This window comes from Gracilinanus agilis, chromosome 3, assembly GCF_016433145.1.
Source record: "Gracilinanus agilis isolate LMUSP501 chromosome 3, AgileGrace, whole genome shotgun sequence".
In the NCBI taxonomy this organism is placed as follows: domain Eukaryota; kingdom Metazoa; phylum Chordata; class Mammalia; order Didelphimorphia; family Didelphidae; genus Gracilinanus; species Gracilinanus agilis.
Window position 1 is genome coordinate 344,166,502 of NC_058132.1, and position 72,089 is coordinate 344,238,590.

Sequence of the window (72,089 nt, forward strand, 5' to 3'; positions counted from 1 at the left end):
AGTGTTCTAAATCTCTAATAATTAGAGAAATGCAAATCAAAACAACTCTGAGGTATCACCTCACACCTAGCAGATTGGCTAAAATGAAAGAAGGGGAGAGTAATGAATGCTGGAGGGGATGTGGCAAAATTGGGATATTAATGCATTGCTGGTGGAGCTGTGAACTGATCCAGCCATTCTGGCTGGCAATTTGGAATCATGCTCAAAGGGCTATAAAAGAATGCCTGCCCTTTGATCCAGCCATACCATTGCTGGGTTTGTACCCCAAAGAGATCATAAACAGACTTGTACGAAAATATTTATAGCTGAGCTTTTTGTGGTGGCAACAAATTGGAAAAGGAGGGTGTGTCCTTCAATTGGGGAATGGCTGAACAAACTGGTATATGCTGGTGATGGAATACTATTGTGCTAAAAGGAATAATAAACTGGAGGAGTTCCAGGAGAACTGGAGAGACCTCTGGGAACAGATGCAGAGTGAAAGGAGCAGAGCCAGAAGAACATTGTACACAGAGACTGATATACTGTGGTAAAATTGAATGTAATGGACCTCTGTACCAGCAGCAATACAATGACCCAGGACAATTCTGAGGTATTTATGGTAAAGATGCTACCCACATTCAGAGGAAGGACTGCAGGAGAGGAAACATATAAGAAAAACAACTGCTTGAACACATGGGTCGGGGTGGACATGATTGAGGGTGTGGACTCGAAACTACCACACCAATGCAACTACAACAATTTGGAAATTGGTCTTGATCAAGGACACATGACAAATCTAGTGGAAATGCGCATCGGCCATGGGTGGGGGGATTGCGGGGGGGGGGTGAAGGGGAAAGGAGGAGCATGAATCATGTAACCATGTTAAAAATGTATATTAATAAATGTTAAAAAAATAAATTTTGCATATTTATGGTATTAAAAGAAAATATATTGATATTATATAATATTATGCATAAATTTTATGCATTTTTGAGTTTCTAAACTTTTTTTTGTCATCCGCTGACCTTTGCATGTCTTCTGTGGCATCGGTAAAACTCTCAAAAATTCCCACTTAATTTCTTATTGCCAACTGTGACAGGAAAAGTTGTGGTATGGAAGGGATACCTGTATTAGGAAGGCAAGTGGCATGACATTCAAAATGTCAAGGGTTAATATATAGATTTTTTTAAAAATCCCAAGGAACAAAAAGTGTAGGATAGCAAATGAAATGATAAAAAAAATGGGAAGAAAGTGGCCTTAGCAGTCCCACATCTCAAACTATACTATAAAACTATAAATATAGAAATGATTGCTGGTTAAAAAATAGGGAATTCAATCAGTGGAACAGATTAAGTACACAATGGTCAAATGAACATATGAACAAAAATGGCAAACTCAAAGACCTCAGTTACTATGGCACAGGTTCACTATTTCACAAAAACTGCAGGGAGAATTTGAAGGCAATCTTGCAGAAATTAGGCATAGACCATTATCTCACATCATATACCCATATAGACTCTAGATGGATTGATTCTGTCCTAAAATTTTACTTCATAAGCAAATCAGAGATCCAAAAAAAGAAATTTACCTTTCAAATCTATGTCTAAGGGAAGAGCTGATAACTAAAGTTCAGAGAGGAACACATATGGGGGTTAAGTGACTTGCCCAGGAACATATATCTAAGAAGTGTCTGAGGCTGGATAAAAATTGTACAAATTTTTATATTAGTGAAATTTTGGAAGCTAATTAATATTTCCTACCTATTGGGAAAATAACTGAACAAATTTTAACATATAAATGAATGGAATATATTGCACCATTAGAAACAATGAAATGATGAATTCTAAAGAACACTAGGAAGAATATTATGAACTGTAAAGTGAGCAGAACAAGGAAAATAATTTATATAATAACAAAATTACAAAGAAAAACATCTTTGAATCTCTGTTCATTACAATGACAAACCATGGTTCTCTTGATGGAGAAGTGACAGAATCAAAGAGAAAATGAAAATTCAGTTTTAGACTATGACTGTTGGAGGAATTTGCTTTGCCTGACAGTGCTTATTTGCTGTGAGAAGGGTTTGTTTGTTTGTTAGTTAATGGGTATAGAGGAGAATAAATGCTTGTTAATCAATAAAGAAATTAGAAAACTTCTTTTAGCTCCTGAATGAGGGTCATTATAGACTCCTCCCTAAAAATATTAGGGCAATATGCTGGCTGGGAGCAGGGGGAAAGTCAATAAAATGATGAGCATTATCAAGATAAAAATTTAAAAAGAGAATGCATAAAATCACAATGCATACAAATTTGAAGAAAAATGTATCATTTAACTGATTGCTAAATTATTATTAAGATGATATTATTATTAATTTTAAGAAAGCCATCATGAACTTGGAATTAAGTACAAACAAAAGGATGAAAAACAATTGTTGGAGTGAGAACAACTGTCATTTGTGGACAAATAAAAAATACTGAGATTCTTTTGTTTGGAACAATGAGGTCTGAGAAGGAATATGATCTAAGTCTATAAATAGAAAGAGGAGATAGATAGAATGAGTAGGTATTCACCCATCAAATTCGAACAATATCAGAATACCCTTTTAAACATTCCCCCTCAAAAAGGTCAATTTAGGACACTTTTGGTTTTTAGGCTTTTTTAAGCTTTAAAAATATTTATTGATAGCTTTTGTTTTTACAGCACTTTTATTTGTCACCATATTCTTATCTTCTCCCCTTCTGAGAGAGACAATGTTTATAACAAAGTAAAAAATAAAGAAAAAACAGTTCAGCATTCCAAAAACATCAACTTCTTGTAGAAACAGGAAATAAGAAACATACCTCTTGATAATAGCTAATAAGCTTATAAACTATGTGAGAGACATGATTTAGAAAAGGTTAAGTAAACTTATACATGATTTATCTGGAATAGCATTTTATTGGAAATTAAGATATTTCTTATGACCCCATTTGGAGTTTTCTTGGTTAAGTGATGTGCCCAGAGTCACACATCTAAGAAGTGTCTGAAGTTGGATCTGAAGTCAGGAAAATGAGTCTTCCTGGCTCATCTCCAAACCCAGCACTCCACCTACCAGCAGGTGGCACAGTAGATGGAACACTGGGTTTGAAGTCAGGAAGACCTGTCTGACTACCTAACAAAAAGACCCACAGGGTCATGAAAAATTGGACACAACAAAGTGACTGAACAGCACAGATATTCTAGAGTAAATCTAATATTTTGAGATTAATCTCAGGGAAGACAAACCATGACCTTATAAGACATATTTTTTGAGCAGAAAAAACAGTCATAAGCTAGAAGGATGATAGCCAGTGGGGCAATTCTTGACTTCAATTATTTAACAAATATTCTTATACTGTCTACTCTATTTAAGACATTCAGCTATACCCTGGGGAAAATGAAAACAAAAAAACCTAATAACTCAAGAAGCCCAACTTCAAATAGAGAAACATAATATCAACACAATTAAGGGGAAATATGTCTACCCAGTTAAGTAGCACAAGGGTGTGGGTAGGGAGAGGGGGACCAGAGAACTTCTTGTGCTTTGCTGAGATCCATAGAAACGTTTAGTATAAAACCTGATATTTGGAAAGAGCAATGGCTTTGAAACTAGAGATAATGGCTTCCAATCAGTGATGGGCAACCTTTTGAGCTTGATGTGTCAAAATTTGCCAAAAAACTGAGCATAACTTAGGTGATGTGTCACTTCAAGAAAAAAAAACATAATTTCATGATATTTATAGTTTAAATAACAGAAATGTATAATTGTAATATGTAACCATATTTAATAAAACAAAATAGGTAAATTAATATAGCTAGAATTGTCATCTATAGTGCACAGAGTGTCTACACTACACTACATAAAATGTTTCATCTTTGGCATGTGGCCCCATACTTCTCTGTATGCAGTCGCATGCAGGTGTTATTGAAAGACACACATGTTATAGGTTTGCCATCACTGGCTTCAAATCTTCCTTCTATCACTCATGACCAAATGACCTTGGGCAGATTACGTCTTTGGAAATTAGTTTCCTCATCTGTAAAACAAGGGAGTTGGATTAGGTGACCTATAAGATTCCTTATAGTTCTAAACCTAGGATCTTATTAACCTATCTGCCTTCATAAGTCATTATCTATTGAATAATCCATCTATTTAATGAAAATATTGTTCTTTTGGTACAGTAGAATAATTATAATTGAAGTCAATATTGTATGCTTCTAAACACTGATACATTTTCTCAATATAAAAAAATAATCCAAGTTTTTATTGGAGGCAAGAGGAGGGGTATATAAAATGTGTATGGATGAGACAAGGTATTTGATGTGAGGTAATTTATATCCCCAAAAGGGATCCCAGTGTAATCAGAGAGAGGTTAATAAAGTCCCAGAGTGCTACAATGCCTAAGTAGATATAGAGTTACAGACAAAGAAGAGACCATAGGAATCATCAAAAATCAACCTTTTCACTTTAAAGATAGGGAAACTGAAAGCAAGTAATTTGTCCAATGTCCCACAGATAATGAGCAGCAAAGCTGAAATTGAAACCCAGGTCCTTGGATGCCAAATCAGTGTAACTTTTTACTTTACCACCAGATGATGAAGAGTGTTATAAAGGGGCTAAACAGGCTGATAATAGTGTAGCTGGGGGTACCCATGAGTCTCCTGGGCCAAGGAGCTAACAACTTGACTATATGTAGATTTGGGAAAGCCAGGGATGTGAGGTTCTTGAATAGAGAGGACCAGTCAGTCTCCCTGCTGTCTGTAAGCTCCTTTAAGGTGAGGAGTGAGTGGCCCCTCCCTTCTGGTGAGAAACTGGAAGCCAACAGGAAGTGAACCTAGTTCACTTCCTGAGCAATATGGATGCCTGGTTTAGTCCATCAGGAAACTAATGATAATTATCTTCCTTCTCCTCAGTCCCTGGCTCTGGATGGTGATATAAATGAATCACTGAGGCTCTCTGAATAAGGCCAAGGGGTTTATTAAATACAAGGGTAAACAGAGGGAGGAGGGTCAAGGTCTGGGAAAGCTATTGCTAGGGGAGAAGGCCAGTGCTGGCAGAGGGTCTCAGAAGGTAAGATCAGGCAGAGGGAACCAGCCCCTCGGCCAGGGATAAATTCCACTGCCCTGATGTAGAGTGATCTATCTGATTGACAAATGACGGTGGTGATTTGGTTTAGGGGTGTCCCTGCCTGGCTAAGTAAACTAATTTCCCACGTTCCACCTCCCTCCTCCTGGGGCCCAAGGGGAAGTCCAAGGGGATAGTTGGATGTCTGGGTCAGGTCAAGGAAATCAGAACCCCTAGGGAGGTTCTCCAGGGATATTTATAGTGCCAGCTACAATGGTCTGGTTGTGAGACCCGGGGCTCGCTGGGTCAACATTCCATTGCCCTAACTGCCAGGGTCACTTCAGGTGATTTTGCAAATGCAAGAGAACTTGCACCAATCCTGCATTACAAGAGTTAATAAGCCAATGGAAAGAAGTGAGGAGGAGGGCTAGAGATAGGGACTTTAGGTGGTTCAGGCTTGTGTGATTTGGAAGATGTAGTCTAAAATGGTTGGCTGGACAAATTATTTAGAGGTTACCCCAACATTTGTTAAAAATGTTAACAAATAATTTGAATTAAAAAACTAAAGTATTCATCCTTCATATTCTGAGACCCAAGGCCCTGAGCAATCTGTCAGCAACTTCCTTCTACTCTATCAATTTTAAGCAATACTCTTTTAATATTTGTCAGCTTTACCCTCCAGGAACTAACATCTCATTAAGAGAACACAGGTGGAAACCTAGCTTCCTCCTGGGTCCTCTTTGGCTGATTTGTCAATTTCAGTCTTAGCACTGAGTGACTTTCATTTCATATATTATCACCCCATTACTATGTGACCTTTTACCCATCATTTAGCTAGGGCATTGGTTAGTAATTCTCAGATCCTTTTCATGATAGGCCTGCATTAATGGAAAATAATAACCTGCATGCAATTTGTGCAGCCCTGTTTACCTCTGTGCTGCTTGCTCTAGTCCTATGGGTACTTCCAAGAGCCCAACAAGGGGGAAATTGGGTTAATTAAATAACATCACAGCATTTGTGGGTTTCAGATAAACACAGGAGGTCATTAGGATAGTCCCCAAATGTCCAAGTAATGGCACTATCCACTAAATAAAATCAAAGTTGGAAGTACAAATAGAATTCATGCCTTCCAGGGAAGAACTCAAAGACATTCTATTAAATATGTAGTTAGAGCTCAGAGGGCACAATTTCTTTAATATGTTCATATGTTCATCCATTGTTCATCTGTTTCAGTGAAAAAAGTCTTTTTTTTTAAAGTTTTTTATTTGTCATGTATGATGCACACAAGATGTTCTCTGTATCCTCTGATTCATGGAACAGTTTCTAATATTTCTATTTCCCTTGGCCAAAGCATAGTCTCTCCTCAAATAATCACATGTTGATTTTACTGATCCCCTTCTCTCAGAGGCAAAGAATTCAGATTTAGACCACTGATTTTTCATTCTTTACTCCATCAAAGTCTAGGCAAAGAGGAATGGTTGTCCTTGAAAGCAAGGGCTGCTGAATTGGAAAAAAAAAAAAGAGAACTGAAGGAAGCAACCCCTAGCCCCTTCCCCTGACCCACTCAGCCTCTCAACATAAAGTTAGAGATGAGTTGTTATTCATTTGGGTTTTCTTGGTAAAGACCCAGGAGTGGTTTACCATTTTCTTTTCTAGCTCATTTTACAGATGAGAAAATTGTGACAAGGTCAAGTGATTTGTCCAAGGTCACACATAATCGGGGCTAAGAATGTTTATAGTGTGGAATTGGTGGGAGGGGGTAGCTTTCTGATACCCAGAAAACAGAATAAAAGCCCAAGATGTATAGATAGCAAAAGATGAGCTAGACATCATGAGAGTAGCACAAAAACTCTATAATTTTGCCTAGGACTCTGCTTATATTTTCTAATTCAGTGCCATGCAAATGAACAGATATTTACTAAGCACTTATTGTGTATATTGCAAGACTCTAGAAACTAGGAGAGAAGATAAAAATTCAATAAACCTGCTCTCAAGGAACTTACAATCTACTGAGAGGCCACAACTTGTGCTCCAAGAAGTAATTTGTGCTGGGTTAGGGAGAGAACACTGACAATATGGGGAAATAAGAAAAGATTTCATGTGGGAAATGGTACCTGAGCTGACTTGAAGGGAACTAGAGATTCCATGAAACAGAAGCAAGAAGGAAAATATTCCAGCAGAGGCACAGAGGTGATCAATAATGTGACAAGTTTGGGGACTAGTTTCTAAGCTAGTTCAGTTAGAATAGAGAGTACCTGATGGAGAATAATGTGAAATAAGTCTTGGAAGGAGGGCTGGAGCCAGTTTGTGAAGGGCTTTAAATGCCAAACAAGGAATTTTGTATTTTAACCTTGAGACAATAAGGAGAGCTCCTGAAGTTTCTTGAGCAGGGGAGAAGCATGATTATGTCTATGCTTAGGGAGATTATTTTGGCAACTATTTAAAGCTTGGATTAGAAATAAGAAAAAATAGAAAAGGTAATTAGGAGCCTAGCACAGTAATATAAAGCAGAGATGATAAGGGCCTGAACCAAGGTAGTGGCTATGTGAGTAAAGAGAGGAGAGAATCAATATGAGAGAAATTGTAGATGTGGAAGCAGCAAGACTTGAAAGTTGATGGTATATTCAGAAGATAAAGAACCATGAATGACTCTGATATTTTTAATCTAGAAGAATGGCAACATTCTAACTTGTAAAAAAGGGAGTTAAGAGAAGGGCCTGGCTCAGAGTTAAAGATACTGAGTTCCATATTGGACATTTTCAATTTGAGATGCCTGAGATATCCAAGTGCAACTGTCCAATAGGCAATTAGTGAGGTGGGACAGGAGTTCTGGCCTGTGATAAGAACTGGATGTATAGATTTGTGATTTGTAAGTTATCTACATCGGGGTAATAATTATACACATAGGACTTGATGAGATCAGTTGTGGAATAGATAAACGAGTTGTGGCATATGATTGTGATGGAATACTACTGCACTGTAAGAAATGACTAACAGGTTAATTTTGGAAAAACATGTGTAAGATTTAAATTAATACCCAATAACTCCAATTATTATATTTTATAAGATTTATTAATAATCACTTGAAGTAAAAGAAATGAAAGGACAAAAGTAAAAGCCTGAGTAAAGTCAGCTTCCCCATCTTTCCCAGCTTTCACAATCAGGGGAAAACAGCTCCCTATGTTAGTATGTAACATGAGAAGGAACATGGGAAACTAGGATTTAGAGTCCTGGAGAACAAATCCTAATTACACACATGGAAAGACCTACATGAAATGATAAAGAACAGAAGCAAGAAAACATTATATACAACAACAGAAATACTGTCTGAAGAATAATTTCTGCATGTCCACCTCTAGAAAAAGAACTGATAACTTGAAAAAATAAGACATAGTTTTATATATACACGTACTTTTTGCCAGATGATATCTATTCTAATGGGGGAGTGGAGGGAGAGAAAGAGTTAACTGGGTATTTTAATGTAGCAAACAAATAAATAAATTTTTTTTTAAAAAGAGAGATGGTCTAGAGGGCAATACCTTGGGATATACCCACACTTAGCAGGTGGGACATGAATAATCATCAGCAAAGGAGAGTGAAAAGTAGTAGTCAGATAGATAAGAGGTGATCCAGAAGAGAACAGAATCAAAAGGCTATGGAAGAGAATGGAGTATAGGAGGTGTGGTTGGTCAACAGTGTTAAAACAAAACAACAACAACAATAACTGGGGAGTCCAAGAAAAATGCGGATGGAGAAAAGGCAACAGATTTAGCAATTATGAGATTATCATTAATTTTGGAGAAAGCAGTTTAGTAATGAAGTAGTCTGAAGCCAGATTGAAAGGAGGTAAGAAATGAGTGAAAAGTGAAAGTAAAATATATAGGACTTTTCCCCTAAGAGTTTGAATGTGAACAGAAGAAAGAAACAAGTATCTATTAAGTACCTTCTATGTGTTAGGCTTTGCTAAACACACTTACAAATGTTGTCTCATTTGACCCTTGCAACATCCCTGAGAGGTGGTATTATCCAAATTTAACATTTGAGGAAATTGAGGCAGGCAATGATTAAGTGACTTGCCTAGGGTTACACAGCTAGTATCTGTGGTCTTCTTTATTAGAAATCCTGAACTCTATCCACCATGCCACCTTGTTGCCTCTGGAAAAGGGAGAAGATACCTAGGATAACAGCTTCAGGGGATGGATGGGTGGGTGTTTTTAAGTTTGTTTTTGCTTTTATTAAGAACAGAAGACCCTGCAGGGAGCTGGAGGGATAGAAGCAGGAGCACAAGAGGTTAGACAAGTCATTTATTTGTCAGGGACTCAAGCAAAGGAAGAGTGAAGGAAGGATTGTATCTATGAGTTTACAAAAACAGAATTGAGAAAAAAGAGAAAAGTTCATTTTGGATGACCCATATTTTTCAGTAAAGTGGGAGGCTAGGTCCTCTGCCAAGAAGGAAGGGAAAGCATGATATAAGAGACTCAAAGAGAAAAGAAGATTTAGAATAACTGCTATAAGGGTCATGATGGGAAGAATAAAAAGATTTTTATGTACCAATGAGGGTCCAGTTGAAAAAAAGATAACAAGTAAGCTGGGGTTCAAGCCTATACATTTATATGAAACTCTCCTCATTGATGGAATGATCATTATCAACACTCCTGCCCTCCATGAGGTTTGGGATCAGTAAGATCTTGAGAGAGGGGAGTTCTTTTTTTGGCTCTGACTTTGAAAGAAGACACATGTGGTTCCAGGTTCATTTTTAGGAAAAGATGCTCAGGAGAGAAAGACTCAGGGAAGAAATCTACACGTATAAAAGTCGGAACCTTGAGTATGGCTTTATTTCCATCTTGTATTGGAGGAGGAAGCAATGAACTGTGCTTTGAATAATTTGCATTTGAGATATCTATGGTATATGAAGCTTGAAATGTACAATTCAGAGTAATATAGAAGAGAAACTAGGAGACAGATAAAGGATGGATATATCAATCTGGTAGTCATCTGCATAGAGGATGATAATTAAACCCAAGAGAGCTGATAAAGAGACTAAGTAAAAGAGTATTCAGAGAGCAGAGTACCCAGGACAGAGCTTTGGGGTATCCACAATTATGGGATGTGATACGAATGATGATCCAACAAAGGAAATTGAGGAGTAGTCAAACAGGTAAGAGAACCAAGAGAAAGCAGTTTCATAGCAGCCAAGAAAAGAGAGTAGGTACCCAGAAGGTCAGGGTAACTGACAGTGTTAAATGCTCGAGTGAAGTAAAGAAGGATAGGGTCATTGGATTTAGCCATTAAGATACCATTAATGGGTGACTTTGAAGATAGCAGGTTCAGTTGAGTGAATAGTTAGGGATAGTAAAGAGGTTGAGAACATGAGAGACTAAAAGAATAGTGGTACCCTCTGTAGAAATAAGGAAATATGGAAGAACTGTGAGTTTGGGAAGAAAGGCCACAATCGTAACCTATCTTTGCCTGTTATTCCTATATCATTACTATTTCCCGTTGAATTAAAAATAGAGGCAGTATAAGAGGAGAAGTTTACACACTGGTCCACTTTCTCAGTCTGTTGGTAGTCATGAAGGGAAGTACATTTTTATGGGAGGGTCAATTGGAGAAGGGGAAGAAAAAGTTGTAATGTTTAGTAATTTGGGGGCATGGGGAGGAAAAAGAGTAGAGAGATGTTGAAAGGTCTGGCATATCCATATTTGAGACAAACCTAAGGTTGGTTATCAGAGGAAGGGTATTCTTCTTGCCCTATTATTAGTTGATCACACATATACCTTGGTGTCAAGCCACATCCCTTTTGTCCTCATTTTATGAACACCCAAAGGGTCCTGACCCTTACTTGGGAGACCATTGATAAGAATGGAGCAGCTATACTAAACATTCATCAACCCATGAAAGGAGGTAACTAACTTGCTATAGATAGAAAATCCAAATTAAAGTCAAGATCTAAGTTCAAGTCCTACTTCTGATATTTATTTATTATGGATTTCAGATCTGAAAGGATCCCAGAGCTCATGTGAACTCAGGCTCTCTTATTTCAAAGTCAATGCGCTTTCCATTATACCACACTTCCTCTAGTCATGTGGCCCTAGCCAAGCTACCTAACCACTTTCAATCATAGTTTCTTCATCTATAAAATGAGAGGTTTAGACTAAATGACATATATGATCTCTTTTAACTGCAGATCTGTTGAGTGGTAGCTACATTACAAGATTATTGGGATAGTCAAATGAGATAATGTTTAAGTGCCACTCACATCTTAAAACCTGTATATATAAGAACTATTGCTTTTATTTCTTAACCAATTACTTGATGGTAGCCTCAGAGTTGAAGAAAAGTTTATATCCTTTTCCAGGCTGTTTTTTTATCATTGTCTAGCTCAGCAGCTGCTTCCATTTCCACAGATCAGTTCAGCTCACTAATTATAGAAAAAGTAGGATGGGTCATGCCAGTCCTGGGATCAGGCAGAACAAGCTGGAAGTGGGCAAATATTAGAAGAATTGGCTGAAACTCAGTAGCCAGTTATGATCCACAGAAAAAATCAGGGGTCAATCTAGGTGATTTCTGAAAGGGAAACACACACACACAGCACCCTACAAATCTCATTTCAGGCACAGTTTGCATAAAATTGCCCTAAGTAGCATCATTATTGACCATCAACAAAAATTTTAATGCAATGTAACCAAATGTGTTTTAGCATCATGAAGTTATCCTCCACGCAGCTACCAAAATGACCTGCTCTAAGCACAGGTCTAACTATGTCATATCCCTGCTCAAAAAGCTCCAATACCTCCATTTTACTTCTAGGATAAAATAGAAACTCCTTTGTTTGACTTTCAAAACCCTTCACAATTTGACCTCAGACTAACTTTCCAGTATTATTTCATATTACTCTCCTTCATGAGAAGCAGTGTGGTCTAATGGATAGAGAACCAGTTGTCTCTGACACTTATTGACTATGTGATCCTGGGCTAGTCACTAAACCTCAGTGTTCAATTTCTTACAACGCTGAATTGCAGAGGAATTGCTGAGCTGCAATGATAGAGGAAGTTTCCCCATTCAAGAAGTCCCTATACCAATGAAATTACAAGTCCAATCACTCTCTTCCCCACTCCCTACCCTCCCTCAACCATGTTCTTTACTTTGGAGTCAAATTGAATAGAAGGGAACAAACATTAATACCTACAATGTTCTAGGGGCTGTGAAAAGCAATCTACACATCTTATCTCATTATATTTTCACAACAACCATGGGAGATAGGTGCTACAGAAGAGGAAACTGAGGCAGACAGAGGCTAAATTACTTGCCCAGGATCACACACCTAGTATGTAAGTGAGGCTAGATTTGAATTTATGTCTTCCTGATTCCAGACCCACAACTCTATCCATTATACCACAACATTCCATCTCCTGATTTTCCTAACATTGTTCCTTATGCCAGTTATAGCTGGCAGGCCAGATGCAGCCCCCTGAAATGTTCCATCCGGCTGTGCAACATTATTCCTAATCTGACGAATACAATGAGTAGGATATAATACAATGAAACTTTGAAAGAGTTGCCTTAGAAACAGACTGACAGATGAGCATTTTCTTTCCTTTGGCCCCCTCTTTAAAAAGTTTGCCCATCACTGCCTTATGCCAAGAATGCTTACCCTCTTCAGCTTAATATCAGAATATCTAGCTCCCTCTAAGGCTCAGCTTAATGGCCCTTTCTACACAAAGTTCTTTTCTGATGCCAACAGTCTTTAGTGTTCTCCTTCTTCTCCCATGAAATCACTTTCTACTCATTTCTGGATATATATTTTTTCTTATTTATATGTGTTGTATCCCCTGCCCCTCTCTATCCAAGGCATTGCCTCAGTAGCACAGAAGCTCTTTAAAGGCAGGAGTTTCATTTGTGTTTTTTAATTCCCAACACCTAACCCACTGCCTGGAACATAGTAGGTGCTTTTTAACTGAATTGAAGGAAACTATAACATTACTTACCTTATCATATTCTCTGAAATGACAACAAATTGTGTCGCTGAACTTATAAAATCCTTATTTTCAATTTAGTTTTTGTTTTGTGCTTTATATTCATTGCTATTATAATGATTTATGCAGTATCAGGTCTCTATAAAGGTCTATTTTAAGCTTTTATAGTCCACATTTTCACAACCCAAGAATATGTCTCCCATTTATAACTTTGTTCTTATGGAACTCACTGCCATGTTGGTTTAGTAAGAACATCATCCACTGTCATGTTCTTATGGAACCAATTAAAGATCTTAGGTGGGGAGTGCCTGGACTGGACAAACAACTAATCAGCTTCCTATAATAGTCATGCTTTCTTTTACTTTAATGTTCTTCCTGGACTACAATAGATCAGGACTCATTAAAGAAGTGCCTCTGAATAACTAAATTCACATCTAAGAGTCTACTTTTCTTTTGTAAACCTCTAAAAACTCATTCACATTTGTTTTTTTCTTGTAAGCTCTGAAACTGAAACTCCCCATTCCTCCAGTTCCAGCATCTACCTCCTGCCTACTGCGTGGGCAGGGGTTACTTTACTGCCTGTTATTGCCCTCCTCCACCTAAGTGCATTTATATAAATATCTTAAAAAAGGAATATGGAAGAAAGGTTAGACAGGGTAGATTAGTGAATAATATTAAGGACTCAATAGCAGCTTGAGAAATATCTTCAACTGGCCACTTACACATCAGAAAATATTACAACTGGAAGGGACCTTGGAAATCTTGTAGTCATTTATCTTCATGTCCTGAAAACTCTAATAACTACTTGACCTTTCTGGCCTCATATTCCTCAACTGAAGGAAAAATAAAAAGAAGGAATAGAGGAGAACCGGGATGCTTAACCATTTTTGTGTTATGGGTTCCTTTGTCAGTCTTGTGAAGGCTATGGACCCCTGCTCAGGGAGTCATCAAGCATGTTTTAAAATGCATTAAAGTATATCAGATTTTAAAGGAAACCGATTCTACCAAAATAGAATTCGATCTATCTCTCTATATGTATACATGTGTATATGTACATATATATACTTGTGTGTATTATGTATATGTGTTTACACACACATCCCAGGTTATAACCCCCCTGATGATGAGCTCACAGTCCATAAGCACTGGCCAACATCTACCTTCTCCCATCCATCCATCCATTCATCCATCCACCAATACCTACAGCTCCTACAGCTCCATTCAACAATGTACTACCCCCCCCCCCACACACACACCTATGAACTTTTGAGTGTAGTCTGTATACCTCTGAGAGCTTGTACGCCTCTGTGTGACTAGCCTTCACCCTTCAATGGAGTAAACCCAGTCACCCTTTCTGGTCCTAGGTGACCATGTGGAAACTGGATGGTGGAGAGAAAAGTCACCTGCTTCTGGCTCTGACTCATGCCTGAGAGGCTTGCAGTGGGAGATGACAAAGAGCCTCCTGACTGGCTGCTGAACCAGAAGATCTAATGATTCAGTAGTGTAATGCAGGGTTGCAGCAGGAGCTTTTTTGCTTTTGCAAATCCAACTGTAACCGCCCTAGCAGTTAGAAGTTTAGAATGTTCACAGAAAAGCAGTTGGAGCCTGAGACTATAAATAGTCCTGAAGCTCCAACTGGGGGGCTTTTGCCTGTTGGCTTTGGCTTTTGGCTTTGCCTTGGCCTATGCTTTTGTCTTTTGGGGCATTTGGACCTAGTCTGATTTCTCTGGACCTCTCCCTGATCTCTCTGTTAGATCTCTGCTATTTCCCCTGAATTTCCCTTTGGGCCCTGGGATGAAGGGTGGTTTTGGTGGTTGGACATCGTGGGTTTAGTTTCTGTAAGCAAGTAGGACACCCTAAATCAAGCCACCCCCTCTTTAGTGATCTGATAAATACTTTACTTCAGGGCAGTGAAGCCTTCCTGACTGGGAGAACTGGTCTCTCTCAGTCTGACCCTACCTCCTGTGACCCTTCCCTCAACACCAGCTTTCTCCCTAGCAGCAGCTACAAACCCTGAACACTTCTTTCCCTTAGCTTACCTCTAACATTAATAAATCCCCTTTGTTAGCTACACAAAAGCCTCTGGTGAATCATTGTATTGAATATTAAGGCAAAGGGTAAAGGGGAAGAAACTACTTTCCTTTTATTTCTTGAGGGAAACCTAGGCATCCATCTTGGGCAGGAAGTACCCAGCTGAGACTTCCTACAGACATCAATTTTACTGACACGGAGGAGACTTTGACTCTTCCCTCAAAGGGACCTTAGAAATTAACAAGAGAAAACCCTCCAGCCAGATCTAATAACTTCCGACTGGCCCAATTCCTCTTGTATCATAGAGATACTTTCCCTGCCTCAAGATCTAGCTTATTTCCTCCCAATACCCTCTGTCTCAAGCCTCTGTGATTAGCCAGTTTGAGCAGCCTTTCCTGTATACTCCCATTCATTCCCTTACCTTATATATATTACCCATTCATCCCTTAACTCAGCTATCCTCATTCATCCCTCCATCCTATCACCTTATCCCTCCTCACTAACAAATTGCCTACTTCTTCATAACCTTTTGAAAAAGGCAATACCTTCCTTGCTAGGATCTCTCTAAGCTACAACTCTCCAGTTGGCATCAGGTGATTCCAGCTAAGGTTGAAAGATGTTACTCCTTCACCCCAGAAGCATGGTTACCAGTGTCTCCCTAAGTGCAATCATGGATTCAGCTAGCACATCACTTAGCACAGTCCCTAGCACATGTGAGGTACTTAATAAATGCCTGTTGACTAGGCCAGCTTGTGCCACTGGATACTGCCTTTGCCTTCCTCTCTTGTTCTTCCCTTTTCTTAAGGCAAACCAGTGTCCCATGACTGGGGGTAGGAAGGATATTGCCCTTGCTAAAAGTTCTCCAGTGCCTCACTATGGTGTAAAAGTGATTTTGGGTTTACAAAGCCTAGCCCAGCCTGGACTTGGTCTATCAGCTTACAAACAATGCATTAGCTTCTTAAAATAGCCACACTTTTATTTTTTACTCTAACTGCCAAGGAGCAGGACTTGACTCCATGGAAGCACACACTAAAGCTGGAAAGGCTTGCCTATCATTGTAAAGGGCAGACTCCCCAAGTTGGAAGAAGGTTGGCTACCAGGTGGTTCTGATCTTTTTCAGCCATAGCAACAACTCACGAAGACAAAAAGGCCATAGCAGGTGCTATCTAAATTGATGGAGGAGAAAGAAGAGGAGGAAATCATGGGTCTCTGGAAGTATTGGAGAGGTATAACAATGAAGCATCCCCAGGAAGTCAATTATGATTATGTGGCTGATTCTTTGAAGGGACTTTTGCAGGTTAAAGTGAGAGTGAGAGAATGAATTTCTTTTGCTATAGGAACATAGCAGGGAAGATTCTTTTTCCTTCTTCCATCCCAGAGGGCTTACCTTGTGGAACTGGAAGAGAACTCAGCTGATTCATCTCTACCCAGCGCCAATGACAAGGCTTTATAAAAATGATTTTATCAGCACACTTAAGAAAATCACTTGGCCTCCTAAGCAGGGCCTGAATTAATACCAAATGAATTGCTATCTTCTGAAGGTTTGCATGGGGGTTTGATTTTCTGACAAGAGTAAATGCAAGCCCAGTATTCTCTATTTTTCTCCCTTCTTCCTTGGCACTTACCTCTTTTTTCCACAATGAAAGAACCAAATTGCTTCCTCCGTGAAAGGAGAGTGTCTAGCTGTAAGCACCAATCAATTGGGAAAGGCGTTTGTGGGTAGGAGTTGTGAAGGATTGCAAGCTTGACCTTGAAAATGATGAGAAATAACAGAGGCTACTGGCAAGGAACGTTCCTTCCTCCAGTGCTGTTTTCTCTCACATTTTTAATTTAGTTTAAATTTCTATCGTCTACCACCTACTCACATATTCACGTGCTCCATTAACATCATAATGTATGTTAAAAAGCTTTTGCAGCTGGTTCAGAAGCTTCTCCTTGAAGGCTAATAGCATCATTTCGACTCAATGATGCCATGTATAATGTAATCTAATAAAACTATGTCATGGGCACTCAAAAAACAGAGTCAGAAAAAGAACAGCTCACCTACCCATAGGATCAGTAACTTGGAGTGGAGACACAGGAGAAAAACCATGCACTCAGTGGTTTAATTCACTTCCAATAGTAATTAAGCACCTTGGATGTGGAGGGCACCAAAGAGTAGATTTAGTGTGTGTAGAGGCATGCAGCTTGATGGTTGTGTATTTCTGGTGCTTATCTGTGTGTGTGTGTGTGTGTGTGTGTGTGTTTTCTATTTATTTGCTTCTGTAAAATTTGTCTGTTTGTTTGTGGGGGGGGAGGTGTTTCTGTCAACGATTCAACAGATATTTCTTAACTTTCTACTGAGTCCGTCAGGGATCTGGATCCTGGGACAGGGAAGGATACAGAAGTTTACTATATGGTCCTAGCCCTCAAGTAGCTTACAAACCTAGCTAGTATGTAAGATGCATAAACAGAGCTAGCATTCTATTTCCCAGAACAAATTCACAAGATGTGCCTGGAGCAAACAAATCCAATTGGGGGTGGAATGCAGTGGGAGGAGAAAAGACCCTGGAAATTGATCTTGGACCTTATGACATAAGTCCCCATGGGAGGAGGAAATAGAGACATTGGGACACTGGGAGACCATCCTATCTCTCTCCCTTACTGGTAGAGAAGGAACTGAGAAGAAAAATAGAAAGGAACTAGCTTATGGACAGTGGTTGGGTAGGAAACCCAAGGGCCAGATGTTTGTATGAATTTTTTGTTTAGTTTAGTTTTAATGAATTATTTTTTTTAACAAGGAGCTAAACTCAATTGTTTCCATTTGCTAAAGGAATACAGTATCTGTGTAGTCAGTAGCCACTGAATCTTGGCATTTTGGAACACAGCTTGAGTCCCTCCCTAGTTAAAGTAGTGTTGTGATTATGATTTTCAGTGCCTCTATCCAGGGATGTTCTGGAGTCAGCTCTTGTGAAACTGATTGTTAAAGTTTCAGGGTAAGGATTTACACCTCAAAAATCAGCAAATGCCACAAATCAGTGCTTGATACATTGAGTTGGGTTTTTGTTTGCTTTTTTGTTTTGGATTTTTGCAAATCTAAAATTGACTCTAGACCCAAGAAAATGGTGAAAATGTTAACTATGGTGATTAAATTTTTTTAAAGTGGGTTGAATGTACTTTTTTTTAAAGAGAGCAGGTTGTTAAACGTTTACCAGCACATCCTACTTCTATGTAACAAGGCCCCTGATCTGCTATGACTATAACTCCAGCAGTTCACACTCCCTGGAGGAAGAGACACCAAGATATTGCCTCACTTTCTGCCCTCACTGTCTGATTCCAGACATCCAGAGGATCTTTAACTCTTCCTCATGTGTTTTGTTTATATCCAGTGGCCCAGATGCATATAAAACTAGGAATAACTCTGTATCGTAAGACTGTTGATTTGGATGTGGAAAAAATTTTAAAGGTCAGCTGATCCAACTCTCATTTTGATAAAAGCTTTTATAAAAGTTTCACTAAAAACTAGGTATATTACATCTGTAGCATTCTCCCCATCTCCCCATTTAGTAGTCAGAGAGACAGGATGGATCCTGTGATTTCATTGGTTCAGGGAATTCCTGGTAATTTCCTCGACCAATGTTTTCTGCAACTTAGTTTTTAGAGTTGTCTACAGTGCCAAGAGTTTAAATGTTAAAAAATTTGGAGGCAACTAGATGGCTCAGTGGATTGAGAGCCAGGCAGGGGGTCCTGGGTTCAAATGTGACCTCAGATACTTCCTAGTTAAGTCACTTAATGCCCATTACCTAGCCTTTACCACTCTTCTGCCTTGGAACCAATATACTTTATTGATTCTAAGATGGAAGATAAGGGGTTTTTTACATTTAAAAAAATGTCAATATGCTTGTGATGAGGGTCACTCTGGCATTGTGTGTCAGAGGCAAGATTTTGGTTTCCCTGGCTTCAAGGCTATTCATACAATGCTGCCTCCAGATTCCCCTAGTAAACTTGTCATAAAAGAAATGAAACCAATCAGGCATGACCTGTTCTTGATACTACATCTTATTTTTTCTCTCATGTCCTTAAGTGCCAGGCATATAGTAGATAATAGTTAAATATATTTTGGTGGAAATAAAATGAAATTTTAAACTATACAAGGTCATTTTTGTGTCATTTTTTCATTCTCTCAGAGCCTAGTACATTGTCCTGAACCTAGCAGGTGCTCAGTTAATGTCTTTTAGACTGAACCACATTTTTTGGTATCTCTTTTCTATTTTAGATTATAAGTTCCTGAAGAGTAGAGATATATTATTTTGCAGCTTGATATTACAATATCAATTGCAATTGATACAGTTGATGCAAAAAAATACAAATGATGAGTGAGTGGCAGAACTAAAGTCAGGAACACTTGAGTTCAAACCTGGCCTCAGATATATTTATTAACTGTGGGACCCCGGGTAAGTCTTTTAACCTCTCTTTGACTCAGTTTCCTCCTCTGTAAAGTAAGAACAATAATAGCACCTGTCTCCCAGGAGGAATTCAGATAAGATTAAATCGATAAAAACCCTTAGCACAGTAGCTGGCATTTAGTTAAGTGCCATATAAATATTAGCTATAACTATACTAGTACTATTAATAGTGGTGGTTGTAGTAGTAATAGTAATAGTAACAGTGGTAGTAGCAGTGGTGATAGCAGCAGCAGCGGTGGTAGTAGTAGTAGTAGTAGTAGTAGTAGTAGTAGTAGTAGTAGTAGTAGGTCTATCTTCAGTCTGGTATGGTGGAGAGACCTAGATCTTTTAATTCTAAGACCTGGGTTCAAATACCAACTCTACTTATAACCTATGTGATTTTGGACAAGTGATTCAGCCTCTATGGAACTCTGGGATTTTCTTATCTGTAAAATGGGAGAATCACCCTGGATGAAATCTAAGGTTCCTTCCAGCAGTAAATTCAGGATCATATTCTAAGACGGGTGTGAAGCTAAAAAAGTATTTTGATTGTGTATGTGTGTGTATGTGTATTATACACATATATACATGTATGCATAGTATTTGCACGTATATGTGGCAACTATCTATCTATGGCTGTCTCTATCCATTTGTCTGTCTGTCAGTCTGTCTTTCTATCTACCTATCTTTCTGTCTGTCTATCTCTATCAACATGGCTAGATCTAGAGCTGAGATTTTGCTTTTTAGGTTTAGCTTCAGCCTAATGCCTTACCCATTCCTTTTACACAGGAGAGAAAAAGTGTTTTGGAATTAAGAACTTAAATAATAAAATATAATATAAATATAAAATATTTTTTTAAATCCTCCTATTGGAGGAGTTGCTTATAGCTGACTTAATCATAGACATTCCAAATGTGTAAATGAGTAGCTATGTACAAGGAGAAGGTATAAAAATTATCTACTTAGCTGATAAGAATATAGTTGTCAGAGGTAGGGCAAAGAGACAGCTGACCGTTCTGACCCAGCAGGTTTGTCCCCTAGAGCTATAGTTGGTGCTGTACAGCCCCCTGGGAAGGAAGAATCCATCAGATTCTCTGGAGGGTGGGGGCAGCATCCATACTAGGTGCTTCTGATATAATCCTGGGGGGAAACATGGATCATGGCACCATTACCAAGCCTGAAACAGACAAACAAAATCCTTTGTGTTTTAGCTGCTTACGTGGTAGGGCCTCCTGTCTAGAAGTATTCCCTCATTCCCTCATGGTTTATAATCCTCTCTACTCCTTGCCCCTTTGAAATTCTATCTGGGTCACAGGGCCTGCTCAAACCCAGGTAATGTGTACAGACTTGCCCTGGGCCTGCCACAACTTCACCCCAGAGCCCTCAGCAATATTGTAGAAGAGCCGTTCTTACATGGTTGATGATTAAGTGTAGTTTTGCTAATGGACAATAATCAGGAAGCCACTTAGATTTTTTTTAGCTTTAAAACAGAGCAAATGTCCACTTGGAAATGGAAGCCTTAGGGACTAGAAAATAGGATTCAAAAGATAGAATCAAGTTTGAGGTCATTAGCTAGCTAGGATCTTTTCAGCATTGGGTTCCAAAGAGTTTGAGTCCTGGAGAAAAGACTTCTGGACAAGAGATCTCCTGTTAGCTTAGAGTCTGAGAAGCTGACAGATTATTCTTTAATGAAAAATAAAACATACCAGGAAGGTTCTCCCTCTCCCCATCCCCATCCCCACTCAATTCAAGGATTGTTTTAAGGGTTTTATTTTCTATAAGTAAATTTTTAAAAAAAGACATAGCAAGTATCACCTCAGGGCTTTAAACTAAAAGAGCATGGCAGAACTCACTCATTCACCTATGAGGACCAGATGGCACCCTAACCTAGGGCTCTAGTTGGAGCTAAAAGCAGAAAGAAGCCTCAAAACCTCATGTCCATCACAGCCGTGCCAGTGACCATGGGACCAGCGAAGCAACACTGAGGAGCAGCCAAGCGAGACCAGAAAGGAGCAGGGCTGGCACGAGCAGGGTGATGACATCATCAGAAAACCTCTGCAGCTTTGCAGCATCCCAGGCTTGGATTGCTTGTGTGTGTGTGTGTGTGTGTGTGTGTGTGTGTGTGTGTGTGTGTGTGTGTCTCATACAAAAGAGTTCTTGACACACTGCTAGGATGTGTATTTGCAGGAAGGGTTTGTCTTACAGACCTGAGAGAAATGTTTCTTTCCTGCCTTTCTTACTGGCCTCTTTCGTTTATTGTCTTTGCATGGTACTCATTCTGACCAGTAAAGGTAAAGCCATCAGTGGAGATTGCTCAATTCCCGTTTTAAGTCAGTGTGAATTCACAGGGTAGCTTGAACCTGGGGAATGCTTGCCTGGGATCTTCGCTATATTGTTGGGGGAGTTTCCCCACCAGATACTAAAGGATTCTATTATCAGTTGTTCTTTAGACCTTCCATAGTGCTTGCTAGTACAGGTGAATTTTTTTTAAAAATTCCTATTTCTGGTAAATTGCATTGAAACCATAGGGATCTGCATCTTAATTATGGTTTTGGCACATTCAGGTCTCTGAGCACCAATATAAGATAGTCTATAATTAAGTGACAAATTGCATGTTGCAGATTTTAAGATCTAAATAAGTGAGGAGGAGGAAAGGAGTAATCAGAAACAGTTTCATGGAGGAGATAACACTTCAGCTGAGGGCCTCAGAGTCAAGAAGTCTAAGTTCTAATCCCACTTCAGATGCTTACTAGCTGTGTGACCCCCCTATCCCCCCACTATTTCTGCTTCTAGCCCAGTCTTCCCAGCCAAGAGACACATAATACCCCTTCTCAACCTCCATTTCCCTCCCTCTACATAGGGACTCACACTTCTGAAAATGCACCGTGATACCCTGCAGAGCTGGAAAGGAAGAATTAACCTTCAGTGCCTGTGTCCATGGTGATTTTTCTCTTGCACAAATCCTAAAAAATAAGGAAAGAAATGATTAATGCCTTAATGCCCCGGCGTTCTGCACTTCAATCCAAAGAAAAAGAAAAAAGCTTCAATGAGAAATGATCAATGACTATCTATTGAATGATTACTGCATGCTCAGAACTGGGGTAGGCATGATGGGGTTATAGTTCCTGTCCTCAAGGAGTTTATAATATGCTTAGGGAGGTAATACTTGTAGGAACAACAAATACAAGACAATATAGAATTAATTTTGCTAAATCGTGTGCTACAGACTATCGATGCTCTAAGAATACAGAGAAGGAAAAGATTCCTAGAAGTTAAAAGAATCCTAAATGGACAGGTCTAATCATATTACTTATCTGCTCAGCAATCCTTTATGGATTCCCATGTTCTACAGGGTAAACCTATTGGTCTGTCACTTAAGACCCTTCACAAATTGGCTCCAACCTACTTTTCCAAATTTATTTCATTCAATTCCTCTTTATACATTCTACTTCTCAGCCAAACTGGGCTGCCAACTCCATTTTTGTTGTATCCTCCTTTGTCTTCATGTAGCACACCATCCAGACCTGGTCAGTGTGTCCACTCTCCCTTGGAAAGCTCACTGCAAGTACTGCCTCTTTTCTTCATCTTACCCTAACACCCTAACTTCCTTAGCAGAATGGTACTAATCACCATCTCATTCTTCAGTTCTGTTCTTTGCAAGATCATTCCTCAGCAATGTGCTTTTTAGAAAAGCTAGTATAGTCAAGAAAATTAGGAACAAATAATGTCCAAGGCCACTTAAAAGAAGTCTGTGTCAACCTAGGGACCCTGATCCTAGCTTTTCTAAAGGACAATACATTATACAACTGAAGTATGATATTGAGTGCAATAGCTTGACTAAACGTTTTAATTTTTAAAAATAAATAACATTTAATAATTTGAAAATAATTAGTTGGTAATGCAACTAATCATACTTGTTCTTCTGAATAGAACATTTTAATTTTGATGCAACTTCTTAGACTTCTCTAAATCTAAATATAGACTGGAAATCCTTAGTATTCTTGGAATTCACACGTGCCTTTGAAGGAAAGAAAAGGACTGCTTCATACTCTACATGAATATTCTTTATCAAACATCTTCACTGGAGAATCAAATAAGGCCATGGTTTCTGACTCCTGTTTCTTTATGATAGAAAAGCATGTCATTTTTTTACCTAGATCACTGTCTGAATCTCTCCTTTATCTCTATCTTATTCTACCTTCAATGATATGTGTGTATTCATCCTATTCAAATGTAAATTCTTGGAGGGTAGGGGCTGTATTGCTTTTCACTCCCATTGTGCACTGAATATAGTAGGGCACAAATAAATGTTTATTAATTTGAATTGAGGTGGTATTTGAACTCAGTCCTGAAGGAGAGATAGGGTCTACAGAAGTAGAAGAAAGGAAGAAGAGGGAATTCTGAATTGTCAGAATTATCAAATGGCTGGGGAGTCTACATTTACTTAATTAGATCAAATGGTACCACTCAGGGAAGAGGTTAAAATCAAGAGGTAATGGGTTAATTAGGATTTTACCCACAGAGGGGCAAATAGGTAGATCAGTGGATAGAGAGGCCAGGCCTAGAGTTGAGAGGGCCTGTATTCAAATTTGGCCTCAGACGCTTCCTAGCTGTGCCACCCTGGGCAAGTCGTTTAACCCCCATTGCCTAGCACTAACCACTCTTTTTCATTGGAACAAATACACCGAAGTTGATTCTAAGATGGAATGTAAGCATTAAAAAAAAAAAAAAAAAGATGACACACAGACAATCCATTCACCTGGGAGGTTTGACTGTCATTTAATGGTATCTCAATGTAGTCTGAGTGAGATTTCAGTTGCCAGAACTCAGATGGAGGAAGGAAAAGAAGCACATAACAAGACAGAACACACCACAAGATGGGCGTCATTAGAAAAAGCATGGAAGCCAGCCAGGTTTACTAAAGGGAAACATTCACAAAAAGAAAGGGTAGTTGAGGGGGGAGGGGGGATGGAAACAGGGCAGGGATACTTCCCAAGCCAGTAAAGTTAAATGGGATTTTGTAGGATTCTTATTTGGGTTAAGCAGGACCAGCACATTGAGAGGAGGGAGCGGGAAGCCTGAGCCTGAGGACTGGTACTAATTGATGCTGGGGTGGGGAAAACCTTGGGGAAATTGAAGATTACTTGGTAGTCCAACTCCCTATAGTTAGAGGTGCTTTCAACCTGCTCTGATATTGTCTAGTGACTCATATTTGATTTCTCCAGAGCTTTTTTTGGTTAGAATCTGTAGACTACTGAGGTCATTACAGATAGTTTGGATGGTGTTAGAATGGCAGCTTGGTGGCCCTTTGGAGGCAGCATTCCATCCAGTACCTGGCACATAATAGGTACTTAATAAATGCTTATCGATTGATTCTTTTCCCAAAAAGATGATGGGAAAGAAGGGCAGCAGATGCCTGCAGATCACTCACTCTCCTCTCCCGAAGAAGTTGCTGCCCTAATGTGAAATAAGGAACTGATCATTCATGCTAAGTGAAAGCGATTTAATCTGATAAGCATTCATAGTTGTTCTTTTAATGAGTCCTATGGTCAATTCAATTCAATAAACATTAATTAAGCTCCTATTATGTGTAAAGTGCTGTGATTGATTCCAGAAATGTAACTATTAAAAAAGAAAACAGATCTTACCCTCAAAAAGTCTACCTTCTGAACAGAACCAGGAGAATGTTGTACACAGAGACTGATACACTGTGGCACAATCCAATGTAATAGATTTTTCTACTAGCAGCAATGCAATGATCCAGAACATTTCTGAGGAACTTATGAGAAAGAATACTATCCACATCCAGAGAAAGAACTGTGGGAGTAGAAACACAGAAGAAAAACAACTGCTTGATCACATGAGTCGATGGGGATATAATTGGGGATGTGATCACCCTATTGCAAATAGGATGGAAATAGGTTTTGAACAATGATAAAACCCAGTGGAATTGCTCGTTGGCTCTATGGGGGGGAGGAGGGGGGAGGAGAAAGGGAGGGAAAGAACACGAATCATGTAACCATGGAAAAATATTCTAAAATAAATAAACAAACAAACAAACAAATAAATAAATGAAATTTTAAAAATAAAGAATAAGAACCAGGGGAAAAAAGTAGCTTACCTTCTATTCTTTAGAAGTTACCCTTCCCAGTCAACAAGTGCCTTCTGGAAGGAATTCTTGAATTTAGTTTAATTTGGCAAACATTTAAAAGCAATAATAGTTAGCATTTACATAGTGCTTTAGGTTTGCAAAGTTATCTTAGATGTGCTATTTCACTTGATTTTCACAAAACTCTTATGAAGTAGTATCTATTATTCCCATTTTACAAATATGGAAACTGAACCTGAGAGAGGTTAAGTGGCTTGCTCAGCCACAGTCACACAGCTATTAAATGTCTAAGGCAGCATTTGAATTCAAGTCTACCTGACTAAAAGTACAATGTTCTATCTTCTATGCCACCTACCATTTTGTTCCTTATACCCATATTTTGCATGTTTCTACTATATTATATTATGTGTTTTTGTTATATGTACATTTAATCTCCTTACTAAACTTTAAGTGCCATGATCATTGAATTTCAAGCTAGAAAAAAGAAATTTAATGTCATGTAGTCTTCATTTTAGAGGTAAAAAACCTGAAACTCAGAGACACCAAATGCCCAAGTTTGCTCAGTTAGTAAGCACCAGAGCTAGAATTCGAATTAATTCTCTGATTCCAAATCCATGAGGATCAGAATTACAGTTTACCTAAACACTTTATCTTCAGCAATGCTAATAATGTATCCAGTTGCTACCAGAAAATATTTAGTGGGACAGTGCTGACTTGAACAAGCAAAGTATTAAATCCCTTCCCTTAGACATGGATTGGCTTCAGACCCTTACTAGCTAACTTGACACTGTTTGCTTCAGTCTCCTCAACTGTAAAATGAGCTGGAGAAGGAAATAGTAAACCATTCTGATATCTTTGCAAAGAAAATTGCAAATAGAGTCATAAAGAGTCAGAAACAATCTGAAATGACTGAATGAAAAAGAAGTAAAGGTTAAGGGTCCAAGGTTGGTGATGACTTGGGGGTTGGGGATTGGGGTGGGAAATTAAGAGACTTCAAGGTAAAGAAACTATAGGGAGCCATGCCTCTATATGATTTTTTGGGGTCCTGAGTGGTGTGGTGGCATAGGATGGTTAAGGCAGGAGAAAGAAAATGAGAACAACTAGACTAGTGGTTAGCCCATGCTGTTCCGAATTCTGCGGGCATGGAAGTTTATTATATACTGATTTCAAGCAAAAAGGAGTCACAGTTGGTAAGGGGCAATAAATCACGCATAATCCATTGAAGTCTAAAGAATACAGATGCAAAGACAAATGGTCAAATTCCAAACCCCAATTCAGCAGGGGATAATTCCAGGAGAGGAAATATCCCAGGGAGATGCTCACCAGTCAAATCCTAAAGGAGCCAGTTCTAATCTGAATATGCACTCTTATCTAATTAACATTTGTTAGGAAAGGAATCATTAACTCAGTAGATGCTGGTCTGCCACTTCAAAGCTCTCCAATAAGAATTCTAAGAAAGGTGGGGATCAAAGACTGAGTCAAAAGAGGAGCCTCAGATTTTTATCTTAGATGGCCCATTCTGTCTGTCCTGACATGCAGTGCAGAAAAATCATACACACAGTTTTACTTGTCGATGATTTTGTAATGGGATCCAGATAAAATATCTGTTACAGACTCTGTTTCTCTAAATGACTCCTAATAGCCTCCTGGAGGGATCAAGTTGATTTTGGATTAACCTACCTGCTGGTACCAGAGCTTTTCGGGGCTCAGGTGACCAGAACCAAACACAAAGACTGCCTCAGTCTGGATTGGTCATGTAGGGAATCCAGATAACAGGCCCTAAATTTGATCCTATTTCTCCAAAGGCTTTAATACATCGAACGGCTTCCCACAAGAAACCTTGTGAAGAAAAAGAGCTTCTTATCGTCCATGCCACAGTCACCCAATAATCTGCAGTGGCTTACTCCAGGATCAAAGGTGAGGAAAATCCTTTAGTTTTTGTTTTTGGTTGTTTTTAAACCCTCACATTCCATCACAGAATCAATAGTGTCTATTGCTTCCAAGGCAGAAGAGCAACAAGGGTTAGGCAATGAGGGTTTAGTGACTTGCCCAGGGTCATGCAGCTAGGAAGTGTCTGAGGCTAGATTTGAACCCAGGACCTCCTGTCTCTAGACCTGGCTTTCTATCCTAGCTGCCCCCTCTATTTGACTTTTAAAGTTCTTCAAAGCCTGGCCCCTTCCTATCTTTCTAGCGGTCTCATACTATAATCCCATCTCTATTCTCTATGAAACAGTGTCACTGGCCGCCTTTCAGTTCTTTTTCCCAGGACACTCTTCACACAGTGCTCCACCTTTCTCCCCCAAGACCTTTTTGGTGGTCATGTTCTGCTTCCTGGCTTCCTCCAGGACTAACTTTAAATCCCACCTTCTACAAGAGGCCCTAGTGTCTCCCCTCACCCTCAGGGATTCTCTCTCATTTATACTGTAAATATGGTAGGTGTCTCTCTTTTTAGAATGTGACCTACTTGAGGACAGTGATCAAATTTTTGCCTTTCTTTGTATTTGCAGCATTTAACACATAACCTGCAGGGCACAGAGTAAGTGCTTGCACTGTCTTATATTTAAGACTAAATAGGAACAAGTAGCATTTATTAAATGTGTCAAGCACTATGCTAAGTTCTAGAATGCAAGTGCATGAACCAGGAAAAGTATGGGCTCATGGGTAACCAAAGCAAGAGTGTATTTATGTGGAGGATTCTGTTAGCATAGGCTTCAGAGAGCTATGGGATTTGCTTTCAAAGGACTATTTCTGGGGCAGCTAGGTTGCATAGAGGATAGAGAACCAGGTCTAGAATCAGGAGGACCCAAGTTCAAATCCGACCTTGAAAACTTAGGCAAATCACTCAACCCCAATTGCCTGACATTTACTGCTTTTCTGTTTAAGAATTAATACAAAGGGCAGCTGGGTGGCTCAGTGGATTAAGATCCAGGCCCATAGACAGATAGGTCCTGGGTTCAAGTCTGGCTTCAGATGCTTCCTAGCTGTGTGACCCTGGGCAAGTCCCTTAACTCCTCTATTGATTCTAAGACAGAAAGTAAAGGTTGTTTTTTTGTTTTTGTTTTTGTTTTTAGAAAAAGGCCATTTTGTGACTCAGAATTGCTAATGAACTTTGATGTTCCCTAGACTACATAGAATTCCTATAATTATTTCTTTCTAAATTTGAACAATTCAAGCATCCCCACTGAACCCTAATTAGATAATGCCCAATTTCCTCCACCAAAATGGCTCAAGACTTAATGTTTACCCATGACTGGTTATACTGCAATGCTTAATCCCCATTGGAATATTCTTTAACTTGAGTAAATTTATTGGTGTAAAATTTGTAGAGGTTTTTTTTCTTTGTTTGTTTGCTTGGGATGATATTGTTTAAGACTATAAAAAAATCTATCCCCATATTAGTCATCTCAGTGTGGATAGTTGGCTTTGAACTTTGCCTGGCAAATTCCTCACTGGAGAATGTCCCAACTATCGCTATATTACTATGGATTCAGAACCTTGACGTCTGGGAGTGCTTGTATGGCTGTTGGTGAAGTTTAAACAGTATGATTTCATCTGCTGCTAGTGAGTATGACCATTAGGGAGAAATGATTAGGTTTTGTGAAGCATTGGGAAGGAACCTATTTGAAGGCAGGTAGACTCTTGTGGGATCCTAAACCTTTGGCTCTGAAAATCCATTTAAGTTTAGTTATTCTTATGTGTACTTTGTCTCTTATTTACTGTTCTGATTATCTTTCCTTGAGTTTCCCTTTTTATTCCATTCTCCTCTTTTCTATTTTTTTGTGGTCTATTCATTTCTTCCTTCTTCCCTTTCTTCTCTTTCCCTTTCCTTCTAAGATTAATTTTCTTTTGGAATTAGAGTTGTTCTCTTTAGCTCCAGAAGTCAGAACTAGGAACCATGGGAGAAATTTACAAGGAGATAAAATTTAGACTGTATGCTATTTTTTTAAAAAGTGTTCTTGACAATTAGAGTTGATCCAAAGGGTAATGGGCTACTTCAGGAAATAGTAGGTCCCTAATTGGGAAGTCTTGAAGCAAAGAGACCACCTGTCAGGTATATTAAAGTGATGATTCTATTTGGAGGGTCACTGAGGTCTCTTCCAATTTTAAAATGGCAAGATTCTATGATTCTAAAAAGGAAATTCCTGTTTGAGTCCAGGATGGAATAGAGAGCATTTTTGAAAATATTTGAAAACATGAAAAAGTGTTCTAAATCTCTTATAATTAGAGAAATGCAAATCAAAACAACTCTGAGGTATCATCTCACACCTAGCAGACTGGCTAACATGACAGCAAAGGAAAGTAATAAATGTTGGAGAGGATATGGTAAAATAGGGACATTAATGCATTGCTGGTGGAGTTGTAGATTGACCCAACCATTCTGGAAGGCAATTTGGAACTATGAGCAAAGGACTTTAAAAGACTGCCTGCCCTTTGATCCAACTATACCACTGCTGGGTTTATACCCCAAAGAGACAATAAGGAAAAATACTTGTACAAAAATATTTATAGCTGTGCTCTTTGTGGTGGCAAAAAAATTGGAAAATGAGGGGATGCCCTTCGATTAGGGAATGACTGAACAAATTGTGGTATCTGCTGGTGATGGAATACTATTGTGCTCAAAGGAATAATGAACTGGAGGAATTCCATGTGAACTGGAAAGACCTCCAGGAATTGATGCAGAGTGAAAGGAGCAGAACCAGGAGAACACTGTACACAGAGACTGATACAATATGGTACAATTGAATGTAATGGACTTCTCTACTAGCAACAATGCAATGACCCAGGACAGTTCTGAGGGACTTATGAGAAAGAATACTAGCAACATCCAGAGAAAGAACTGTGGAAGCAGAAACACAGAAGAAAAATAACTGCTTGATCACATAGTTCAATGGGGATATGATTGGGGATGTAGAGTCTAAATGATCACCCTAGTTCAAATATCAATAATATGGAAATAGGTCTTGATCAATGACACATGTAAAACCCAGTGGAATTGCATGTTGGCTGTGGAAGGGGGGGTTGGGAGGAGGTGAGAAAAAGAGCATGAAGCATGTAACCATGGAAAAATATTCTAAATTAATTAATTAAGGGGGTAGCTGGGTAGCTCAGTGGATTGAGAGCCAGGCCTAGAAATGGGAGGTCCTAGGTTCAAATCTGATCTCAGATACTTCCCAGCTGTGTGACCTGGACAAGTCACTGTTGCCTAGCCCTTACCACTCTTCTGCCTTGGAACCAATACCCAGTGTTGATTCTAAGATGGAAGGTAAGGATTTAAAAACATTTTTTTTAATAAATAAAAAAATTTTAAGACAAAAAGTGATTCTGACAGATGTGTGCCATTCTTGTCAGTTGTCAAACAATTCCTTATGAAGGTATTAATTGATAGTTAACTGATAATTAACTATTAACATTTTAAGGTATGTTCTTTTCAAGGGACACCTCAGAGATCATGACATCCACTTCCTTCTGACTTTCCAGACTTTGCTACCAAGTGGCAACTGCTATATCATCCTCGAACTTCCCTCAGCTCCTGTGACCTTCTCTCCCAGTGCCATCACTCTACCTTACCAGTTCCCTTCTCTCATTGGTAAGTTCTTCCTGGGTATTCCATGCAAGGAAGGGGCCCAAGTTGATCAATATTCATTTCCCTCCAGGCTTTGCTTTTGACTTTCATTTCTTATGCCACAGAGTATTCCATGACAATCATATACAATAATTTACTCAACCGTTCTTCAATTGATGGGCATCCTCTCACTTTCCAAAACTTTGCCCCCCTAAAAAGAGCTGCTAATAAATATTTTTGTACATATAAGTCCTCCCCCTCTTTTTTATCACTTTGGGATACAAACCTAATAATGGTATGAGTCAAAGGGTATGTACTGTTTTATAGTCCTTTTGGTAAAGGTTCAAATTACTCTCCTAAGTGATTGAATTTGTTCACAACTCTCCCAACAATGCATTCATGTCCTAGCTTTCCCATAAGCCCTGCAAGTTTCACCATTTTCTTTTTCTGTCTTAGCAGCCAATCTGTTAGGTGTGGGGTGGTAACTCAGAGTTGTTTTAATATGCATTTCTTTAAACAATAGTGATTTAGAACATTTTCTGTATGACTATAGAGAAATTTAATTATTTTGTCTGAGAACTACCTGTTCAAATCCTTTAACCACTTGTCAATTGGGAAATGATTTGTTTTTATATATTTATCTCATTTCAATGTATTTGAAAAATGAAGCCTTTATTAGACAGATTTGTAAAACATTTTTGCACGATAATGATTACTGTGTCTTATGTTCTATCCCTGTTTGGTTTCTGACCTCCACCTCCCCCAATGCCCTCATTTCTATCATCCCCACCCCACTTCTCTTATCAACTTTACCTCCTACTTACCTGTAGGGTAAAATGGCCTTGGATGCCCAAACGAATTTCTTTGTTCTTCCTTCACTGAGACAGTTCTGATAAGAATAAGGTTCATATGCCGTCCTCCCCACCACCCCAGTCTTTCCTTCACTGTGAATGCTCCTTCATGCATCTTTTATGTGCAATAATTTATCCCATACTATTTCCCCTTTCTTCCTCCTCTCAATGCATTCTTCTTTTTCATGCCTTAGTTTAATTTAATTTACTATAGCATCCTATCATATTCAAATTATGCCTTCACCATCTGTATATGTATTCTCCTTCTAACTTCCCCAATAATGACAAAATTCCTTGGAGTTACAGGAATTTTCTCCCCATGTCAGGATATACACAGTTTAACCTTATTGAATATCTCTTGATTTCTCTTTCCTGTTTACCTTTTTATGATTCTCTTGAGTCTTATATTTGAGAGTCAAATTTTCCATTCAGCTCTGGTCTTTTCATCAGGAATGTTTCAAAGTCCTGTATTTCATTGAATATCCATTTGTTTTCCATTGAAGGATTATGCTCAGTTTTGTTGGGTAAGTATTTCTTGGTTGAAGTCCTAGCTCCTTTGTCCTCTGGAATATCATATTCCAGGCTCTCTAATCCTTTGATGTAGAAGCTATTAAGTCTTGTGCTATCCTGACTGTGTCTCCACAATATTTTAATTTTTTCTTTTTGGCTGCTTGAAATATTTTCTTCTTGACTTGGGAATTTTGGAATTTGGGTATGATATCCCTGGAAATTATCCTTTTGGGATTCAAGAGATGATTGGTGAGTTCTTTCCATTTCTGTTTTGTCCTTTGGTTCTTGAATATCAGGGCAGTTTTCCTTAATGATTTCTTGAAAGATGAAGTCTAAGCTCTTTTTTTGATCATGGCTTTTAGGTAGTCCAAAAAGTCTTAAATGATCTCTCCTGGATTTATTTTCCAGGTCAGTTGTTTTTTACATGTGATAGTTCACATTTTCTTCATTCTTTTGATTTTAATTATTTCTTGATGTCTCATGGAGTAATTAGTTTCCACTTGCCCAATTCTAAATTTTAACATATTATTTTTTTGAGTGAGCTTTTGTACCTCCTTTCCCATGCGGCCAATTCTACTTTGCAAAGAATTCTTTTTCCTCAGTGATTTTTTGTACCTCTTTTTCTGAAGGGCCAATTCTGTCTTTCAAGAAACTTTTCTCTTCAGTGCATTCTTGTATGTCTTTTTCCATTTGGCCAATTCTGCTTTTTAAAGAGTTCTCTTCTTTGGATTTCTGTGCCTCTCTTACCAATTGGCCTATTCTGTTTTTTAAGACATTAATTTCTTCAGTATTTTTTATGCATCCTTTACAAAGTTATTGACTCTTTTCCCATGATTTCCTGTATTTCTTTCATTTCTTTTCCCATTTTTCTTCTACATCTCTTATCTGATTTAAAAAATCCTTTTTGAGCCCTTTCATGAATTCTTTTTGGGCTTGAGAGCAAGTCCTATTTTTTTAGAGGCTTTGGATGCAGCAATATTGACTTTGTTGTTTTCTGAGTTTGAATCTACCCTGTCACTAAAATAACTATGTTGAGTTTCTTTTATTGTTGTTTGTTCATTTTCCTGCCTTTTTTTCCTTTTAGTTGAAAAAACTGTTTATGTTGGGCTCTGTAACTGTAGTGAAGGGAGCACTGCTACAAGCTTCAGGTTCTTTGTGCAACTTCCTTCAGAGCTGGCACTGGGGATCTATTTGCTTTCATTTCTTCCAAGGTGGTATATTGTGGGAGAGTTGTGTTTAATACTCTTATGACCTGTGCCCTGGTCTGTGAGTACCCCCAAATACTCTTTTAACCCTTAGGAACTATGACTAGGGTTCCCTGCTCCCCCATAGGTGGAAGTGCTTGTGTCTATTGATGTTCTTCCTCACTCTGTGACTGCCCCCTAGGACTGTGACTTGGTTTTGTATATAGGCGATGGGACAAGAGGCTTCCACCCAGAACTAGCAAAGGGATCCCTGTAATCTTCTAAGCAATTGTCCAACCCCGCCCTTTCCATCTGTGACTGACAGTTCTAGAAGCCTTGGTGGCTACTTTGGCCATGCCCAAAGCCTGTTGTCTCTGTGAGGCCTGCCTTGGCACACTGTTCTCCACCTCTACCCCAGAGCATTAGATTCCTCATACCAGCCTTCTAAGTTGTGGGTTATGCTGCTCCAGAATTCGTTTTGAGGTGTTATATCATATCATTGCTTTTTGGAAAGCAATTTGGTAGAAATAAGATGGAGCCCAGTACCTTCTCTTTACCATCTTGGCTTCGCCTCCCAGGTACATTTTTTTTTTTGCATTGTTTTTCCTATTACAATACAAGCTCCTTAAGAGCAGAGAATGTCTTTTTAATTTTTATTTTTTGCTTTTATTTATGTCCTCGGGATTTAGTTCACTACTGTGTATGTATGCATATATTTATGTGTGTATGTATGTATTATGTATATGCATGCGTGTATTGTCTAAAATTATGTACACATACACTTATATGCATATATACACACTCATATATACTCCAGGTATAGGTGATTCAGTGGATAGAGGAAAGAAGAAGAAAAAAGGCAAACTTTGCAGATTTTTATATGTGTATATAAGAGTTATTAGATGCCTAATAAACATTTAAGCTGAATCATAGAAACATTTAAAAATGAGAGAAGAAAGGACTACAGTAATAAAAGGTGGTTCACTTATGCTTTTAATAAAATTCTTAAAACTTATTTTTCTGTTTTAAAAAAAATTTCAAAGATTTGATCATTTTGGAAATTTTAGAAGAAAATCCACTTTTGGACATGTTAAGGTTAAGAAGGTGAAGAAAGAGCATCACTCACTTTGCCCCCACCCACTTCATTTTACTCACTCTTAAGCAGCTAACCTTTGAAATCTGGCTTATATTTAGTCTTTCATGAATACCACCTGCTTTTCTGTATTTGTAAAAATCACTGTTATAAATAAAATGAGTTATTAATATTTGGCAACAAGGCTTTGTACACACCCTGTAGAAAGTTACACTGATGACTGTGCCTAGCCCTTGGAGACAGATGGACTAGGCATGTGTGCCTGGTTGAGAAGGCCACATATTGCAATTGTAATGAAGGGACACAATCTTATTTCTTTATGCTACTTCTGCAAGCCAAGCTAGACTACAAGTCAGAAGGAAATACAATTCATAAGAGGGGAATGCAATATCAAAAATATGGTCCTTTGGATACAGCATGCATCTGTATATATATATGCTCATGTAGACCTGGGGCCTTTCTTTCTACACTATATTTGCACCTTCTAGAAATATCTTTCCCTATTAGAACTGAACTCCTTGAGGACAGAGATTGTTTCATCATCCTCTTTGTTATCCCAGTGCTTAGCATAATCTTCTGCATATAGTAAGTGCTTAATAAATGCTTATCCATTCATTCATACTATTAATTCTCTCTTAGACTTATTAATTCTCTCTTAGAGAACTTAAAGAGCCTTTCAAAAGAATCAAATATGTCAGTATTACAATATACCCCATAATACAAAGATTCAGTGCCTAAAATGAGACATGTAGGGGTAGGACCAGGACTGGGTACAAGAAAGTCAAAGGAAGAAATATTGATTGGATCTTGAGTTTTCTGCTTTTCTTTTATGCCATGGCAAAGGGAAGAAGGAAGATCAACAATGATCCTGGGGTCAAGGTCATCCTTGCTCTTGACAAATCCAGTTTGCCACTTCTCTTTTACTCTTTAGTGCATAAGACAGATGAAGGCCATGGCTGTTATAGAGTGGGATGGATTATTAGGATCATAGATCTAAGAATGAAAGGGGCCTCAGAGATAACCTAGACTGAGAATTCTTAATCTTTCTATGTTATAGAATCCTTTGGCTATCCGGTGAAACATTTGGGTCCTTTTTCAAAATTAATGATGCTGAATGTATAAAGTCTAGAATTACAAAGGAAACCAACAGCTAGGTAGTTCAGCGCATATAGTACTGGGCCTGGTCTTGTGAATACCTGGGTTAAAATCTGGCCTCAGATACTTTCTAGCTATGCGAGTCTAATAATCAATTAAATATTAAACATTTAATCCAGTTTGCTTACTCAGGCCCTTAACTGTCTTATAATTGTTAGTGAGGCAGAAGGTAAGAGTTTAAAAAATAAAGAAATACAGTTTTCAAAAAATTTTTTTTAAATTTCAAAGATCCCAGCTTAAAAACCCTTGTTCTTGTCAAATCCTAAATTTTACTAATTTACTAATTTACTAATTAATTTACTAATAAATAAATTGAGATCTAACAAAGTTCACTGACTTGACCAAGGAATTGAATTAAGTGTCAGAAGTGGGGTTTCAACCCAAGTCTTCTGAATACAGATCTAGTATCTTTTCATTGTTTCTCATCTGATTGGTTTTTTATCTCTGCTGTCATAGGTAGGGAACACTAAGAACTGGCCAATAAAAGATTCAGTTGTTTAGACATGAGCATGAAAATTTACAGCAAGGGATATGTAATTTTCTAGAAAAGAGCTATGTCCAGAGCAGAGACAGCCTGCTACAAGTCAGAAAGTTCCAAAAATCAGAGAGGTTTTTTTTTTTGAGGGGACTATCACACTAACACTTCAAACTCTTAAGTGAATTCTTAACTGCCTGAAACAACTTTTGCCATTTCTACATGTTAGTAACACATTCCCAGTGAGAAATCTGTAGACTGGAAAAACCAGACTAATGTATTTTTTAACACTATAAAAGAAAAAATGCATTTCCTCATGAATCCATATTTAAAAATGGCTGTTAAATGTAGTAAACAGAAGATGATTTGCTGAGAGGCATTAAGAATTAATGACTTTTATGGTTGGCCTGGGAACCACCCTACTATTCATAGGATTATTTCTTTGGGAAAGTAAATCCTGGCTTCCACCTTGCAATACCATAAACTTGAGACCCATCATTGAAATTGGAGAATTTGTCAACACTGACCTAAAGGCTGCAACTTCTTTTCTAAAAGAAGCTGAGAAAGGTGGATTGAAAAAAAGAGTTGTTAGGAGTGCTTTTGTAAGTTCATCCTGAAAAATCCACAGGGCACAGAATGGAACCTCCTGAGTACCTATAGCTTTTTGCTTTTCAGCACTTGCAAAAGAGAATTCTTTGTCTTAACAGAATGACAAACGCATAGAATCTTAGAGCAAATCCAATCTAACCCTTCAAATATCCTCAACAAGAAGTTGACAAGTGTTCAAGATTGTAGCAATTGTGAATAGCTAACATCTCCAAATTTAAATCAGTTATTTCAAAGAACTCTGAATCAGAAAACATATTTCAACAATGAGACAGGTAGAAAAAGGGGTTTCTAGAGGTTAAATATTCTACTGTCTGTTTCAACCTACAAATCATTTATAAATCAGATGTTCTAAGACTGTCATTATTTGCATTTCCTATCCAGAGTATCATCTACTTGGCCCTTGAAAAGCTGAATTAGTAATCAAAAGGTTGCTTGGTGAGCATGAAAGCAGAGCTAAGGGAATTGAAAGGTCTGATGGGAGATTTCACCCTGAATATGGGAGATTATGGAGAATTATCCTTGGTCTACTAATAGAGTAGATTTTTCTAGCAACTGGAATGCTTATATCAGCCATAGTGTCTCTTTTCTGTGTAGAGTGCTGAATGAACTCTAACAATTTCTTTATTATCTTACTATCTTTTCAGTATTTATCAACCATAGATTCATTGACCTCTGGAAATATTCATACTGCAGATAATATTGTCTAAATTTCAATAAACCCCAGCAAACTATCAAGACTCTTCAGTGAGATCCATGATCAATCAAGAGAAAGCAATTTATACATAAAAAATCAAATAAATGAGTAATGCCTATTGCCCAGTAGAGGACATGCAATTGGATAGATAGCTCATTGAACTGGTCATCTTGGATAGAAAATGAAATCTCTCTCTCTCTCTCTCTCTCTCTCTCTCTCTCTCTCTCTCTCTCTCTCTCTCTCTTTCTTTCTCTTCCCTTCTTCCCATCTTCTTTTCCCATCTGTCTCTATCTAACTCTGTTCCTTATCCTCTGTCTCTGTCATTATCTCTTTGCCTCTCTGGTTCTTTCTCTCTCTCCTAGTCATTTCTCACATGCATGTTCCATTTTTTAAAACATGTATATTTTCCCATGTATATTTATATGACTGCAAAATAATGGAACACTGGGATATCCAAGCAATCAAAATTACAGGTAATATAAAGGTAGATATTGCCTGAGCTAGTTCCAAAAGTTTTGCTGATAGTTAAATTTTCATTGTGAGCATTCATACCTCAGAAATTGGCAAACACTCTAAAAAAGGCTTGATTTGTCTAGGCTTACAAAAGGGATAGAGAAAATATTAATAATGCAGACTAAACTTAAAAGTGTATTGTATGGGGTGGCTAGATGGCTCAGTGGATAGAGAGCCAGGCCTCGAGATGAGATGTCTTAGGTGCAAATCTGGCCTTCAATACTTCCTAGTTGTATGACCCTGGGCAAGTCACTTGATTCCAGTAGCCTAGCCTTTACTGCTCTTTTTCCTTGGAACCAATAATTAGTATTGATTTTTAAATGGAAGGTAAGTTTTGGGTTTTTTTTTTCAGTGTATTGTGCTGACTTTTTTCCCCCTAAAGGACTGATTATTAAACATTTACCAGTCCACTCCTATGTAAAAAAAGAATATGGAAAACACAGCAATTATATGAAAACAACTACAAAACACTTTCCAAACAAATAAAACTGGATCTAAACAATTGGAAAGCCATTGATTGCTCATGGGTAGGTCGAGCTAACATAATAAAAATGACAATTTTACCCAAATTAATTTACCTATTTAGCACATACCTACCAAGTTACCAAAAAACTTCTTTACTGAGTTAGAAAAAACTATAACAAATTTCATTTGGAATAACAAAAGATCAAGAATATCAAGGGAAATAATGAAAAAAAAATGTGAAGGAAGGGGGCCTAGCAGTACCAGATATTAAACTATACTATAAAGCAGCAGTCATCAAAACAATATGGTACTGGCTAAGAGACAGAGAGGAGGATCAATGGAATAGACTTGGGGTAAATGACATCAGCAAGACAGTGTATGATAAACCCAAAGAGCCCAACTTTTGGGCCATGAATCCACTATTTGACAAAAACTGCTGGGAAATTTGGAAAACAATATGGGAGAGATTAGATTTAGATCAACATCTCACACCCTACACCAAGATAAATTCAGAATGGGTGAATGACTTGAATATAAAGAGGGAAACTATAAATAAGTTAAGTGAACACAGAATAGTATACCTGTCAGATCTCTGGGAAAGGAAAGACTTTAAAACCAAGCAAAAGTTAGAGAAAATTACAAAATGTAAATTAAATGGTTTTGATTATATTAAACTAAAAAGCTTTTGTACATACAAAAACAATGTAGTCAAAATCAGGAGGGAAACAACAAATTGGGAAAAAATCTTTATAACGAAAAACTCGGACAGGGGTCTAATTACTCAAATATACAAGGAGTTAAAGCAATTGTATAAAAAATCAAGCCATTCCCCAATTGATAAATGGGCAAGAGACATGAATAGGCAATTTTCAGGTAAAGAAATCAAAAGTATCAATAAGTACATGAGAAAGTGTTCCAAATCTCTAATAATTAGAGAAATGCAAATCAAAACAACTCTGAGGTATCACCTCACACCGAGCAGATTGGCTAAAATGAAAGAAGGGGAGAGTAATGAATGTTGGAGGGGATGTGGCAAAATTGGGACATTAATGCATTGCTGGTGGAGTTGTGAACTGATCCAGCCATTCTGGCTGGCAATTTGGAATCATGCTCAAGGGGCTATAAAAGAATGCCTGCCCTTTGATCCAGCCATACCATTGCTGGGTTTGTACCCCAAAGAGATCATAGATAAACAGACTTGTATGAAAATATTTATAGCTGAGCTTTTTGTGGTGGCAACAAACTGGAAAAGGCGGGTATGTCCTTCAATTGGGGAATGGCTGAACAAACTGTGGTATATGCTGGTGATGGAATACTATTGTGCTAAAAGGAATAACAAACTGGAGAAGTTCCAGGCGAACTGGAGAGACCTCCGGGAACTGATGCAGAGCGAAAGGAGCAGAGCCAGAAGAAAATTGTACACAGAGACTGATATACTGTGGTAAAATCGAATGTAATGGACTTCTGTACCAGCAACAATGCAATGACCCCGGACAGCTCTGAGGGATTTATGGTAAAGAAAACTACCCACATCCAGAGGAAGGACTGCAGGAGAGGAAACACATAAGAAAAGCAACTGCTTGAACGTATGGGTCGGGGTGGACATGATTGGGGATGTGGTCTCGAAATTACCACACCAATGCAACTACCAACAATTTGGAAATTGGTCTTGATCAAGGACACATGACAAAACCAGTGGAAATGTGCGTCGGCCATGGGTGGGGGGAGTGCGGGGGGTGAAGGGGAAAGTAGGAGCATGAATCAGGTAACCATGTTAAAAATGATTATTAATAAATGTTTAAAAAAAAAGAATATGGGGAGAGACCCACAGATGTGGATAGTGGTAGATACACTCAAGGATCCCCCTAAATACGCAAGTCAGGTATTCTAACCTATGATTAGTGAGATAGAAACCGAATCACTTTCTCTCACTGGGCAGTTATGCAAATGCCTTGGATACAATTGTTATAAAAACAGTATCTCTTTTATTTTAAGAGGCAATAAAAACTGAGGATCAGAACAAGGGGTCCCTAACTCTAAGGGATCTAGCTAATTTCCCACAATCCTCTACATCCCTTGTAAGAGGGAGTCTTCTGGTCTTCTGGCTAACAGCTTCCTGTTTCTATCTAGGTGTCCTCAAAACTGACTAAACTAACTATTTATGATCCTCAGTAGTTGATTTGATTTATTCCCCAAAAGCTATCTCCAAAAAACCATTATGAATGAACTCCAATGGCTAAGTTCACACCAGGGGGTCTGAACCCTGAGGTAAAACCTCAAAGACAATATGACATGATTTTTTTTTGGTTAAACCTTCTGAAAAAGCACAGCAGGTATGGTTAGATCCTTTTCTAGATCTTTCCAAGTTAAATAGAGTACCTCCAAAGATGAATTAGGGGTATACTCCTTCTCCACAGTCAGATGAGGTAGATGAGCTCTGTTAAGCACATCTTTTCTCCACCATTCCTGGACAGGAAGCTCTTAACCTCCCATAGGAAGTCAAGTTACTCTAGCAGTTGTCACTTCCAAACTGTTCTTCCTTTGCCTTCTGCCTGCTAAGATCCTTTCCCTTGAGTTCCTAGTCTGTGCCTTGAAGATAGCCTTCCACTTCTCTTAAATTTTATCCTATCTCTATCCTTTCCCCCTTACATATGTAATGAGATGTCCACCTCTTGCCTATGGCTCTAAAAAGTTGTAGCATGTGCAGCATCTGTACCCCAATACAACTATCTTGATAGACAGACTAAACCAGGCTGAGGAAAAAGTGATAAGCCTTAAACCTGTTGGTGAGTTGGAGGATGTCTAGCCCAAGCATGTGAAAACTTCCCCAGGTGGAAAAGGCAGATGAGAACAATATGTTCCAATGGCCATGAAAGTGGCTGAAGCAGGCTTTGTGGAGTGCTTACAGTTTGATCAGTCATTGAAGATGCCAGAGTCACCAAGTACCTGTCATCCTGACTTTTGTCTTGCCACTGGACTTCCTATGACTAGAAGAGACAGTGAGGCTGATAATCTTGTGCAACTGCCTCACTTAAATCTAATTCACGCACAAAGCAAAATATCACCCTTGATGCCATTGAGTAGATCTCTTTGAAATGAAGGAAAAATAGTGCTGTAATGGTTAATAGAGAAATGCAGAGTGGGCATCAGAAAGCTACTCCAGAATATTATCAGTAATATCTTAGACACAAGAAATGGCAAGAAGATGACAATGAAATGTATGACTAGAAAGAAGGTGGGCTGATCATGTAGCCAGATTAAAGGGAAATAGATGGACAGCCCAAGTCCTGTACCAATATCCATAGAATGTTCTTTGAACCACAGTTTATTGAGTTGAACTCTATGGGCACAGACAAGAATTTCAAAGAATGAGAAAGTATGGATGGGTTCTATTTCTACCTTTGGAAGAAATACCCACAATGATGAGATCATGAATCCCCCATTTCTGCATTTGTGTGTTTTCTTTCCCAATTAGGACATAAACTTCTTGAGGACAATGATTGCCTTTTTTCATCTATTTTCTCCCCTTTTTAGCACAGTGTCTAGTACGTGGTAAGCGCTTAATATATTCTTGCTGACTATCTGAGAAAAGAGCACAGAATCCATGTAGCCAAATCCCTTCCCAAATCCCATCTAAAATATCCCCCGAGAAGTGGACATCCAGCTTCGGCTTAAAGATCTCCACTGACAGTCTGTCACAACTCATTACAATCTCTGAAACAACTTATTTCATTTTTGGATAGCTTTCTTTGCTAGTTTTCACATATTTTGAGCCCAAGAACTTTTGTTATAGAGGCAACTAAGTGACACAGTGAATAGAGAACTGGGTCTGGAATCAGGAAGACGAGTTCGTAGGCAGCCTTAGAAACTTACTAGTTGTAGGACCCTGAACATGTCCCTTGGCCTGTGTCTGTCTTAGTTTCCCCAATTGTGTAAAGTGGAGATAATAGTAGCCCTTACCTTCCAGGGTTGCTATGACAATCAAATGAAATAATATCTATGAAGTCCTTTGCAAAGTTATGTAAATGTCAATTATTATTATTATTACACTATTTTCTCATGATGCCTTCTAGTCATCACAAGAAGGTTGACTATCAGAAGCTTTTTGATTACAGTAGCTCTAGAAGACTAATTAGCAATGTAGAAAGAGATTATGGTGTGGTATTTCTATCAAAAGCAACCTCATATCTTTAACATTTTGAGGAACACTTTTTCAAAAGTATAGTTCATGTTTCACTTAGTTATATTTGGGATTAACTTTCTGAAGAGATGTATCTAGGTGATTCAGTGAACAGAGCATTGGACCTGGAGTTTCAATCCAGACTCAGACACTAGCTGTATACTTTTGGGCAAGCCACATAACCTAAGTTTGCTTCAGTTTCCAAAGCTGTAAAATGGGCATTATAATGCACTTATCTCCCAGAGCAGTTGTGAGGGTTAAGTGAGATAATTTGTAAAGTATATATCACAGGACCTGGCTCACAGTAGATGCTATAGAAAAGCTAATCATGGCGGTGGTAGTGATGATGATGATGAATAACATTTTAAAGGTGGGTTACTTATAGGTAAGAATAGATAGCAACATTACTAATTGCGATAAGTTCATGAGAAATGGTATATAGGACATCATCAAGGACATAGAGATGAATTGATCATGTAGCTAGAATAGGAGACAACTGATAGTCCAAATACAACAACAATTCTGCCAAGATATTAGTAGAATCAGAGGGTGACCGCCTATGTTTTCTGTAGATCTTTTATAGAATGTATGAGGAATCTATGGACAGTTGCAAGGTTAAGAGTTTCTACTTCTAACCCAATCAAATTAATGTAGTAACAGAAGGTTCAGAGCCCAATTAATTGATCAATAAAAATCAAAACTAGCTGTGAATAGGACTTTAATCATTTTGAGAGGAGTAAAGTACTTTGGTCTATCATTGTACCTTAAGTCTGAGCCCATTTTCCCAATTTCCCAAGAAACCTTGGGTATAAGTGGATGTGTTTTTGTCTGTTTCTCTGGGTACGTAGGGTGGAGATTGTTCCTCCAGTTTAGGGAGGATATTTTCTACCAAATAGTCTTGCAACGAATATTTTTTAAACATCCTTTATAAAAGTTAATCAAATCTGGCAGTACTAGGAATCCCAGTCCCTCAAGGTTGCTTGATAGAATCCGAGAGAAAAAATGGCAGCCTAATTTTGGGGGCCACACTTGCAATTTGAATGTAGGTTTGGGAAGTCATCCTGAAGGTAGTGCTACACTTAAATCTCATAAGATGAGATGGGGTGAAAGGTTCACTCTTGTGAAAGGAGAACCTATGCCAATAAAATCACACATCTATTAGGGTATTAAATAGTAGTACAGATTAAAATATGATTCATGCACAATAGAGTATAAAGTGCTGAGATCAGACAAGAATCATTTTCAATTGGAAGGATCAGAGAAGACCTCCTGGAGAGGGTGGCCTTTGAGCTGAATCTTAGAGGTAGAATCATAGGATCTTAGCCATAAAGGACCTTAGAGGCTATCAAGTCCAATTCCCTCTTTTTATAGATGAAGTAAATAAAGCCCAGAGATGTTAAATGACTTGTCCATGGTCACACAGGCTATATAAGTGTCTAAACCAGGATTTGAACTTAAATCTTCCTGATCCCAAACTCTTACTTAGAGATATATCTATGAGAGGTGTAGCTTGTTTTATTGTGCTTTGCTTTATTATGCTTCACAGGTATCGCATTTTTAACAAATTGAAGGTTTGCGGCAACCCTACATTGAGCAAGTCTATTGGCATCATTTTTCCAACAGCATGTGCTCATATATATGGTGTCTCTGTGTCACAGTTTGGTAATTCTTCCACTATTTCAAATGTTTTCATTATTATGTTATGTTGATCTGTATCTATGATCAGTGATCTTTGATGTTACTATTGCAATTGTTTTGTGCACCACGAACCTCAGTGCATACCATGCAAGACTTCAAACTTAATTGATAAATGTTGTGTGTGTTTTGACTGCTCCACTAACCAGCAGTTCCCTGTCTCTATTCCTCTCTTCTGACCTCCCTATTCTCTGGGAGCAATATTGAACAACAATATTGAATTTGGGCCAATTAATATCTCTACAATGGCCTCTAAGAGTTCAAGTGAAAGGAAGAGTCGATTGATGCAGGAAACTTCATAGTCTCATTTTAAGAAATTGCCACAGTCACTCCAACTTTCTCCAAACCACTGTGATAAGTCAGCAGCCAGCAACAGAGAGGCAAGCAAAAAGATTATGACTTATGGAAGGCTCAGGTGATGGTTAGCATTTTTTAGCAATAAAGTCTTTTTTAATTAAGGTATGTACATTTTTAAAGCCCTAACATTGTTGCATACGTAATAGACTATCATATAAACATAATGTTTATATGTACTGGGAAACCAAAAAATTACAATATTAGCTTTATTGCAGTGGTTTGGAACCAAACCTATAATATCTCCTCTCAGGTATGCCTGTCTATCTCAGTGCCTCTCAAAAGTCAGAAATAAGACAATAATATTCCAAGTATAGATAACAAATGAGAACAAAGTGAGACGATAGAAAAGAATGTGTTATGCTTAAAGGACTGTGAGTAATCCTATTGGTTTTAGTTTGTGAGAAAGTGAAAAATATAAGATAAATCTGGAAAGATAGGTTGACTATGTATGTCTCTCTTGCCTCGTGATTCATTCCTAGGCCTTCTCTTTTGGATTTAGAGTAGTTATGCAACTACGGAAATGAAGAGAATGCTAAGTAGGGGTAGGAAGAAAAGAAAATCCTTATCATTACCCCTACTGAGAAACCTAACTGGATATTTCATCAAATAGAATAAATACTAAAAACTTGTTTTCTCATTTATAGATCCAAACCATGATTTAAAAGGAAAACAATAAATGCATTCTATAATTATTTTTGGATTATTATAGTTATTTTATGGATCAGACCTGTGATCTCATTGCTATAAGTGACTCCTGGCAAGGAAACTCTCTCTGCCTATGTAGCCCATAGAAAATTGTCTGTGGATCCCGAGAGATTAATGCACATGCCTAATTAAATAGACAAAATTTCCCGAAGTACAACTTGAATCGAGGTCTTTCTGACTCTAAGGTCAGACCCATTACATAACGCTGCCTCTTAAGGGTATCAGTAACTACAAATTTTATTATAATTTATTATAAATATCTATTGCATGATCAAAATATTTGCTCTACTAAAGCCTACTTTGATGCCTCACCTGGATTTTTGAAAGATTTAACTAAAAAACATAGGCTTTTCTAGGGGCCTAACAGTCTAAATAGGGGTTCTTAAAATTACTTGGAGAAGGGAAGAGAGGAGGGAGAAGGAGGGAATAAACATTTATATAGCACTATATTATATGGCACATTATGTGCCAGGCAGTGTGTTAAGTGCTTTTACAAGTATTTTATTATCTCATTTCTCAAGTCAATATGTACAGTTATCCCTTCCCCATCACGGTTTCAATGTATTGTGGGTCAGCATAAGAAATTAAATGGGAATTTTTGGGGAGTTTTGCAGAAATCACAGAAAACATACAAAGCCCAACAGATGACATAGAAAAAGTTTAGAAACTCAGAAATGTATACTTAACCCCAAATTTCCAATAAAGTACCATAGACATCCCAAAAAAGAAATGGAAAAAAATCAGACTCCTTCTCTGGTACAGAGAGAGCCAAAACATTTCACGTGGATTTTCCAAATCACTGAGGACTGCACCCCGAACCTGATGATGTGGAAGGGACAACTGTATTTGTTAAGTGATTACCAGGTACCAGGCACTGTGCTAAGTTCTAGTAATACAAATTTAATCAGTAAGAAAAAAAGTCCCTGCTCTCAAGGAGCTTACGTTCTAATGTAAGAAAGTGATATATAAAAGGAAACTGAAAAGTGAAGGTCCTCATGTCAGAGCATAATGGATAGTTCATTGGTCTATGAACTTAAATTTTTTGATAACTGTATTTCAATATAATTAGTTTGTACTGTAATCTTATGTGTTTATATTGTGCATTTTAAAACTGTTTATGAAGAGGTACATTGACTTCCAAAAGCATCCATGACACACCCCAAAATTAAGAAACTCTGAACTAGACTTGTCTAGTCTAGGCCCAGCAAGGGATTCTGTTTCTAGTTAAAAGAAAGACTTGTTATTTAGTTTTATTTTCCTAGCTAAGTGATGAGAGGCTCATCACCAAATCTTGGTGCTCAGCCACCTGATGATGCATGCCTTTTTTCGTCCATGACAACTCACAAAGAATCACCCACTCAGGCATTGAGAGGTTGCGATCTGCGTCAGTAGAGAAAGCATCCACGCTGATGAAATCACAGATCTGTGAAGTATTAAAGGAAAATCCTATTTTTAATTATAATCTCAAGATTTATGTGATACTTCTTGGTGAAGTGAAAATTAAAATGTATTATCTTGCCATTCCTCCCAGGAAGGGAGTGAAGGAAATCATTTCCAAAGCAATACTGTACAAATACAGTAAGTCCCAAGCTATAAATCAATCAACAAGCAATCGTTGAAAAAAATTGCTATGGTTGTTAATCCTTCCTTTTTGAAGAGGACCAATGACATCTTGACTTGTGTGGGAATTGGATTTTAGAAAGGCAGAGTTACACAAAGTCAGACTCATTCTTTCTTCTAGTCGTGGAAGTCTAGTGGCAAGACAAAAGTCAGGATGCCTGGTGATGGCTTGGGATACAGTGGATGACCTTGGCTTCTTTGATGTCTAAGAGTATAAGCTCTTAGTACTCCATAGCACCTGCTTTAGTCACCTCCATGGCCACTGGAACAAATTGTTCTCATCTGCCCTTCCATCAGGAAAGTCTTCATATGCTTGGGATAGACATTCCCCCTAAGTCACCAAAAGGCTCAAGAGCTGTCAGTTGTCCTCAGGCTAGTTTAACCCATCTGCCAAGACAGTTTTGCTGGAGTGTAGCTGCTGGGCATGCTACAGCTTTTTGGAACCACAGGTGAGAGTTGGATGATGGTCACCAAAGGTGGATGAGCAGCCCTGAAAAGGGCTTGCCAGGTCCTCACACTGGAGATTCTAGTCTTCCCTGAACACCCAATACACTCCAATTTATTTTTTAAATTTTCTTTCTTTATTTTATTCCAGTAACAAATCTACACATAAATTTTCCAAGGTTACATGATTCATGTTGTCTCCCTCTCCTCTTCTCTTCCCCCTCCCAGAGCTGACAAGCAACTCCACTGGTTTTTACATTATATACTTCAATTTAGAGAACATACAATATACTGGGTACCATACCAGGTATTGGAAACACAAAGCTTGTGGAGCTTGCATTCTCTGATCTGAAATGAACTGATCATTTGAGCAGTACACTACACCTCTATCTGGGAGGAGTGCTCCTTATAAGGCAGTATACTGGTTTATTGTCATCATTATAGTTTCCTGATTAGTTAGCTGATTGGACTCTAAATTCTAGACCCAATTGTTATTTGTCTCTAAAGGTACTCTAAGCATTTTCAGGCTCTACCTGTGACTCTCTTCATTATGACTGGACTTTTTCCACTATGGCATAGTAGCCCCTTCAGTTTGGAAGTTCATTTCACCTCTGGCCTTCTCATACTGGAAGTATATCCTGAATCTGTGGCTCCTTCTGATTGGTTGGTTCCTCCCCACCCCTCCATTTTGTCAGGCCAGTTATGTCTTTATTCCTCTTTAGGCCCCACTTCTGATTCTCTGGACTTTATCCATTATTTAGTCAATAGAAATTTAAGTTGATTGTTGGAGTTAAGTTGAAGATCTGGGTCACTTTCTAATCTATGTCCAGGACAGGCACCCTGTCCACTATTATACAGTCTAACTATCCTACCCCCAACCATATTCTCTCAGGCTATTTTGGAGACAAGTGTGAATCCTGAATTTATATTTAGGCTCTGCTCTTGCTGCCCTAACTCTGAGCAGACCTTGCATCCATGGGAGTTCCAAGAATATAAGGATCATCAAGTTTGTCCAGGATCAGCCTCATTCATTGCAGCAAGGTGTTTCTTTCTTAGTCAAGACAGACTCAGTGATCTTCATGTCCAGTTCTATGGTAATTTACCTTATGATAATGGAATTTAGAGATAAAAAAATTTATTTATTTATTTAAAAAAAAACAAAACCTTACCTTCTGTCTTGGAATCAATACTGTATATTGGTTCCAAGGCAGAAAAATGATAAGGGCTAGGCAATGGGGGTTAAGTGACTTGCCCAAGGTCACACAGCTGGGAAGTGTCTGAGATAACAAATTATGCACAACAGCAGAAAGCAAACTTTTGCCTGTTGTATAAGTGTAAGTATGGTACCCCTAAGACCTTGGTGTAATATCATGCTTTAATTACTTGAAAGCTATTTAAAAAAAAGTTTTCCTAGGTTTAAGCTTAAAATTTCACTATGATTTTGGGGATGCCAAATAATATGCATATGTAACACACATTATAAATGCACATATGTATGTGTAGCAATGTGTGTCTACGCACATACATGCATTTGCACTGTGTGTATCTACATATCTACAAGATGTAAAATACAGAGATAAATACATATATATGTAACTGCAATGTCACAATCTCCAGAAGAGCAAGATGAAAGAAGGATGCTGGGAGACAGAGCTATGATGAATCCTGGAAGATTTGCTCTTGGGAAGAACAGATGTTGGTCCCTCCCACTCCCATGGGCCAGCTTCCTCTGCCAAGCAGTCTTATTTTAATCTTCACAAAGCTGAGAAAGAAAAGAAACTGTTCAGTTTACTTTGGATGAAGAGGAGGACTGGACTATCCTCCACATTTGGGTTACTCTGCCACCAAAATATCCCTTTACTTTTTTTACCTTGGGAATCTAATATACATCCTGAAGCAGTAGGATAGGAGCCTCTGTCCTCCAAGCTCACCTCTAGGATTGTTATTCAGTCCTGTCTGACTCTTCACGACCCTATTTACAGTTTTTATTGGCAAAGATATTAAAGTGGTCTGCCATTTCCCTTTATAGCTCATTTTACAGGATGAGGAAATGGAGGCAAATGGAGTTAAGTGACTTGGCCAGGGTCACCTAGTTAGTAAGTATCTGAGGCCAGATTTGAACTTAATTAGATGAGTCTTCTAGACTTCAGTCCTGGAGCTCTATCCACTGCTCCACTGAGCTGCCCTTATTTAGAAATGATTGTGAGTTAAAAACAAAAGTTATAAGTAAAACTTATTTTTAAGAGCTAGATTTTTTTTCCAGGCAAGATCTGTTCCATGCACCCTCATTTCTGGATCTAAAGTCTGTGATTTCAATCTATAAAAGTTAGAAATATTCCATAGATATATCCCTAATCTCCTATCATATAATTGTTATGGTCATCTTTCTCCCCCACAATTATATATAAAACATTTTTCAAAGAATATTGAGTCTCAAATTCTCTCCCTCCCTCTCCAGCAATATCTCTCACCTTGGGATGGTAAGCAATCTCATATAGATTTTACATGTGCAATCATGTAAAACATTTTCCCCATATTAGTCCTTTTGTGAAAGGAAATTCAAATAGAAAAATATTAAGAAAATGAAAAAAAGTTTGCTTTGGTCTGGATTCAGACTCAGTTCTTTTTCTCTTAAAGTAGAGGCATATTTTGTCTTGAGTTCTTTGGGATAGCTTTGGATCATTGTATTGCTGAGAATAGCTGTTATTTACAGTTGTTCATTGTAAAGTATTCCTGTCACTGTACAATGTTCTCCTGGTTGTGCTTTTTTTCACTCTGCTTTAGTTTATGTAAGTCTTTCCAGGTTTTTCTGAGCTCTTCCTGCTTGTCATTATTTACAGTAAAATAGTATTCAATTAAAATCATAAACTAGAAGTTATTCATCCATTTTTCAATTGATGGATGTCCCCTCACTTTCTCAATCTTTGCCCCACTAAAAAGAGTGGTTTTAAATATTTTTGTACATATAGGTCTCCCTCCCATCCCCTTTTTATCTCTTTGGGATACAAACCTAGTAGTAATGGTATCTCTGGGTCAAAGGGTATATACCATTATAGCCTTTGGGGCATAGGACCAAATTGCTCTCCAGAATGGATGAATCAGTTCATAACAACCCCAACAGAGCATTAGTGCACAAATTTAGAGCATTTTTGTAAGACTATGGACAGCTTTAATTACTTTGTAGAGAACCGCCTGTTCATAACTTTTGACCAATTATGTATTCTTATAAATTCAACTCATTTCTCTATGTATTTGAGAAAGGAGGCCTTTAATTAGACAGACTTGTAAGACATTTTTCTACCATTATGATTACTGTTTTCCAACCTATTTGCCTCTGTTTAGTTTTTGACCTTCACCTCCCCCAATTTGTTCTCATTTCTATCAGCTCCATCTCCCTTCTCTCATCTCCTTCCCTTCCTACCTACCTGTAGAGTAAGATAAATTTGATTGCCCAATTGATTATGTATATTCTTCTCTCACTGAGCCAATTCTGATGAGAATAAGATTCACATGCTCTTCTTTCCACCATTTCAATCTTCCCCCCCCACTATGAATGCTTTTCATGCCTCTTTTATGTACAATAATTTATCCCATTCTATTTTTCTCTTTCACCTCCTTCCAATGCATTCTTCTTTCTCATTCCTTAATTTAATTGAATTTTTTATATTTTCCCATCATATTCAACTCACACCTTCACCCTCTGCCTCTGTATACTCTTTCTAACTGCCCTAATAATGATGAAATTCTTTGGCATTATAATAATCATCTTTCCATGTAAAAATGTACACAAAAGAAAAGTACAACCTGTTTGATTGTCTTTTGATACCTCTTTCCTGTTTATCTTATGATTCTCTTGATTTTTTGCACTTGAGAGTCAAATTTTCAATTCAGCTATGGTCTTTTCATTAGGAATGTTTCAAAGTCCTCTATTTCTTTAACTATCATTTTTTTCTGCTGAAGGATTATGTTCATTTTTGTTGGGTAAAGTAATTCTTGGTTGAAGTCCTAGTCTCTTTGCCCTCTGAAATATCATATTCCAGGCCCTCTGATCCTCTAATGTAGAAGCTCCTAAGTCTTGCATTATCCTGACTGTGGCTTCTCAATATTTGAATTGTTTCTTTTTGGCTGCTTGCAATATTTTCTTCTTGACCTGGGAATTTTGGAATTCGAGTATAATATTCCTGGGAGTTATTCTTTTGGGATATCTTTCAGGAGTGATTGGTGAATTCTTTCTATTTCTATTTTGCCCTTTGGTTCTTGAATATCAGGGCAATTTTCCTTGAGGATTTCTTGAAAGATGATGTCTAAGCTCTTTTTTTTGAACATGGCTTGTAGTCTAATAACTCTTAAATGATCTCTCCCAGATTTATTTTACAGGTCAGTTGTTTTTACCATGAGATAGTTCACATTTTCTTCTATTTTTTCTTTCTTTTGACTTTGTTTAATTATTTCTTGATGTCTCGTGGAGTCATTAGTTTCCACTTGCTCAATTCTAATTTTTAAGTTATGATTTTCTTGAATGAACTTTTGTACCTCCTTTTGATGGGGGCAGACAGCAGGAAGTGAGGAGGTATTAATAGGAACAAGACCCTTATACTCTGTAATCTTGCATTTTCTCAGAAATGACTACTAGTTAAACATAAACTAAAGCATTAGTCTAACATAAATTGCAAGTATTAATCATTAGTACTGGTTCAGTAATACACTATACTGGGCTATCAGCTTTGTGTCTAATTGGTTTTATTAAATACTTATATTATTCTTTATTTACTTTTTAGTTCAGAATTGTAAGACATAAATAATTGCCTATAGTGGCCATCCAATATACTACATCCCCACCATATTCTCTTCCTAGAAAGGCAGCAAGATCTCTCTCACATTGACAAATGATGACAAGATGGAAAATGGAGAACAAGGGACCTGTGCACTAGAGACTTTGTCATTTCAGAAGAATCCCTCAGACCTGTGCATGCTCTTTATTCCCCATGACATACATGTCAAACCCCAAAACACACCTCTACCTGAATTTGGCCATGCCCATTTTCTAGGGTTTTCAGGAGAGGTGAAGATTGGTCTTGAATGGGAGATGACTAGCCTCCAGACCCTAATAAATATGCCAACCCAGATCCACAGAGAGCAGAAGCTGCTACTCTTCAGCAGAAGCTGCTATTCTATAGCTGGGGCTGCTCCATACATGGGGTTGCCACTATGCACCTGGATAGCTGCTATTCTATCAGCTCTAGAAAGGCTACTCCACTGGCTTCTGGGCTTATCCATAAGGCTTAAGACTATTTGATTAGCTTCCAGACTCTTCCACTAGCTATTATTATACCACCATAAACCTCTTCAAATAAAATTCTTTTCCTTCTTCTGGATTGAACAAAGTTTGAATCTCCCATTCTTAGGTCAAGGAAGACCCTGCTACAAACTTGGGCATGTTTCTCCCACAACACTTTTACATTTGGTCAATTCTACTTTGTAAAGAGTTTTTTTCCTCAGTGACTTTTTCTACCCGTTTTCCCAAAGGTCCAATTCTATTTTTTGAGAACTTTTTCTCTTCTGTGCATTTTTGTATATCTTTTCTCATTTGACCAATTCTGCTTTTTAAGAAGTACTTCTCTTCTTTGGATTTTTGTGCCTCTCTTACCAACTACCTATTCTGTTTTTTAACATATTAATTACTTCAGGGTTTTTTGTGTGTGTGCCTCCTTTACCAAGTTGTTGACTCTTTTTTCGTGATTTCCTGTCTCACTCTCATTTCTTTTCCCAGTTTTTCTTTTACTTTTCTTATTTGATTTAAAAAATCCTTTTTGAGCTTTTTAATGAATTCTTTCTGTGCTTGAAAGCAATCTTATTTTTCTTGGAGGCTTTGTATGAAACAATATTGATTTTTTTGTCTTCTTCTGAGTTTGAGTCTACGCTGCCACCAAAATAACTTTCTATGTTTAGTTTTTTTTGTTGTTTGCTCATTTTCCTACATTTTTCTTTTAATTGAAAAAAACTATCAAAGTAAGCTGTTAACTCTGTAACTGTGGTGAAAGGAGCAGTGTTCCAAGTTTCAGGTTCTTTTGGAAGTTGCCTTCAGAGCTGGCAGTGGGGTTCTATCTGCTTTCAGTTCTTCCAAGGTGGTATGATGTAAGGAGAGTTGTGTTTAATACTCTTGCAACCTGTGCTCTGGTCTGTGAATTAGGCCAAGCCATCTTTTACACGTCAGAATTATGACCAGGGTCCTCTGCTACCCTATGACGGCAAATGCTTGTGTATCCTGGTGCTTCTCACCTTGCAACTGTGCTCCAGTGCTGAGATCTGGTTCTGCATATGGGCAATGTAACAAGAGTCTTGCGTCCAAAGCTAATAAAGGGACCCTTATAATCACCTCATGAGCAATTGTTTGATACCTCCTTCTGTAGCTGAGAGTTCCAGAAGCCTTCACTGCTGCTTCAGTTGAGCTCAAGGCCTGTTGCCTCTGTGGGGCCTGTCCTGGCAGGCTGCAGTAGATCCCTTATGCTGGTTTCCTAAATTGTTTTGAGCTAAAAAATTATTTCACTTTGTCTTTTTGTGGGTTATGCTGCTCCAGAATTTATTTTCACGTGTTACATCATTGCTTTTTGGAAGATAATTTGGTAGAAATCAGATGAATCCCTGTATCTTTCCACCATTTTGGCTCAACTGTTATTATGGATGTCTAATAAAGAATTTATAAAAATCATTCTAGAATACATTCATATCAACTGGTCCTGAGCTCAAAAAAGATTCTGTCACTTAATTAATACCTATAGGACTAAGTCACTTCACCCCTCAGTTCCTTATCTGAAATTGAGAGGAATTGTTCTAGCTAAGGGCTAGCAAACTATAGCCTTCTCCTACCTTCCTGTTTTTTGTACAGCCTAAAACTAAGAATGGATTTTATATTTTTAAGTGCAATAAAATCTTATTTTAAAATGTAAAATCTATTCTTGGCTCTCTAGCAGGTGTTGGGCCAGATTTGGAGGGCTATAGTTTGCCTACCCCTGGTTCTATTAGATTTCTAAGGTCCTTTCCCAGTTTTAAATCTATGATCCTATGAAGTGAGTTCTAAAATTAATTAAACCATGATATATTCATTGAGTGCCTACTCTATACTTATGCTGTGTATGTGCATGCCAGTACATGTGCATGAGCTATAGAACAGAGGTATCAAACATGTAGCCCAGGGCCCCATCCCAGCCTGCAATACTTTTGGGGAATCAGATTCAGATGCAATTGTGAAATATTTAACAAAATAAATAAAAAAGACAATAGAATACAGACAATGTTAATATGTGATTTTCTAGGTCAACATCCTTGCATATGGTTTAGGGAGCTGTTCCTATTTAAGTTTGACATCACTGCTACAGAACATCCAAAAATGGTTCCTAAACTTAAGGAACTCTCTGAAAAGAGTAGATTAACACCCAGGAAATGGCACACAATACAAAATAGAACATAATTAAGTGCTAAGTCAATGGTTAATAACACTATGATTAAAAGTTCTTCTAAGTGAAACAGATAGAGGACTAGAGTACTCTATAAACTATCCAAAACAAGCTCTCTTTGCCCAGAGCTCCTCCACCCTGAAGTAGGATAGTTAAACCCAACTGAAGGCTTCCATTGTCATCCAAATAGGGAAAGTCGAGGTAGGGTGTGACTTTCAGGCTCTCTCTACCTCTTTTGGGAGAAGGCACCTGTCAAGATGCTTATCTTCCAATTATGGGATAAAGAGCTTGTAACCTTTTGGTTTGTTTTTGGTGCTATAGACTCATTTGGCACTTTGGTGAAATATCTGGATTCCTTTCTCAGGATGTTTTTACATGTATAAGGTAAAATTCTTAGAATTACAAAGGAAACCAGTTTCACTGAAATACAGTTATTGAAATACTTTTTAAATCAAATTTTTGGGTCCCTGGTTAAGAATGGGGCAACTAAGTGGCACAGTGGATATAGTGCCAGGCTTGGAGTTTGGAAGACCAGAGTTCAAATATGGCCTCAGACACTTACTAGCTGTGTGACTGAGCAAGCCACTAAACCCTGTTTGCCTCAGTTTCCTCATCTGTAAACTGAGCTAGAAGGAGAAATGGCAAAACTCTCCAGTATCTTTGCCAAGAAAACCCCAAATGGGTTCACAAAGAATGAGATACAACTGAAACAACTGAACAACAAAAAGTTAAGAATCCCTGTCACATAAATATTAGAAATATAGTGACTATCCAAACAAATATCTTAATATATCTTTGTAACTTGCTATTAACACAGGAAGAAAGTAAGGTAAAAAGTAAGGAAGAAAGAGCCCTGATTTGGGATCAGAAGATCTTGGTTCAAGTTCCACCTCTGATATTTATTATGTAGAGGACCTTGGACAGCTACTTAACTTCCCTGGGATGTATAGTTTCTCACCAGAGAAAAAGAGAGTTAGGTCTAGGGCAGAAGGCCCTTCCAGCTCTAAATCTCTGAATCCATGATTCTATCCTGGGAAAATTTGAACCAAGCAGCATGGTAGAGTGGAGAATGCTGATCCAAGATACAGAGAACTCAGGTTCATATACCAGTGCTGCCACTTAGAATGTGACCTCAGCACATTATTTAATCTCTCTGTCATTCAAAATTCTCATTTCTAAAATGAGGATGTTAGACTAGAGAGTCTTTTATATCTCTTGTAGAACTAAATCTATAATCCTATGATCTAAGTCAGACTAAAGATTAGTCTATAAGGAAAGGAAAGGGGGCAGCTAGATAGTACAGTGGATAAAGTGCAGAACTGATGTCAGTAGAACTTGGATTCAAATCTGACCTCAGCCTCCTCCTAGCTGTGAGACCCTGGGGAAAGTCACTTAACCCCAATTACTTAGCCTTTACTGTTCTACTTTAGAACTGATACTTGGTATTGATTCTAAGATAGAAGGTAAGGGTTTTTTTAAAAAAGGAAGGAAAGAAACAAAAAGTGTCTACTATGTGCCAGGCTTGTCAAGTGCTTTGCAAACATTATCTCATTTGATTTTCACAACAACCCTGGGAAGTAGGTGCTATTATTATCCCCATCTTATAGTGGAGGAAAGTGAGGCAGAAAGCAGTTAAGAACTTACCTAGGGTCACACTGTCTGTGGCTGGATTTGAACTCAAGTGTTCTCAACTATCATTTCAGCATTCTCTTTACTGTACCACCAGTTGCCTTTGTAAACTCTTATCTAAAAATATAAGGCCTAAGTTTCAAAGAATCACAGAATGCTTGTGGGAGAAGGAATCTAAGTGAATATATAGCTCTATATGGTTTAGGGAACTGCTACACATTCTTTTGTAATAGAAGAAATAATTTTTTTCTTTTGAAAATGTTTTCTACCAAGATAGATTACAGGATTATGCGGTAATAATATGAAAATAAAACACCCTGTACGCCACTATCAGTCATAACAGGTGCTACCACAAAGATCTTTAGAATGCCTGGGGCTCTCCAAACTGGTAAAAGAATCAGATTTCTACTTCTAATTTTCAAGAGCTGCTTGACACTTTGGATTCCAGTTAACTTATCAGTGTTTCCTTTGTGTGTCAGTCAGCAGCATAGCTATAGTCTCAAAATGAGGTACAAAACTTTTGTAATAAATTGCCTGTTCTTAAAATGAACTGACTTGGTTTTTCAGTGTAAATGTTTTCCAGAATTTGAAAACTTCTTTTAGTGGGGTCTCCATTCACTAGAAAGATGGAATGAGGGGCAGCTGGGTAGCTCAGTGGAGTGAGAGTCAGGCCTAGAAACAGGAGGTCCTAGGTTCAAACCCGGCCTCAGCCACTTCCCAGCTGTGTGACCCTGGGCAAGTCACTTGACCCCCGTTGCCCACCCTTACCAATCTTCCACCTATGAGATAATACACCGAAGTACAAGGGTTTAAAAAAAAAAGAAAGATGGAATGAACAGATTCCATATTAACTGGCTTAGAGAGAGGGGACCTGACTGAGGCAAAAAGGGCATGGTCTAAGACATGATCTTAAAGGGTAACCATCAGTAGAAATTTTTATGTGGGAAGTCTGTGGGAGCTCAGCTATGGATGTGGTTATCAAGGGGGAGAAATCATGATCCAGTATATCAAGAAGTTGTCACAATCCTGAAGGACCCTACTACTTAGGAGGAGAAGGGGTGGGGAATGGAGTAAGGAGTTTGGGAGGGGGAGTCACTACAGAGAAGAAATATGACTTGGGATGGCACTGTTAGTGCCTTCTAAATTTGGCATCCTGGGTCAAAACCTTTGTTTCTTTATCATAGTTATAGTCCTGGTAATCAGAATGCTGTGCTGGGGTCCAGAAAAAGAATTCACCGAGAACCTGGCAAGAGTTACAGTATCCCAAATACAAGGAGAGGTGAGATCACCTTGTTCTTTTTCCTTACCTATTAAATTAAGGTACTGGAGTAAATAAAGACAAAATTCTAGGTTTAAAGCTGGAAAGGACTGGAGAGATCATCTATTCCAACACCCTAATTTTATAGCTGATGAAAACTGAAGAGAATTTAAGAGCCTTAAGCAAGGTCACATAGATAATAAGTGGCAGGACCAAGATTTAAGTTAGGTTCTCCAATGCACTGATAAGTTAGAAGACTTGTTCTAGCTCTACTTCTGTGATGTTACAAGATCAGTTCAAAATGAGAGAATACCATGGAAGGCATTAGAGAATTACAGTTTGTTTCCTGCAAAGTCTCCAATTGAGAAAGTATCCTTTTAGGGCAACAGCATGCTAATGTTTTCCCTGTTATTCCAGCTGAGCCATGGTGGCTCAGATGCTTTCCAATTAAAACAAAAGAATTATGTTCCTATTTCTCATTTCGTGCTTTATATGTGCCCTTTGGTAGTTCAAACTGGCATTTGTGGAACTTCTTTCTAAGACCAGCCTTCTAGACAACACTTAATTCTAACCTGAGATGATGTTCTCTGGCTAAATGTAACTTTGTCACCTTTGTGAGGAAGGCAAATGCCTCTAGTCAACATAACAAACCATTAATCAATCTTTGGAAAGGAACTGGTGAGTCCAATTTAAAGAGCAAGGCACTGAACTCATATACTCAATCTGTAGTTACAAATGCAATTTTTGAGGCTTGGACTCTTATCCCAGGCCATTTGCCAACAACCTTTGCAGAAATCAATAGCTGAAATGATGTCGGCTGTTCCCATTTGATCTAATGAGCTTCTAGCTCTTGGCTTCTGATGTTTCATTTGTATCATCTTCACAGACTTTCAGAAGTTGAAGTTTTGCCTAAATTGAAGCAAGCTTCTCTACTTTTTCATATTGGTTTATTTCCTGAACTGGTGTGAATATCTACAAATATGATCCAATCTCCTTCACATACAGTTGCAGATGAAGGCATTTAAAGTATATGCTTAGGGGGCAGCTGGGTAGCTCAGTGGATTGAGAGCCAGACCTAGAGATGGGAGGTCCTAGGTTCAAATCCGGCCTCAGACACTTCTCAGCTGTGTGACCCTGGGCAAGTCACTTGACCCCCATTGCCTACCCTTACCACTCTTCTGCCTTGGAGCCAATACACAGTATTGACTCCAAGACAGAAGGTAAGGGTTAAAAAAAAAGTATATGCTTAAACCAAAGGGCATCAGAGCCTGTGCATGCCACGTGAAAGCCTTGCTATGATGTTGCAGTATAGATCCAATGGGCAGAACCCCAGGTTGTATATCTGGCCCCAACACTTGAAGATGTTCTGTATTCTTTTACAATGGTAAGTACTTTTCAATACCAAACCCCAAGGTGTGCTGCTTATTCTAAAATCAAGTCATCACTTATTAAGTGCCTACTGTGTGCAAGTCACTAGGATAAGGTGCAGACATACAAAAGAAATCATCTTCATCTTCAAGATTTCAGGCTAGGCCACAGGCACTTGAGAATATTTTTAAAGGTGTTGTTGAATCAAATATAGCTAGCATCACTGACATTTCTGCCTTTGAAGATAGTGAAATATCAACTAGACTGCGTGTGAGGGGGAAGGGGAGAAGGGGAAGAAATGAGGGGGGGGAGAGAGAGAGATGGAGGAAGGGAGGGAGGGAGGGAGAGGGAGAGAGAGAGGAAAAGAGAGAGGAAGAGGGAGAGAGAATTGCATTAATAGAAGAAGCTTCTTTATTTGGAGCTCCTTACATCTATGAGCTGGAAACATAAGCTGGATTTTGTGTTTACATTTTTCAATTTACTTTCTTCTATACCTGTTAGTAAGCATGCATTTTGACATTCAAAATTAACTTTCCCTTCATAAGGAATATCTAGCCAAGCTGTTATTCAGATCCTGAACTTGCTGTCTTCAAGGAGTTCTACAGTTGAACCTAGAACTCACCGTATGAGAATGTCTTAACACCAGTGATGGGCAAACTACAACCCGCAGGCCAGATGCGGCCCCCTGAAATGTTCTATCCAACCCTGTGACATTATTCCTAATCTGATGAATATAATGAGTAGGATACACTACAATGAAACTTCAAAAGAGTTGCCTTAGAAACAGACTGACAGATGAGCATTTCCTTTCCTTTGGCCCCCTCTTTAAAAAATTTGCCCATCACTGTTGGGATGCTGTGTTATTTTTTAAATTATTATTCCAAGGGCAGAATTTGACCTCAGGTCTTCCTGATTCCAGACCCAGTGCTTTATCTACTATGCTACCAGTCTTCATCAGATCTCATTTCATTTCAGCTGAATCCAATAAGCACTTATTGAGTGCCAGCTATTTTGCTAGGTTCTTGAAAAATATATACAAATGCTAAACAGTCCCTGCTCTCAAGGAGTTTACAACTCATTTTCAAAGTCCTATGTGACTATATTATTTTGGTGAAAATTCAAAATAGCATTCAGAAGCATGAACTTCTTTTGAAAATATGGCCAATAATTTATATAGATAGATAAAGTATTCATTAAGTGGTTACTATATGATTATATACTGTGCTAAAGGATGGTGATAAAAATACAAGGAAGCATGGTAGTCATTGATCTTAAGGATCTTCCATTCAAATGGTGTAAGGTAACACATAGGAGAACTAGAAAAACTAGAAAGAAGAGGGGAAGGGGAGGTGTTCTTGTGGCACATTTTGGAGATGGCAGGAAGTGGTGGCATGGACCCTTGATTCTACACGAGTCAAAAGCTCACCTATCGAAGCCAGATGTTTCAAAGGAGAATTAAAAAATGTTTATGGTAAAAAGTGGTAGGGAGAGATGAACATGAACATGATACTTATTGTGAAGGGAGAATAGTATAGAAATGGCTGGTAGGCAGTGTGAAAACCTGCTTCTGGAAAAGATTAAATGAAAGTTTAACTGGATATCAGGTGTTATCTGATCTCTGAATATAGCCACTGAGAGGTTTAGGGATTTATTTATTTTGAAACAGTATTTGATTACTTGAAGTTGCAGATTAGGCAAACTTTCCTGATGTTTCTGAAGTTAAGGAAGTAACAGCAGGGCTGTTGAATTGAAAACTAAACAAATGGGCCACTTGTCTTTTTTTCATTGTGTCTCTCATCATTTACATCAGAGGTGTCAAACTCACCAGAGCTATGGCTGGAACCAGACTAAAATGTAATTGTTATTGTTGAGTCATGTTGACTCTTCATGACTACATTTTGGGTTTTCTTGGCAAAGATACTAGAGTAATTTGCCTTTTCCTCCTCCAGCTCATTTTGCAGATAAGGAACTGAAGTAGGGTTAAGTGAGTTGTCCAGGGTCACATATTTGAACTCATGAAGATGAATCTTTCAGATTCCAAGTCCAGTGCTCTATCTACTGCACCACCTTACTGCCCAAAATGTAACTGGGAAATGTTTTACAAGATAAGTAAAAATATGATTCATTTCTATTTGTTTGACAGTATTGATTTATATCAATAAAATATTTTTAATGTCTATAGGATACTTCTTACAAGAATACCTAGGTTCTAGGCCTGGAACCATCCAAGTTCTCTAAGGGAATTCAGCCCTGTACTGGGAAAAGTCACCATAGAACAAAGGCTATACCATTCCTAGTCCTTGCCTGAGAGGTAGTAAACCTCAGAGTCAATGCCCTGGAGGATTAGCAGTGGAGAGGCTTAGTGGAAAAGAATCTCTGCCCTTTCTGAAAGAGCACAGTAATGTTCAAGCCAAAACAACATGGTAGCATGAAGATGAGCTTGTGGACAGAGGTCTTGCAGACTTGCCCATCTGAAAATGAACTGAAATCCAGCAGATCACTTCATACACCACAGATGTTCTGCTCTGTGAGAAACTAGTTCAGAAGTCAAAAGCCCAGCATCAGATCAACCTATCCTGTAGAGATGTTATACCCTGCAAAGAGCCAATCAAGCTTAGCAATAGAGTAACCTTGCCAGTATTGAAATCCCACCCCATGGTTAACTCATCAAGGACTCTCCAGAGAAAAAGGACAGTGAGACCCTGTAGTTCCAGAATTGTGAATTGCCTTGGGCAAATATTCTTCTTACACATGTGAGTTACCACCATGGTACTTTATTCAATTTTTTTAATTGAAGAATTTTATTTAATAAATTAATTTAGAATATTTCCCCATGGTTACATGATTCATGTTCTTTCCCTTCCCTTCTTCCCCCCCTCCCATAGCCAATGAGCAATTCCCCTGGGTTTTACATGTGTCATTGATCAAGACCTATTTCCATATTATTAATATTTGCATTAGGGTGATCACTTAGAGTCTACATTCCCAATCATGTCCCCATCTACCCATATGATCAATTCTTCTGTATTTCTACTCCCACAGTTCTTCCTCTGGATGTGGATAGTGTTCTTTCTCTTAAGTCCCTCAGAATTCTCCTGCATTGCTGCTAGTAGAGAAGTCCATTACATTGTGCCACAGTATATCAGTCTCTGTGTATAATGTTCTCCTGGTTCTGCTCCTTTTACTCTGCATCAATTCCTGAAGGTCATTCCAGTTCACATGGAATTCCTCCAGTTCATTATTCCTTTTAGCACAACAGTATTCCATCACCAACAGATACCACAATTTGTTCAGTCATTCCCCAATTGAAGGACATCCCCTCATTTTCCAATTTTTTGCCACCACAAAGAGCACAGCTATAAATATTTTTGTATAAGTCTTTTTTCTTATTATCTCTTTGGGGTATAAACTCAGCAGTGGTATGGCTGGATCAAAGGGCAGGAAGGTTTTTTTAAGCCCTTTGGGTGTAATTCCAAATTGCCAGCCAGAATGGTTGGATCAATTCACAACTCCACCAGTAATGCATTAATGTCCCAATTTTGCCACATCCCCTCCAACATTCCTTACTTTCCTTTGCTGTCATTTTAGTCAATGTTGCTAGGTGTGAGACCACCATGATACTTTAAGTTGTGTTTGTTTTCCCTCCTCCCGCAAGCTCTCAGTATATTTGTGGGAGAGTGTTCCCCAGGGTTCATAGGAATGTATTGTAACTTCTGTTCTTGCTTTTCCCTTTCAGGATGTGATCTCTCTAAGAGTTAATTGAATGTATTGACCGATTGTGAACCAGAACACCCAGGTGAGCCCATGAGTTACAGGATATATTCTAGTTGCCCATAGGAGTATCCCTAGAAGCCAAGGTACCAACTGCCTTTCTGGGCATTCAACTTGACAGTGTAAGTTGGAAGAGTGAGCCCAGAGCAGGTGATACCTCATAATTCATTTAGCCTAAGTTCAGATGCCTCATCTGTAAAGAGGGGATAATAATGCTTGCCCTATTTACTTCAAAAGGTTGTTAGAGAATTACACAATATTTATGAAAGTTCTTTGAAAATTGTAAAGGGCTATACGAATGAACAGGCAGCTGGGTAGTGCAGTGGATAGAATGCTTGGGCTGGAGTCAGAAAGATTCATCCTCCTGATTTCAAATACAGCTTCAGATTTTTACAAGCTATGTGACCCTGATTAAGTCACTTAACCATGTTTGTCTCAGTTTCCTATCTGTAAAATGATCTGGAGAAGGAAATGGCAAACCACTTCAGTATCTTTGCCAAGAAAACCTCAAACAGGGTCACCAAGAGTCAGACACAACCAAACCACAAAAAAAAAAAAAAAAAAAAAAAAAACAAATGGAGTAAGAGGGAGAACTCTTCAAAATATATAAATTTTTAAAATTTGACACTTTGTAAATTATGTCTCTCTTTCTTCTTCCTTCTGAATAACTTGCCATAAAAAATGCTAAGTGTTTATCTCAGCACTTTTTTGGCAGGGGAAAAAAAAATTCTGCTTTCTGGCTAGCTGGCATATAAATGCTAAGTTACAGCAGATACAAATTTAGTAATGGCGTCCCCTCAGAGTTTATCATAAACAGCTTCCTAGGCCTGCAGTTCTTACCTCATCGCTATGACTGGATAGAGGGTTTTGCCATAGAACATTGGACCTCAGCTGGGATTTGCATAGAAAATGTGTTCATATAATCAAAATGCAGTTTAGGTTCTGAATTTTTATCATTCAATTAAGAAATTTCCTTTGTGGATTATAGCACCACAAGGACCCTTTTCCAATTTTCTCAAATACGACTCAAATTTAATGATGAAAAAGACCCTCTAATTTTACTATTAAGAAAACAGAAGCCCCGAGTAGTAAAGTGACTTCATCAGTCAGATAAATGGCATTCAGAGTTCATGCTCAAGGTATCTGACTGCAAAGTCACCATCTTTCACACTATGCCAAGCTACATACTTACCTCTCAACTCATTTCATTTTATTCCTTTCTTTTGAGCCATTTAAGCAATTGGATAAAACAGCTCATTTGTTCTTAACTTCTCCAGGAACACCTGAATGTTATTTCCAGTGTCCACTCTACTCAGAGGTCTTGGAGGAAGAAAGAAACATCCACCAACTTCGAGATAAAAATAACCAACAAGAGAAAGCTTGTAGCTTCTTCTGTGAAAATGGCAGTGACTCCCCTAGAAGAAGAAATATTTGATGTCTCAATAGTGTGCATACTTTACTTTTTTGAAATGTTCCTTTTGAACACATTTTAAAAATCATTTTGAAAAGGAAATAGCGATGTAAAAATGGCTACAAACACTTTATCGTGAACATTTTCATCATTCTAAAAAGAAATTCATAGTCTAAATTGTATTTTTCTGGAAAAAAACCTAAAACCTGAAGTCCTTGGTAAAAAAAAATTACTTAATTGCTGCCTTCTTTCTATTTTTCCCAATACTTTCTCCAACCTACCACCGAAATTATTATCATCATTTTAAGAGAAATCATTTTGTCTTTTCGTTAAACCTTTTCTTTATGTGATCATTGATCCTACTCTTTGTTATATATTACACAACTTGCCAACTAAGGAAGTGAGACTCATTGATATGAGTGGTTCCAAGGTACCCTCTTTTGTTGATATGTACTTTCCCCATATTTGTTGATAAGAATAATAGGCCTAGTTCACTGGCAGTAGTTTTAAAAGGACAAGTCTCAAGTTAAGAGTGAGTTAGCAGTTCTAAAAGTTTCCCCTTTTAGCCCCTTCAAACATCCTGGGGAGGGAGTAGACGTATTGGTCCTGATGATTTGTTTATTTCCAATTTATTAATTAGGTGTAGAGCATCCTTCTCTCTGCAATTATCCCTAATTTATCCTGCCTATATATTGTTTATATATAGTCATTTACATATCATATATCCCATTACATTGCGACTTCTGTGAGAGCAGGGACTATTTTTGTCCTTCTTTCTTTCCTTAGAGCTTAGTGCTTGGCAAATAGTAGGTGCTTAGTAAATGCTTGTTGACTCAACTTGAAACATTCTTTGCTCAGGAGTCTTCAGGGAGAAGAACATAGCCATGGTGACTTTTCAGAGGAGACAAAAGAGGACAAAGAATAAGGGCTGCTCTGGAGAAAATTCTCCTTGAGGCTTTACCTCTATCCTATTGAGCTTTCAGTGCAGGAAAAAAAAATTGAATGGTTACAATTTCTTCTGGATTGGTCTCAAAGAAGTTAGAATGCCAAATGAAATAGATTTCTCAAGTAAGTCTTTCCTAAGATAAGATATACATAGATCAGACAGTCTCTGTTCTGTTGCACAGAATGTCCTAAAATTCATTGTCTACTAGGTTAGAAAAAAAGACTAATGTGATAGGTAGACATGAATCTGGAATAGTGGAAGTAAATGGAAATCTTTCTTTAAGCTGAGAATCAACCAAAAATGTCAGAAAAGACAAGAAATACTCCTTTTGAATACCCACCCACACGGCACACATAATATCATTCACTTTCTACCTTCATTTCTCTTCAGAGTCTGTCCTAAATGATATAATTTGGAGAACAAGGAAATGGTCTTACTCTGATATATTTCACTCTATGCTGATTATGGCCTCAGAAATTCACAATTGAAGTAACTTCCTTACTTAAAGTATTATCATCTGAAGATCTTTACAAAAGTATAAATTTATGGAGAAATAGCACCTTATTCCACAAGCATTTGCTGGCACATTGACACCAATTAGTTCATCAGAGACAGTGAGAGGTAAGAGCTAGAGATTTTGATAAGGAAAAAAGTTGAGAGTAGCTAGTAGGCCTGAACAGGCCCTTGTATTTATTAATTCACTCTGATGGCCTGTTTTATTAAGTCAAGCAACTATTCTAGCTACTTAGGATTAGTGGATTAAAAAATAAGATATGAATCCTCTCCCTTGGGGGATGTACAAAAATAGTTAAAATACAAGGTAAAATGGAATAAGTATCACTGGAGAGTTAAAGACAAATTTCTAAGAAAATTCAAAAGAAATATGACTTTCCATTATGGAGTTCAGATGGGGGGCAAGGGGAAGGGATTCCTTCCTACAGGAATTAACCAAATGTTAAATTTTCCATGAGGTCTTCCAGTGATCCACTTCATCTCCTGTCTTCATCCCCTATTTCTCGCGAACACACTATTGTTTGCTTAAAGAGAAAAAAAAGTTTACATTAAGTTGCTTTTAACTTATGTGGTCCCTAAATGATTTTATAGTTCACAGAATTGCATAAGTTTAGAGTTCAAATGGATACAAGTGTTTATTTAGTTCAATTATCTGAAAAAGAATCCATTTTCAAGAAGTCATTCAATCTTTACTCAACGACAACCAATGAGGGGAAACAAGCTACCTCTAGAGATAGTCTATTCCATTTGGGGATAACTTCAAGGATAAGAAAGAAACCTCCACCTGTTGGCACTCTTGAAGGCCAAGTAGAAGAAATATAATCCCTTTCCCATGACTGCCCTGCAAATTCTTCAAATAACTATCAAATCTAGCCTGATTCTTCTCTTCTCCAGCCTAAATATTCCCAGATCCTTCAACTAATCCTCTAATCTACTAATATGGCATGAACTTGAGGATCTTCCATACCTTGGTTTCCTTCCTTTGTATACTCTCCAGTTTGTCAATGTGAGATAGTATAGGGACATTATGACCAATATCTAGCATCTAAACACATGGCTGTCAATCAAGTACAAAGCTTCGCTCATCATGTACATCATCCAATACCAGACGATGCCCTGGGTAGCCAAGTCCTCTCTGTTTTTTTTTCAGTTCTAAGAGCAGTTGACTGCCATTCCACCCTTCATTCTACTCCCTTTATAAAATGTTCATATATCTATCAAGGTTTGGAGTTTCCTTTCCCACCAACCATATCATAGATGATATTTCCATCAACCATATCATGACTCAGCCCCCTTCTACTTAGGAAAATTCCTTTTCTTCATCTTATTCCCAGTGTTTGCTTCATTAATTTCTTCCTAGGTCACCAAAGTATAACACTTAATTGCATTAAAGGAAAGGTACTAAAATAATTTATTTAGAGCATGAAGGGAAGCAATCATATAGTTCATCCTTCTTTCCATTTTGTAGATGAGGAAACTGAGATCCACCAAATGAAACAATTTGCTCCAGGTCACATAACCAGTTACTAGTTGAGTCAGGCTCAAAGTTAGGAATTCTGACTACAAAGTTAGTATCATGCTAAAAGCAGAAGTTTACTCATTGGAAATATAGTTGCCATATTAAACCATTAGCTACTTAAAACAATAACAACAACAAAACAAACAACCAAATAACTTTAGATCTTATTTGGAAAAGTATTGTTAAACCTTTTTATAAAAGAATTGGTCAATAGAATATTTTGGAGAACAATATGGAATTATACTCAAAGAATTATAAAACTGTAAACCTTTTGACCCAGTAATACAGCTATTAGTTGTATTTCCTAAGGTGATCAAGGAAAAAGGAAAAGAAACTATGTGTTCTAAAATATTTATAGCAGTTCTTTTTGGGGTGGCCAAGAACTGGAAACTGAAGAAATGTCCATCAGTTGGGGAATGACTGAACAAGTTGTGATATTTTCTTGTAATGTAATACTTTTGTGCTGTGGGAACTAATTGTGCTCTTTCTACCATTCTGTTGGTGGAAGCCTTCACATGTTTTAGGGTTGATGCCCCCTAACTTATCAATGGACTTGGGCCTTTTGGTTTCCCTTAACCTGGTTTAGCCTATCTGCCAAAACAAGGTTTCTTTGGGTATGGCTGCTGTGCATGCTACAGTTTCTTGGAGCCACAGATGAGAACTGGGTAGCAGGTGAACACCAAAAGAGGAAAGCAGTTCTGAAAAAGGCTTAACATGCCCTCACATAAAAAGAGGTATTAGTCTTCCCTGAATACTTGCTATACCCACATTTCTCCCTATTGAAAAAAAAAAGAAAATAGAAAACGAATACCTTTTTAATAAATATGCTTAATCAAACAAAACAAATTTCTGCATTGGCTATATCTACAATGTATGATTTTTGCATCCTAAATTGAATATCTCTCTCTGTCAGGTGGTTGGTAGTTGGCTACATCATCTAGCCTCTGGAATAGTGTGGTTGGTTATCTCCAAATCTTTTCACTCTTTTAATGATCTTCGGCCACTCCAACATCCCCTAATTTGCATAGCCTATCCCTCTTGCTCTGGTTCACTTTCTTCCCTATCTTGACCTCATAGTTAACTAGTTCAAGTATGCATTGTCCTCAGCTCTCAAATCCTCTGCTTCTTTGTCCTGTTTTTACTTCCATTTTATTCCATCTTCAACTCATCCTTTACATAACTGCCAAATTAATCTTCCTAAATCACAATCCTGACTAAGTTGCTCCCCTGCTCAAGAAGCATTACTATCTCCCAATTGTCTCTAAGATTAAGAACAAAAACTTTGGTTTGGCACTTGAAGACATTGCCAGTATGAATCCAGCCTGACTCTGCAGGATTAATGCATATTAGCCCCTTTCATATACTCTACATTCCAGCCCAACTTGTCTATCCTCTGTTTTGTGAACTTAATTCTCTGTATCCCAATTCCCATACCTTTGCATGAGCTATACCCCACACCCATGATATACTTCTTCACCTCCACCTTTTAGAGTCTATTTTTTCTTTCAAGGATCAGTGTGTGTGCTTATGTTCTCTTTGGAAAGTCTTTCTTTGTCCCTTTAGTTCTATGTCCTCTTTCCTTCCTCCTCAGATTAATGTGTATATAAATACCAGTGGCTCTCTATTACCTCTAGGGTCAAATATAAAACACTCCATTTGGCTCTTAAAGGTCTTCACAACCTGGCCCTTCCTTATTTTCTCAGTCTTCTTATACTTTACTCAATCTATACTTATACTTTACTCTTTGAGACAGCAACACTGGTCTTCTTGCTGTTGAAAACAAATAACACTCCATCTCCCCAGTCTATGAATTGTCTCTGATTGTCCCCCATATCTTCAATGCTTTTACTCCTAATCTCTGCCTCCAGGCTTCTCTGGCTTTCTTCAAGATTCAGCTCAAATCCTACCTTATACAAAAAGCCTTTTCTAGGCTGTATCTTCATCCCATTCTTCTCACTGCTAATGCCTTCCTTCTGAAAATTTTTACATGCTCTGCCCCCCACTATTATTATTTTCATTCATCCTTTGTTTTGAAAGAGGAATCACAGGATGAACAGATGAGAACAATTTGTTCCAAGAGCCATGAAGGTGACTAAAGTAGGTGTCATGGGGCCCTTAAGAGTGTGGTCAGATACCAAAGATGCCAAGGTCATTGCATCCCAGGCCATTGCCATTTGTCCTAACTTTTGGCTTGCCACTGGACTTTTTTTTAACCCCTTGCCTTCTAATAATTGATGCTAGGTATCAGTTCCAAGGCAGAAAAATGATACAGTTTAGACAATCAGAGGTAAGTGATTTGCTCAGAGTCACACAGCTGAGAAGTGTCTGAGGTCAGATTTGAATGCGGGACCTGCCATCTCTAAGCCTGGCTCTCTATCCACTGAGCCACCTATTGAGTGCTTGTCACTGGACTTCAGTGCCCTGAAAGAGAGAGTGAAGCTGATGACTCTATGCAACTCTGCCTCACTTAAACTGAATCCCGACTCTAGAATATTAGTTAGTTATTTGGGGACAGAGCCTATGTATTAACGTTTCTTTTTTACTCTAATAGTTAGCACAGTATTTAACATTCAGCAAGTTACCTATTAAATACTTGAAGAGTGACTGACTATTAATAAACATTTATTTTTATGTTGTATTCTACTAGCAGAATGTAAGACCTTAAAGGGCTGGGATTGCTTTTATTTCCATTTATTTATTTATTTGTTTGTTTTGCGGTCTTGGCATTTAAGAAGGGATATTGCATATTGTTGGCAATTATTTCATTTTTGTTGGGTTGTTTCAAATTGGAATGGAGAGGAGACAGACTGAAGATGCTGCTATCAGTTAGGAGTCTACTACAATAACCTAAGGGAGAAGGAATGGGGGCTTGATTTGAGGGGAAGGTGGTAACCGTGTAAGAGAAAAAAATGGAGGGATCCTAGAGATATTGTAGAAGTATAATCAGCAAGACTTGGTCCCTCATCAAATATGGGAGTGAGGCTAAGGGCAGAATCAAAGTTGGCTTTAAATTCATAAGCTTGGGTAACTGCTGCCAGCCACAGAAGAGGGAAAATTTAGAGAAAGCTAGATCTCAGGAGGTAGGAGAGGTAGGGAAGTGATGTTATAGTTAAAGCCATGTTGAATTTGAGCTGCCAATAGAACATCCCAGGACAGACATCCAATAGACAATTTGAAATGCAGGGCTGTTCCTCAAAGGAGATAGTAGTGCTTAATTATACAGAATGGGGGAAGCATTTCTATAGAGGTGGATAAGACCATCAAGAAAGGGAGTATTGAGTGAGAGGAGATGACTGAAACTAAGGTCTTGGGGCATAACCACACTTGGGACTGAGAGGGAAAGAATAGAGAGATCTATATGTGTATGTATATATGTACTTATATGTATATATATATTCATACACAGACATATGTGTATCTATATCTGTGAAGAAGACTAAGAAGGAGTAAAGCTAGGGGAGGATAGTGTCATGGAAACCAGTGGCAAGATGCTATTAAGAAGGGGAAGTGATCATCAATGTCAAAAGCTCCAAAATGGTCAAGGGAAAGAGCATTGAGAAAAGGCCATTGGCTTTGGCTATTAAAGAGGTCATTGGATCATCTATAAAGAGCAGATATCCTCATATATTAACATCAAAATACCCTGAACTGACCATAAACTCTCCCCTAGAAGTATACTACTTTTCCCTGTGGTGCAGAGTGTAGGCAGCTAGGTGGTGCAGTGGATATAGTGCTGAGCCTGAGATTAAGAAGACTCAGCTTCCTGAGTTCAAATTCAACCTCAGAAACTTACCAGCCGGGTGACCCTGGGCAAGTCACTTAACTCTATTTGCCTCAGTTTCTTCATCTGTAAAATGAGATGGAGAAGGAAATGGCAAACTACTGCAGTATCTTTGCCAGTAAACCCTAATTGGGGTCACAAAAAGTCAGACAAAACTGAAATGATGGAACAATGACGTAGGCTATAAGAAGGCAATGGGTTTTCTGTGCTCCTGAAATATAACTAAGCAATCTAGAACATATCACACTGAGGGATTCAAGTCTGGCTCTGGAAATTTGAGGACTGGGGAAAAGACAGTGTTCTTGTAACAATGAGGTAGGCAAGAATCTATTTCCCTCCCAAGTAGAGTCTTCATCTTTTGACTAACCTATTGGCATGGACACTCCAGCTTTAGGAGACCCATCTAGCCTGTGACTGCCTGAGGCTGATACAATCACTAAGATTTATATTCCCCCTCAGGAGAAAACAAAACACAGTTTAAGCATCCATGGATACAGATAGATAAGCACACATCCAGATACAGTATACAGAAATAGTCATCCACTCAAAAGATTGTGTGGGCAGAAAGGTAAAAAGGTACACAGCTTAATGGGAAGGTGAGTAAAATGATGGGTAGATGGGGAATGATAAAAGTAAGTGGGAGAATAGTTAGGTGAGAGAGAGAATAAAGTCAGGAAAGTGACCATAGCTAGCAAAATAGAAGCTCTAATGCTATCCCTGGCAG